The sequence below is a fragment of the Conger conger genome, chromosome 10, assembly GCF_963514075.1.
Source record: "Conger conger chromosome 10, fConCon1.1, whole genome shotgun sequence".
Classification (NCBI taxonomy): Eukaryota; Metazoa; Chordata; class Actinopteri; order Anguilliformes; family Congridae; genus Conger; species Conger conger.
The window spans coordinates 40,509,759-40,573,898 of NC_083769.1; the positions used below are offsets into that span (position 1 = coordinate 40,509,759).

The following is a 64,140-nucleotide window of genomic DNA, read 5'->3' on the forward strand; positions in this document are numbered from 1 at the left end:
TAAATATTTGTCTTATTCTAAGAGAGTCTGCATCGTTGAATAGACATTTTTAAATGTCTTGCTGCATAATTGTAATTATGGAAATTTTATCGGTTCAAGTTTCTCTCTGTTGATCTGAACCAAATTGGCTATATTTTGCATTAACAACAATTTTCAAATGTTAATCTGCAGGGAAGGAGAGCAGATGTGCTTGACATAAAATATACAAGGTTCTGGCATTACCTTCCATAACAAACAGTATTAGATAAAATCCCCTATTCATTAAAACAAGAAAATCAATATTCCTAACCAATAATCACAAAACTTAATGATGAATTGCAATACTGAAAGCAGCACAAAGACTAATTAAATATATGATTTAAAGTAAGTGATGGGAAACACTTTACACAAATCCATTAAAGTGTTGGGCTTTAATCAGCTGTAATCAGCTTTAGTTGCTTCATTAATTGTACCAGGTACCAATACACTTCCCATATACCTGCAGGCAAAGCAAGTTGGTTGGTTCATATTGCAGCAAATTTGTTGTAAAAAGAACTGGAATAAGAGTGTAAAAAGAGGCCAGAGGGATTCACTGTACTCAACACAACTTTCCCTGTCATTTTTGGAAGAAATATGCTGTCTGTCAGAGGAGAATCTTATAAAACAGAATGTTTATGAATGTCATAAATATTTTATCGTAAGTTTTGAGATATTATTCTATGCGGTAGATCATTTTTTCTCCTGTCAATGTTTTTACCACTGTGTCTCTTAGGCCTATGGGTGTGTTTTACACACATACCATTACTTTCTAATGAAAAAGCCTGGAATACAGAAATGCAACACTTATCAGATCTTGCTCCACAGCAGGACTGTCCAACCCCGTACCTGGAGATCTGCCATCCTGTAGGTTTCACTCCAACCTTAAAAAAAGCACGACTCCTTCAACCGCTAGAGCAGGGCTATCCAACCCTCTTCCTGGAGATATAGTATACGGTTCCATTCAGTAGGTCTTCAGTACAAGCCTAACGGAGTGCACCACATTCAGCAGCGAGAGCAGAGCTGTCCAACTCTGTTCCTCAAGATATACCGTCCTGTATGTTTTCATTTCAACCCTAATTTGGCACACCTGATTCTACTAATTAGCAGCTCAAAGAGTTATCTAGCTTTTGAATGAGGTGTGCTTCCTAAAGGCTGGAGTAAAAACCAACAGGACAGTAGATCTCCAGAAACAGGGTTGGGCAGCCCTGTTCTACAGATTGTGTGGTAAATAATCAAAGGCAACATATACACAGTATAATGACTCAAACTGCACTTAGTGTCTTATATGTAACGCCAATCTCCTATTGCACAGGGCTTTCACTCAGACTCATGAACATAAACTTTGTTTAGCTCCTATATATAGCTGTTGCAAAGCCTTCAACCCTGCATTGCTCCAGGGGAGATTGTCCCCTTCTTAGTCTAATCAACTATAAGTCACTTTGGATAAAAGTTTCAGCTAAATAACAAATTAAAATTTTTATATAAACAAACCTGCCATATAAACAGACAGAGAATGATTTTTTATTTTGGGGAAAGATATCTGCTGAGCAGGTATTTAATGAATGATCTCTGATTAAAGGACTTTAAAGGTTGTGCTAACAGTTTAATTATTGTAATAGTGTTGATGAGGAGTACTGATAGCCACATCAAAGTCAGAAATTAATTTTTAGAAAACATACAACGCATATTTTAGCATGTGTTAAAACTTTTTTTTTAAAGGTGAGCCAAAAACGAATGCAGTGCTAAATTAGTTTTTCATTAGGATGAGTGTGGAAATTTAAATGAATTAAATGAATGAATTAACCACAGGTAATTACCCGAAAACATCTATCAGAAAATGTTAAATGACTTGTCATATTTATGTTATTGATGGTTTTAGATGTAATATTTCATACAAAATATGTCACGCAAGATTATTGAAATGTCTTTATCCCTCAAAGGGTATCTCAAGGTCACACTCTGGCCTCATTAAAAAGATTGCAGACATCTGAATAATAACCAAGCATGGTGGGCACATACATCAATTCCTACCATGGTTTTTGCCAGATTTTGATACTGAAATCCAGCTCCAACAGCACTAGACTGGCTCTTATATCTGAACGGTCTTCCAGTCCACGCTGCCTGAGATAGCACCTGAGCGATTGCCTAGTGCTGGCCCACACTTAGCAGTTCAACTGCCCCACATACCACCATGGAGGTACGGAGGTGAACCCATCCGAATCCAGACTGCCAGAAGGGTAAATGGTAAATGGTTGCCATTTATATACAGTATCACACTTATCTAAAGTGCTGTACAATTGATGCTGTAGCACCTTTATCTAAAGCGCTGTACAATTGATGCTTCTCATTCACCCATTCAAACACACACTTACACACCAACGGCAATTGGCTGTCATGCAAGGCACCAACCAGCTCGCTCAGGGATGCTTTGACACACCTAGGGTGGAATCGAACTGGCAACCCTCCGACTGCCAGATGACTGCTCTTACCGCCTGAGCCAATGTCGAACACAGCCACAATTCAACCTTGAGGAGGCCATGCCTCAGGTCATGTGCATTTGGGCCGCGTTTGGCCCGGAATCCAAAGGCTGTGATAAAACCTTAAATGGTTGGATGGAGTTGTGGCCCTAAATGACAGCATCAAGCAGTCTTCTTCAAAAGGGGGGCTGTGAGTGCACCAGTGTGGGAGTGTCTGTTATAGCCCAGCAGTAAGATGTCTGATTCTATTTGTCCTGGTCGTGATTGAAGACCATGATTGGTTGATTAGTTAAATCCGGTGTTGTAGCTCTGGGCTAAAAGTGTCGATTCCAGAGGCCGGCTCCTGCAGCTGGTTTTCAATACTGGCAGAGGAGCAGTGTGGCATGGGAATGGGACAGCTTACCCCTCACCTGAGCTGAACACACATTCAGTGGCACTCACAAAAGAATATCTGCAATACTGCGCTATCAATTGCAAGGGTCAAAAATATTATACACGTTCCAGATCACCAGTGATCCAGCCCAAATTCAGCTCTGCTGGGCTAGAATAGGCACAGATCTGGTCTGGAGTCTGGCTGGCTATCTATCTGGAATGCTCTTCGTATCTTGAGTGGGCATTGCTTTGTAGCAGATGGAAAAAATGTTTCACGACAGCTTTGCATTATGGTCAAATTATTTACTTGTTTACATACAATGTTTGAAATAACTGTTGTGGAATTTTAGCTTCTCATGCCCCATTTCCTGCATTGCAAAGTGCAGAAATTCATCTGAACCCTCTCTGCCCTGGAAGTGTACAAATATTATTCAGTATTACTTCATGCATACTGCCAACCAGAAACCACAAGGTTTTTTTCATGACTTTTGTTGTCAGTCGTTTAACGTGTGTAATTGATTCACACTGTGTGAGTATATGAAGACAGGGATGAGGCACTTTCCAGGTTCAGAAAGTAAAAGTCCTCCCCCGTATTTTGTTCAGATCATCTGGTCTGACCCCTTGAGTTTCATCTCTGGCCCTGTGCTGCCATTTCCCGCACACCCTCAATGTAACCATGTACCATGGGTATGAAATGAACTGCACAAATACAATTCATTCATTATCCTAACCCGCTTATCCTGAACAGGGTCGCAGGAGCCTATCCCAGCATACATTGGGCGAAAGGCAGGAATATACCCTGGACAGGTTGCCAGTCCATCGCAGGGCACACACACCATTCACTCACACACTCATACACTCATACCTACGGGCAATTTAGACTCTCCAATCCGCCTAACCTGCATGTCTTTGGACTGTAGGAGGAAACCGGAGTACCCGGAGGAAACCCACACAGACACGGGGAGAACATGCAAACTCTGCACAGAGAGGCCCCGGCCAACAGGGATTCGAACCCAGGACCTCCTTGCTGTGAGTGCTACCCACTGCACCATCCATGCCGCCACAAATACAATTATTATTTGTTATTCTGGTTATACTTTACAGTATGTTTCATGAATCAGCATTAATGAATGGATGATGTCACATTACACATTAGCATTATCTGCTAACTACTAACCAATGTATTAGTTACATGAATATGTATGCAATAGCAAAGCATAAGATAAAATAATGAGTTAACCCTTAGCAAATATATGAACTGTTTTTCCATTTCAATATGGAGTGGCATTAACTAATGTAGTTAATATGAATGAATGATGTACAAATGCATTAACAAAGCTGTCCAGACTTTTCAGTAGGTAATTAACAACTACATTAGTTTATTAGTTATATTAGGCATACTGAAGATATATTTGTTTTCCTGCTGGGTTCTCCTAATGGAGTGAGGTGAAATTGGCCCGGCTGGACATGTCATCATATCATGTTTCATAGCGCAGATGCAATGATTCGCAACAGAAGCAATGAGAATTTGAGTGTGGCTCTCTATGCAGCGTTCTGACGGGCAATGCAAGCAATTTCCTGTAAACACATTTTGATTGTCTCATTTCGAGCCGAAGAGTCTGCAGACACTACGTGTCCTTCACACTGATTGCGTTATTTCTGAGTCAATCAGGAGGGGGGTTAGGGGTGCCTGCTATAAAGCTATGGAACTGAGACCCCATAGAAACCAAATAATTCCCGATGTATTTAAATCGCCCAAGCATACACTGCATATATGAGTCACGGCAAGTTCAATGGAATTAGTTGTGTGTTTTTAGTTGCCTCAGTCTTTGAATACAGGACTTTTTTTTAGAATATGTGTGCGTGTGTATGCGTATGTGCGTGTGCATCTTGATTGTCTCTGTGGTCAGTCCAATTTTCACAGTGAGATTGGATGCAGCGTTGTCATTAATGCCCGTATTTCAACCGTGAGGTGGCACGTCATCACCACACAGATTAAGAGAATGTTCCAGCTTGTGAACGAGGCCCCATGGCCCTGGCATCGAACCCAGTGGCAGTACCGTCAGGGGGAACTGTGTCTCATCGCCTATTACTGCTCGAAAGGGCTCCGGGTATCCACACGCAGCACACGGAAAATACTGCTCCGGTGCAGCGATCGTGCAAGTTCACCTGCTGTAATGATCTGCGGAAGTGGTGAGGAGCAGATGCAAGAGTTTCAGGGGGAAGCCATTGAGCGGTCAATTAGGCGGACTGATGAGTAGAGCAGGGCATTCCGAACTCGGATAAAAAAAAAACTGAGAGAAAATAATAAGGCAATAATGTTAAACATTAGTAGTAAAATACGGATGATTATGGATGGGACCTTCACTGAGAGTGTTAGGAAGGGAGAGGGCTGCTCCGTGCGGATCCCTCTGTGAGCAATGGGGCTTGTTGCCTCTATTAGTGTTGGGGCTTGCTGCCTCTGTTAGCGGTCAGGTTTGCAGACTCTGTTAGTGGTGGGGCTAGTTGCCTCTGTTAGCATTGGGGCTTGCTGCCTCTGTTAGTGGTGGGGCTTGCTGCCTCTGTTAAAAGTGGAGGTTGCTGCCTGTGTTAGCTGTGAGGCTTGCTGCCTTTGTTAGCTGTGGGGCTTGCTGTCTCTGTTAGCAGTGGAGGTTGCTGCCTGTGTTAGCGCTGGGGCTTGCTGTCTCTGTTAGCGGTGGGGCTTGCTGCCTTTGTTAGTGCTGGGGCTTGCTGCCTGTGTTAGCTGTGGGGCTTGCTGCCTTTGTTAGCGGTGGGGCTTGCTGTTTTTGTTAGCATTGGGGCTTGCTGCCCATGTTAGCAGTGGGGCTTGCTGCCCATGTTAGCAGTGGGGCTTGCTGTCTCTGTTAGCACTGGGGCTTGCTGCCCATGTTAGCAGTGGGGCTTGCTGTCTCTGTTAGTGCTGGGGCTTGCTGCCTGTGTTAGCTGCGGGGCTTGCTGCTTTTGTTAGTGGTGGGACTTGCTGTCCGTGTTAGCAGTGGGGCTTGCTGCTTTTGTTAGCTGTGGGGCTTGCTTTCTCTGTTAATGCTGGGGCTTGCTGCCTGTGTTAGCAGTGGGGCTTGCTGCTTTTGTTAGCGGTGGGACTTGCTGCCTGTGTTAGCTGTGGGGCTTGCTGTCTCTGTTAGCGCTGGGGCTTGCTGCCTGTGTTAGCAGTGGGGCTTGCTGTCTCTGTTAACGCTGGGGCTTGCTGCCTGTGTTAGCAGTGGGGCTTGCTGTCTCTGTTAGCGCTGGGGCTTGCTGCCTGTGTTAGCATTGGGGCTTGCCGTCTCTGTTAGCGCTGGGGCTTGCTGCCTGTGTTGCCTCTGTAAGCAGCAATGCAGCACTCCGCTCCTGCAGGCAATTAGACAAATGAGCTGTGATCAGCACCGGGGGAGTTTTACACTGCGCTACCTGTCCCGCAGAGAGAGGGCTTCAGGAGCGGCACCCGCCTCTCCCTCACAGCCCTCATCCGGCTGCAGCACTCATCTGCCAACCCCTGCAAAAGACCCAAACCCCCCCCCCCCCCTCCAGCACGCCCCCCACCCCTGTTCCACAGCTGCACAGCTCTGTCACTAACTGCATATGGATGGCCCGGGCTCTTGGAGCTCATCCCAGTTTCTTTGGGGTGTAGCGCAAGTCCATCACCGGGCTGCTACTCCCATCCATTTTCAACTCTTTGGTGCAATGCAGTAAAGGAAGAGGTGTGGAGTCTTCGGCATGGCTTGACCGGGGGAGGTGAGGGTGGAGGTGGGGGGTGAGGGATGTGGGGGGGGGGGGGGGGGGTAGGGGAGCAATATTTCTCAACGGCCTTAATCCAAGCATCATCGCCATTTCTCTTAAATTGCGGCGTTTGAATTTACCTGAAGCATAAATATGCAGGAAGTCTGTCTCAGATCATCCTTGTGTTTACAGGAGAGGCATGTGAGGAGGACAGGGAAAGCTCCGGAGGAGATTGAGGGTATATGAGCCCTGTACTCACAGACTGTACCCGTGGGCAGGACTTAAACCCAGAGCTTGGCAATAGAGTAAATCCAGATAACTGCTGCTTCCCCTGGGGTTCTGAATGGACAGTAGGTTTTTTAAATGTTAAAGTCAGTGGTCACTTTCAATTACCAGCAGTGATGTATGTGACATCAACATTAAAATGTTCCAATAAGAAGATTCTCATCACATATGTGAGTGATCTTACCAATTAATAGGTTAAACATGCTGGCAGTTCAGCTTAAAGTAATATGAGTATTGTCCCTACTGGCATAATGAGGATTTAAGTACAAGAACATTGTAATAATAATAATCAAAATAATCATAATAATATGTGATATTACAAGGTACATGTACCCCTCCTGGCGATTTCGTGGGGACCCGTGTAGTGTTTTCTCTGTGAGGACCCTGTGCTGACTGGTGCAGTGTATTGTTGGCGTTTTTGGGCTCAGAGGGCGTTTATTCACAGTTGTCCAGCTGGCATCGGTCAGCTAAGGGCTGGCCGTTCAGCAGCTGCTGGAGAGGAGACAGATGGTATTAATTACCTGTTTTTTTGTTTAGTGGGAGGGCGAGCAGGAGGAAGAGTGAAAGCCTGGAAGGCTTTGTCTCCTCAGCGCTTGTGGAGATAACTGTGCCCTCAGCACATTGTCTATGGCTGTGCGGGAGTGGCCGTTTCACTGGGAGACAGCTGAGTGCAGAGTAATTTAATTCAGGGGCGGCCCTCCCTGCCAGTGGTATTAAGTGAGCTAAATGACCTTCAAACACGTTCAACCTTGCGTTCCGGTGTTTGTCTTTGCACAATGAACAATTCAGCTAAAGTGGATTTGCCAGTAACGGAAAACAAGGCCACTCAAGGCCTCTCCAAATGTAGTGCGACAGGATCAAAGCATACTTTACCAGTCAAACAGAAATTAGTCATCTGTATCTACACTTTCCTTCAGTAAAGGACTGCCTACTTCACTGCGAAATATCAACTGAATCACAGGGTTTAAAATATTTCTTAGTTTAATGTGACTAGTCTTCTGAGTAAAGTCAAGCCTTATGAGTGAATAATTGAAGCAAACCTTAAAATGTTTTCAGAGCCAGTGGAATATTTTGGAAGACTTTCTTCGAAATAGAGCAGTGTTTTGAAAAACAATCTAATAATACATCTTAAAATGCTGTCAGGAATGAAGATATTCTTTAAAAGGAGTTAAACTGGGTTCAACAGCAGAATTAAGTTACAGAGAGTATTTTTATGTCCTTTGTCATCTTTTCACAGTCCCACAAGTAACCAGTAGATGGCAGTATAATATTTCTCAATTTCTGTCTGAACACAGCTTACACAAGAGTACTTCACGAGGGTAAATACTGTAACTGCTAAGTAAGGTGCTTCATCAGTCAGCAACCACAACTGATTTGATGTTCAAGAAGGCGAAATATTATTCAAAAGGTTTGAAGGGACAATTTCAAGGAACAATTTACATGAAACTCCTATTAACCCCCCCCCCCCACCCTTCAGGTGTTTAAATTATTGGAATAAGATATGAGAAAGCATGAGAAAGAAATCTTATCTTTCCTCCATCCACATAGAAAATCCAATATGCTCTATGTCATTGATATGTAAAGCCTTTTACGAACAATACATTACTTACCAAACATTCAGTAGAGGTGAACATCAGTGTTACTCTCAGGAATACGACAAAAGCTGTTTCAACAAGAAGGCCCAGAGCCCCATTTATAATCAATAAGTGCAACATCACAACAGAACAACTTGTACCAAAAGAAAGCACAACTAGACAGTCTTTGCACAGCTATGTATATCTGCAACAACAAAAGAAACTCAAAGAAAGAGATAAAGAAAGGAAGGACATGTAAAGGGGGTCAGGGGAGCTAAGGTGCAGTCTTCAGTCTGTTACACTCTCAGAAATAAAGTGACAGTGAAGGTACATTTTTGTCCTTCAGTGATCAGATTTCCCCCTTACTGCCTGAGCCATAGGGGCGACATGGCAGTTGTCTGGCAGTCGGAGGGTTGCCGGTTCGATCCCCCTGTGTCAAAGTGTCCCTGAGCAAGACACCCAACCCCCAAATGCTCCTGACGAGCTGGTCGGCACCTTGCATGGCAGCCAATCGCCGTCGGTGTGTGAGTGTGTGTATGAATGAGAAGCATCAATTGTACAGCGCTTTGGATAAAGGTGCTATATAAATGCCAACCATTTACCATGTCCCTGAAAGTACAGTAATGTTCTCTTTGGGTGCAAATGAGTACATTTTACAAACAAAAAAAGGAAAATTAATGATATATTCCTGGCTATGGATACAATTTTATGTACCTTGTAATTTTAGGTACCGCCCCAGTGAGAAATATTTATACCGTTTTATGCACTTTTCATACCTTCATTTCTGAGAGTGAAATATATGATATTACAATCTCTGAAGAAAGGTTAATTAGTGCAACTTTAACCTAATCCTAATCACACAAAAAGTCACAGCTCAAACCTTGCCTTGGAGTAGAAGGGAAAAGGAATGAGGAATTCTTGAAAGAGCCACAGGTGAGTATTTGATTTAATGTTTTTACTTTTCATACATCCCGGGTTATATTTCCTACACTCCAGTACGTGTAAATGTTTTCACATCTGTTCACAATTCCAAGAGGAACCCAGATCTGCCGCACAGCAGTTATATTTTCTCTTTTATTATGTCTACACAATGGTTGTGAAAGAACCTACAACTCGGTCCTGGCTTTGATTACATTTATTTCATCGTGGACAAGCAGTAATTGCAGACAGACACTTATACGGGATCAAAAACAATAATATGACTGGAGAATTCCATTGGCAAATATCAGTCTTTTATGAAAGTTTATGAAATAGTCAGCGACGGGATCAATCAGAAATAATAAAAATGACAGACTGTAGCCTACCATTAGCACTGTGTGAATAACTCCTGAAATAACACGAAAGGGAAATACTTCACAGTAAAGTGTTCAGTGTTAAATCAACTCCACTAGGGCCAGGGTGGACTCATATAAACTCTGCTAGAGTTGAATGAACACTGAACATTTTACTGTGTGTCTGGGTTTGATGTACACCTTCATAAAAAGTATTTATTTGGACTAACCGAAGTGCTTCACCATCAGAGCCTACCAACATTTAGATTAATTTCTTTACTTTTCTGTTTTTAACCGTTTTATTGAGGATGAGGAGTGCTGTCAAAAATGTCTTGTATATTGCCTCTGCAGAGATTTTTAAGTTCAGCTGTTTTCGTTCTGTGCAATTCTGTTGATATTAATATTTTTACATATTTTAATGTATTTGACCAAAGACAGATGCTTTATTTTCTCCTGAAAAATCTGTTTTGTTCTTGTTTATGAAGACTGTGAATCAAGACTGCTGTGTGTGTGTGTGTGTGTGTGTGTGTGTGTGTGTGTGTGTGTATGTGTGTGAGAATGCGCATACATATTATTTGGAAAGTAAAAAGGCTGATTTCCCGGTTCTTCTTCTGTGGTTTTAAGTGTTTTGAGACTCTAGGTCAGAATGAGTCACTCACATGGTGGTTGCCAGCCTGTGGCAATCCTCCCAGCACTGGTCCCAGACCAGCCCATATCAGACCCATGGAGCTGGGGACGGGGGGACCCCAATGTGCCCCAAACCAGAGAGGCAGTCAGTCCGGTCGCAGAGGGACAAAAGGACGGCGGTCATGTGACTGTGTTATGTCATGTGACCGTGGCAGTTTCAGCTGTGTTTTCTGTGCATCTGCTGAAGTGTGGCACAGATACCAGGACCTAGGGGCTGCCAAGCTTCCACGCAACGAAGGCGGCTTTCAGCGCTAGCCAAGCGCTGGTGGTGTTTTTTATTTCATTTTGTTTCTTTAAAGAAAAGGGGAACGGTGTGTTCTGGGCTTCCGAGATAACCTTCTCTTTCCTGACCCTCGCCTCAATTTGTCTTTCATTACTACTGGCTTCAAACGGCTTCCTTCGGAAACTTCTGAGTGTCGAGGAACTGGTTTGCAGCAAAGTCAGCCCTCCTGATCACATGAGACATCTTTACGGTTCATCATAAGGGTACCGAGAGCTCTGCTCTTTGATGTTGTTAGCAAGAGCCTCGAGCTTGCCTGGAGACGGATATGATTCACTATTTTATATGATTCAACTTACCATTCCTTTCCCTGGTTTCAGCATGACAGCTTTGAATTACGTGTGTTTTTATGTAACACTGGTCAAAACAGTACATTTTCCTCCATATGATCCTGATTTTAATACCGTGCTAGGCAACTGCAAATTTCCTTTCTAATTCTAACTTTTTGTATGTTATGTGCCCCTTTTTTTAAATCTTGATTGTTGCAACATGCACACCCTTCAGAAACCAAGTAATGTTTTAGGTTAGATACTAAGTGCCCAGTGCAGGGCCTGTCAGATTGTGTTATTCAACAGTCCCCACAGAATACAGCATCCTGCGTTATGGTTAGGATCAGAGCAGGCTGACTCTGCTTAGGGGCCGGCAGTGGATGACGTAGCAGGGAGTCATCAGACGTTTCAGCCGGTTCCTGCCGTATCGCCGCACCCGAAGACGTAATTGTGCTCTCATCTGCCTCTTCTGTCTGTAGCTGAAACCCCAGGTGCCCAATATCCTGTGGAGGAAATCAGAGAAGAGTGCCACATTACAAAAGGTTCAGTGAAGTTCACGGCACTCTAGTTGGAGGAAGAAACGTTAAAAATCCTGAGTTGAATGAGCATATTGATGAGAAACTTTAAAACACTTGGCATTAGACTGGTTTTAACCATATCGGACTTCATTGTAATTCCCCGTGCCTATAATCTGTGGGATTTCAAGTCGATTTCAACAGTTGACTGAGATTATTGGAATCTATTAAATACTCTCAGAAAGTCGGAAACCCCACCTTTTGGTCCTCTTGGTTGAGCATAGAAAAATATTTGAATCCAAAACAATCACATATTTCACCCAGGTCTGCTAACCACTGCACTACTGTCCCACCGACATGCAGCTCCTGATGTGGAGATGGCCTCTTCCGGGCAACCAGAGGGAGCCAGAGCAGCCGCCTTGAACAGACTGGGATGACAGTGCGGTCATCAGCAGTCCAACATGTAAACAGAGGGCCGACAACAGTGGGTCATCACGGCCGGCCTGGTCATGAGACCAGGTTCATAAGTGCAGATGCACTGCTGTGATAGGGACCCAGTGGCCTGGCCGGTTACCGCCACACAATGCACGGTGTGTTCAGGGAAGAGATATGATGGACTGCTCCAGATCTTGTCCGATCACAAAGTGGATCATTCTCTCTTAACACAGAAACGTCCTTGTCGCCCGTGGACTATACCCTCTTCGTGGTAACAAAGGAGCTCAGAAATTCTGCCCCCGATTAAATAGGCTGAGATTCAGTGGGGGCACAGGCCTCGAGAAAGGATTGCACAGTTACCACGAGCAGTTTATTTTCCTATACAACTTAGGAAGTCTGTGTTTGTCCAGTATAAAACAAGGGATTGATTAATGTTGGGCACCATACAAAACAAAAAGTATTTCTTCTTTATTATTTCTTTTACTTTTTTTCTAAATTAAAATATTGCCAATAGCGGGGTGATAATTTCACTTGTCAAGCAAACAGTAATTTAAAACAAGCTCATATTTTCTACTTGGAAAAAAAAAGAAAGATCTTCAGTCTTATTGCAACACTGTGAACAAACGCACACTGTGATTTCAAAAAGTCTAAATACAGTATAAGTCTAAATATAAGAATAAAATACTTGTTAAGAGAGACTCATTTCTTGTTTTTTTGCAGTGCAGCTGCTTTGAGCTTGGGGGGGGTGGGGGGGGGCGGGGGCGTGAAACATGTATTGTTCCCCAGACAGCTGTACAGCTCAGCACCATTAAACATTGACTACACTAAAACCTGGAGCCAGTTTCTCCCTGCTGCTGCAGTCAGCCCCGCATCCTCACACAGTAAGGCTGATTGAGAAACAGCAGCCCTGCCACGGAGTCCTCATTAATCTGTTATCTCTGGACAGGAGGGCTGAGTCAGGGGTGGGGGGGGGGGTGGCAGGGCGGGACTGAGTGAGGTCAGCAGGCGCACAGCGGGGAGGATGAGCTCACTGCGCGTCTCCAGACGGTTACAGTAGCCCAAAACGCTCAGCTGGTGTGTTGACTCACGGTAACGAGCGGCCCTGGGTGGGTTAGCTGTGGACACAGTGGAGCTGGGCTGCACACAGTGCTCCGCGGAGCGGGGCAGGTGTCATTACGACAGGCGCGCGCGAGAGGGAGGGGGGCGTCTGCGAGGAGAGCCCCCTCAAACAGAGCTGCGTGTGCGCATCACTCCGGCAGCCACCTGGATAAATGGAGAGTAATGTAAAGCGTAAGCTAACGCGAGTTAGCCCAGGATTAGGGAGCGTGCTGAACAAACACACGAGTCCACACCGTATTCTCCCCCAGGAGGTCTGGCCCAAGAGCTAATAAAGCGCAAGTGAGGGCAGACACACACAGACCCACACGCACGCACGCGGTGCACACACACACACACACACACACTCACACACACACACACACAGTTGAGCAGGATCAGCATGGTATCCCAAAACATCCGATACGATTCCAAGGAGCAGATACTGTAATGAGCTACAGTATATCCTTCCTCCTGCAGGGTCATGCTGGTATTACATTACATTACATTAATGGCATTTTGGCAGGCTCTCTTATCCAGAGCGACTTACAGTTGATTAGACTAAGCAGAACAATCCTCCCCTGGAGCATTGCAGGGTTAAGGGCCTTGCTCAAGGACACAATGGCTCTTATTGTGGCTACACCAGGGATCGAACCACCGACCTTGTGGGTCCCAGTCATGCACCTTAACCACTACACTACAGGCCACCCTTATTACACAACGCTATCTTTATCCTATGGCTATCCCACAATGTGTTATGTATTCACTGAAACAACCAAAAAACATCTCAGCAAGTATTATGGTCTAATATGTATACTTAATCTAATTTCTATTACTCACTTCTTTTTTTTTTTTACTGAATAATGCAAAAGAATATTGCCAATAAGGTGAGAAAGCTTGACTCATTTCAAGCTTGGGGTAAGCAAATTTCACTTGTCAAGCAAACAGCAACTTAAAACAAGCTAATATTTTTCTATTTGAGAGAAAACCAGAGTTTCACAACAAGACTAAAACACTTACTTATGTATTACAGTGGTATAAGACGTACCTGTGCTGAGGCTTACAGCCATAGCACAAGACCTTCCCAAGACCTGACTCCTGGGATTCACTAAATTAACAAAACCGGAAATCAATCCGATGTTTGTTCACATTAGTCTATCAATTGTTATTTGGTACTCTGCAGCACTCAGTGTAATCAAAGGATAAGTGTAATCAAGGGATGACAGTGAGGTCATCAGCAGTCCAACATGTAAACAGAGGGCCGACAACAGTGGGTCATCACGGCCGGGCCTGGTCATGAGACCAGGTTCAGAAGTGCAGATACACTGCTGTGATAGGGACCCAGTGGCCTGGCTGGTTACCGCCACACAATGCACGGTGTGTTCAGGGAAGAGATATGATGGACTGCCCCAGATCTTGTCCTATCACAAAGTGGATCATTCTCTCTTAACGCAGAAACGTCCTTGTCGCCCGTGGACTATACCCCCTTCGTGGTAACAAAGGTAACAGGCTCTCTTATCCAGAGCGACTTACAGTTGATTAGACTAAGCAGAACAATCCTCCCCTGGAGCATTGCAGGGTTAAGGGCCTTGCTCGAGGACACAAAGGACACAACCACTACACTACTAAAACTAAAACAGAGAAGAGAGATGTTGATGCAGAGCCCAGTGAGCAAGAGCTGGAATCTAGACATCTGGAGGGGTGGAAATGATGAGAGAAGTGATGACATAAATGGACTAGGTCTGGAGTACTCAATCTTACCCAGAAAGGGCCGGCGTGCTGCTAATAATGATGATGAGCAGAATCAGGTGTGGAACTGCACCCACACTGGCCCTGGGTAAGATTGAGTATCCCTGGACTAGGTTGACCCCAATACAGCTCAGGTTTTACCTGGATAATATATCCTAGCTATGTCTTAGTCAGTTAGAAAACTACTTTCACTTTTTAATCAAATGTAGCTGGGTTTTCACCTGAATGCCTAGACGGTGTCTCATCAACTTTTCACTGACTTTTCACCAGAAAAAAAAAACTGGCAGGGGATTGTTGTCCTCAAACACTGTTAAACACTCAGACCCGGTGCAGATATAAGTACTGCCACTCTTTATTACTGCCCCGATTGAACAAATAATGCTATTTCTCAGTCTTTCCCCCTCTTTCTTGTTTTGATAAATGTCTTGGAATTGTGATCATCATGTTATGTTGGGGTCACCAACTGTAGGAAACGCCCAAAATACACCAAAAGCGGAAGTATCTGAGTCAGTGGTGGAATGACTAGCCTACCACTGTCAGGACAGCAGAATCCCTCCCCATATTTTGACACAGACTAAAAACACACCTCACACCTGCTCTGTAAATTTTTATCTGTAATTTATCTTTATTCAACAACCAGTGTACTACACCACCAATGACACCACACCCACAACATTAGCTATCAAAACCTATGATCTATACAGTACTATTTCAACTTAAAACAGTTCTGGGAGCATTCCACTGAGGTGGCAGAGTTGTGCAGAGGCAACGCAATGATGGGAGCAATAGTCCTGTATTGACAAGTCTTTTAATCAAACCTTGCTGACCCTGTATCAACATGGTAAACACAGTCTGTTTCCTTCTGGGGGCCTGGAGAGAGGCACACTCATGTAAAATGCCTGACATCGTCTTCTCATAACATTTACCAGTTTTACACACCATCTCCATGCCAAACTGAGTGTACAGTTGTTTTCAAAAAGCTGTCCAGATATTTTAAAAGAACATTTTATCATTGTTCTTTTGTGCAGTTCCACACTGAGGTCATTGTGTACTCTGAAAGCCTTTGTGCAGGATGTTCGGTGACTGATAATTTTCAATATGACTAGCTATTACCTTAGTCAGTGGCTATATTTTTCTTTAAAAGCTGATCATACTGTATTAATTTGTCTTCATAAACTATTTTGTAAAGCCTGTAGCAATTAAGTGTACCTACTTCTTTATCCCTGAAGGCACACATTGTCCATCTGTATGTGATTTAAATGGAATACATTAGGCAATTCCTATTGATATTACTTATTCTTCATTTCAAAATGGGCCTTATTATGTAGACTTCAACCCAACTCATTTTTAGGGGTCAAAATAGTATAATTTTCCTCAAGTATATAAATGTAATTATAGACTTTAGGAGTTTAAAGGTGACCTAATGTTATACTATGTTAATATTTGTGTCCTCTTGATGCAGATTATGTATTCAGATACACACAGCTGCTGAAATATAGGCTATACAGACATATTAAAGAACTAGATGCAGTCACTGGAAGCCAAGTCTTGCTTTTGTTTTTATCACAGTTCTAGCCAACCAATCTTTTTTTTGTATTGTGAATACAACACAACACACTTCCTATCACCAAACGATAGAGAACCATCTGCTTGCTTTCTGTCTGCTCAGGAGAATCCACCTCAACCACAGATGTTCTAGATCCATCGGCCTACCATGATTTGTCCCACACAGTGATGACGTTCCGATTTCCACTAGCTCTCAAGAGAAAAGCATAGCTGACCACTTACATTGTTACTATCCAAACAGCACGAAAACACGTACCCATTTCAGTACAGTTTACAAGAGTATAGGCCTATATCATCCCGGGTCATTGGGGTTGTTATAATATAATGCAAGTGCGTTACATGAAATGAGGCCGGACGCGTGAGGCACGGGTTTAAATTCGATATTAGGTACATTGATAATAATGTTAAAGAGTAGGCCGTCCTTTCCAGAAATGGTATACCATCTGAATTTGATAGCGATTAACCGGGCGCTGGCCCATATGGGGTTTTCGATGCATTTTTGAACCTCATAGGCGCCGCCTACGGGCCCTTTTCTGTAACATATTAAGAATCAATTAACATGAATTTATTTGCCCATCGACACACTGAATTGGTCTTTTAGACAAATAAGAGTGGTAACTTAATAATACATTTATCATTTATTAAGATTACATTTTATGCCATCTTAATAAATAAAATAAATTCGTATTTTCACTTTATAACTAATAACGTGTTTAAGCAAAATAAAAGATTAGGTTTATATTAAACACGAGAGTAAGCGTTTGATTGTAAGCCAGAATGTTAAAGTATATTCGAAATATATATATTTTTTAATACATCATCAGCCTACTTGATTGCATCTTTAAGAGCAGCAACGCCCGGTGAAATGTGGTAATCGACCGAGTGGTTTAGTTGGGAGGTTTAGCGTAGCAGGCAGCTGAGAGCTATTTGTACCACGTGACAAGAGAGATGTTTCTCTCGCTGTAGCAGCCATCATTTTACTCAACACAAATCCACCCTAAATAAAGAAAGAAGCGCGGAGATAAAACCGAAAAGTCATGGACTAGCAGAGGAATTATCTAGGAGTGGTTATTTTATATACTTTTTGCTTTTTTGATTTTATTTACCATCTTTCAAATTGTACAGGTAATTGCATTTTTATTTATGTATATACCTTTCAGATATGGGTTTGTAACGTTAACGTTAGCTGTTCCAGACTGAGATGTTTGATTCAACAAAACGCATTACTTTTAAGGAATCCCTTTTAAGGAAAACATGCATTTAAATGTCTGATGGGGAGGGGAAAGGAAGGGATTATTGGCAGTTTTCAACTTTGTAATCCGTTGATGCAGGTTCAGTTTCCGCACTCATGTAAATAGCATATATCTAGCGCTGTATTCGCTATTTTGCGAAATGCATTTACTATCACTTTTAAGGACACTCGTCTGTTCTTATTGTTAAAGGTCTGAACACGGATATAATTGTCATGTTTACGTTTACAATGGTTTAAACCGACAGAATTGCAGTGAATATGATTTTTCAATTTCCAAGTTGCGTTCAGTGGGCTACGTTTAGGTTCGGCAAAAGTAAAATAAGACGAGGTAAGTTGGAAGAGGTAAGGTTACATGTTCCATTGAATGCACTGTGGCTAGTCCGATCGCAGCTTGGGACAGTAACGTTAAACATTGTCGACTAAAATAATCTTCTAAAATGTATTTCAAACTTCTGACGATGCGTGGAAACTTAATTTTCTTCTATATTAAATGCACGATTCAGTCAAGAGCGCATTCAGCCAACTTACTTTCGGTTTGGCAAAGCAGATGTATCATATTGCATTTTTGAAAAACGCTCGCCAATGCTTTGTACATGTTGCATTTCATGCCGAGTGTACGTTTCGTGTACTAGCTAGTCATTTTAACGCTTTACTCATTATTGCATTTAAATAATGGGTATCTTGGAAAGCTGCTTCGCTAGTTGGTTTACGTTCTGATGGCTGATTTGTGTTCTTACATTTGCAATGATCTTGTGAGCAAGTTATTCGTCGGACACATATCTCCGGTTGAATGAACAAAATCGCGTTAATTCAGCACAATTTGGTGGTTTTTGGTAAGATCATCAGTTAACATGGTGGTTTATTTGACAGACTGTTGTGGCCACCAGTCTCGATGTAACTGTAAGTATTTCACAGTGGTGAACAAACAAGGCTCTTTATGTTAAACGATAAATGCGTTTATTGACCACGCATTTTTGACAGAAGAGGTTGTGTTGCAGCTAATGAATAGCCTATTTCCGATGCTTGCTACATTTCAAAACATCGACCTCTTTACTTTTCGGTGTAGATTGGTGTATTTAGTTGGTTCGGGTGTTATATTCGGGTGACATAATAGGCTATGAAGGCTTCAGCTACATGCATGGCTTCGTGAGTACAAGCGTTCCCTACATTTTAGCTTTATACGACTTGACTTTTTAAATGTTTCTTTTTTAAATATATATCGATTATACTAGCAGTTACCATTATATTATTAGGCTTATACAATTTAGTGCGCATTCCTGAAACCAAGAGTATCCGCATTCTGCCAGACCGATATGTCAAAAGTTTTGACGTTTTGCCGTCCTTACAGATTTACGTTAAAGTAGATCACCTGTCAGCCATGGGATGATAGAAGACATAGCAACCAGCACGTCCCACCTTCCCATTTCTAAATGCCTGAACACGTTTTATGTAGCAGTTGTGATAATGGACAGCCAGTTGAATTGAAGAATTGAATTGAATCGAATCGAAGGGGGCATGTACTTCTCCTCATGAACTACTCATTAAATGTTCTATTAAAAAATGTCTTGCTGTAAATACCTGCATGTATAGAAAATGTTTCCCACCCACCAAAAGTGACTAAAGTTGCATGCCCTCTTTATTCTGTATAGAGTATTATTCAAATGCCTGACGTGATGTTAACGTGACATTTTAATCCGAAAAAGTTTAATCAAAGCTTATTCGAAGGCATGGTTTCTGGAGACTGAAGTGCCGACTGTTCTGTCACTTCGTGTTAGAGTGGTTAACCTATATTCTGCTGACCCCATGTGAAAATTCTGATGTTTCTTCTGATATTTAAACTTATACGAAGGTATCAACACTTGTGTTTTAAAGTAACACATTTATTCTGGCCAATCTATAGATGAAGGGGATTGGTTTAGGTTTGCTGTGATAAGGCATAATTGTGCTGTGATTGTTTCATCAACAATCCACTATTTTACACCTTGGGGTAAGTACCAACCTTTTGACGTAAAATTAGAAATTATACCTTCAACTAACAGTCCACTGGAAAAGGTAAACCATACAGAGGTAGACTGCATGTGCTTCTATCCATACGAGGATGTTTCAGTGTCATTGCTGCTTAAGAGCAGCTGGCTTTCTGCGCTGTACAGAGTCTTAAAAAAAAAAAAAAAAAAAAAAAAAACTTCCTCTCCAAAGAGGTATATCAGCTTTGGTGCTCAGCCCCGAATTAGATGGAAAACTGGAATGCTGGAGTCTGGTTCTTTGGAACCAGGGCAGCTGCCGTTGGCACTGGAAAGCAAAGGGGATGTTTCTGAAGCCCACCGCCCCTCTGACTTGCACAGCTGACTTGTGGTCTGGAGTAGCTGGGATATGACTCCTATAATACCTGGAAATGAGGAAGCGACGGACACAAAGTCTAGACAGCAAAACTGAATGAGCTCATGACTTACGCTGGTCCTATGGGATGATGCATGTACGCAAGTGCACATTTCCTAATATGTTTATTGAGCCAGGGCTGAATTCACAACGCACTTATGTCTGGGTGAAAAACATGCAAATTACTCGAGTGAATTGTGCGCATTGACTTCATGTGCTTAAATCACTCTGGATAGGACCGTCTCCTAAATGACGGTAATGGGTAACGTTAGCTGTGAAGATGTTCCTTTTTTTCGCAATCGGGTTGTAACTCCGCAGCGGCAAGATGACTTTACCAGGTTCTCACATCTCCTAATGTGGGAAATGCTGCTGTTCCTCTAGGCGAATTGTCTCCTCCAAATAAATAAAGAGGTGCTGAGTTAAGCGTTAGCATACCAGATAGGGTTCAGAGAGCATAGAATCACAGGACCTGAATCACTCAGTGATTTTTTGTGGACATGAAATCATAAAAGACCAGATTAATTTAGCCTGCATCCCCTAAATTATATTAATCTGCCTGCGGGGTCAAATTGGGCCATCCTCCATTTCATTTTGGCCTGGAGTTTGTGGTAGGAAATACTTACCCAAATTTGAAGGTGTGGCTGTGAAGAATAATAATAATAATAATAATAATAGTAATAATAATAATAATATTAATATATTATTAACTGAAGCAGGGGACAAGGGCCCAACACCCGCATGGATCTTATTGTAGCTACACCGGGGCTTGAACCACCGACCTTCTAGGTCCCAGTCATGTACCATGGGCAGTAGGCTGCAGGCTGCACCCTACGGATGGATCCAGAGTGTTTTTTTTTTTTTGTGCGAAAACGCTTCACTACTCCGTAGTGTTCAACATTAACACTGGCCTGCTTGCTCAGCTATCAGATAAACGAGACTACTCCGCCACACTTGGCACGTGATGACTCAGCAGATTCACTGTTTGGGTTTGCTCCGTTTGCCACGGCTGAGCTGCTTCAGAATCTTTGGGTTGTGTGTGAGGAGGGGGAGCCTGCCGCAGTAGACTCTTGACCAAATATGTCATGAATGTGCAGCGTCATCACCGTGGCAACGTACCCGGCAACAACCGACTGGCGACGGGCTGTCCTGTTACAGTGGCGCCTCGGGATAGCTGAGATGGCCTCGTAACTTTTAGAAAATCAAGCTAAACTCGTAACCTGGTGTTATCACGGTTTACTACCAGAAAGTCAAAGGCCTGGAGTTAGCATATGACACCTAGATTCTGTGAAGTTTAGGCTATTTTTTTATTTTTTATTCCGTTCACAAACTTCTCACCCCAAACAGTGTGTATAGAAGCTGTTCTCTCTGCACTGTGTAGGAGCACCCAGCAGGCTCTGACAGATTTAATGCATTGTGTTTAAAAGTTTCAAATAACCTGGTGGCTCTGAGCAGCGGGATACTCGAGTCTCGACAACTTAACAAATTTAGCTGAAGATCACATAACGGCTTTTTTCTGAGGCAAGGTTTCCATCTCGTTTCATGTGGTTCTATTTTTTGTAAACCATCTGTTTTGTGTGGTTTTGCAAATGGTAAATGGACTGCATTTATTGTGCTTTTATCCAATGAGCTTTACAATGAATGCCTCTCATTCACCCATTCACACTCCAACAGCACAAGGCTGCCATGCAAGGCACCCACTACCTGGTCGGGAGCAATTGGGGGTTAGGTGTCTTGTTTCTAGGGCGGGGATCGAACCGGCAACTCTCAACTGCCACCTTTTCCTTTTGGATTACTGTGTGGTCGTCTGAGACTACATTCATTCATTCTATTCAGTAGAGGTATAGTTCTGTCTGAATGCTTTACCCTCACTCCCTGGCATTTGACTGCCTTTAGTGCTTACTTTAAAAGAGCTTAAAAGCAGTTGTTTTGAATGTAGCGGTGACCTGTAGCGTAGTGGTTAAGGTACATGACTGGGACCCGCAAGGTCGGTGGTTCGATCCCCGGTGTAGCCACAATAAGGTCCTCACAGCCGTTGGACCCTTAACCCTGCATTGCTCCAGGGGAGAATTATCTCCTGCTTAGTCTAATCAACTGTGTTTCGCTCTGTATAAGAGCATCTGCCAAATGCCATTAATGTAATGTAATGAATGTGTCTATGTGTCTGTTGATGATGCCAAGGGAGTGAAGCTTTTTGTTTGGGATTTGGACAGGAGAGAAGAATGCAGAGTTCTGAAATTCTAGCAGAAATCACCTGCTCGTCTTGCCGAATAACACAGTGTTGTAACTTGCAGTGTTTATCATCTGGGCAAGGAAGAATGGACAGAATGTGTCGTCTGGAAGAGCCGTCTCCTGGCTCAGAGCTGCCTTTGTCTCCTTTTGTGGTGTCTGGTCCGGGCTGGCAGGCCAGCTCACCTCCTTTCCTCCGGGTGTCTTCCAGTAATTGTGCTGTGGAAGGAAGGGTGTTCTGTCTGTCTGCTGCAGTGCTGGCTACGCAGACGTGTACACTTAAACGTGATGTAGGGCAACGCCGCCATTGTCTCAAAGCCCTTCTACAGCTGGGAAAGCATTGCCTGCTTGTCACTGTTTGCTGATTGCAGAATCCATTAAGTCTTACACTGCAAAATCCATTAAGTCTTACACATTGTTCATATAGTGGGGCAAAACATTGTGGGTTTGGTGATTGACACTTTTTGATATTGGACTAGATGAATTTTAACGTTGCTCAAAGTTAAGTACAAAAGTGTTACTCTGATTAGAGTGCACTTAATTTAACGAGATTAGCGGGGGTTTACTTTTTTTCTTCTTTTTTTTTTTTTTTGTTGTTGAGTAATTTTCTAAGCTTGCTCAAACTGTACTCTCAGTGACTAACGGCATGGATTACTTCCCTCTCACGACAGCTTTGACCATCTGTTTGGTTGCCCAGACAATGCAGATCTCAATGACGTCCCTGCCGGTGGCACTCAGACAAAGGCACCGACGAAGGCCGTTTCTTCTAAGGCAGAGATGTGGGTGTTTCTGTTCAAGGCAATGGCAGGTTTATTTTTTTGCTTCGAGAAGCGTTCTCTGATTTGGCTGGGGAGTATAGATGCTTTGAGGCAGATGAAATATGCCTTGGTGGATGAGGGCTTGTCTCCATTGCCTGAGGGTGATGAGGGAATGCAGTGAAGGAAGCCCTCTGCATCAGCCCTCCCCCCGGGCACACTGCTGAGTGGAGCTGGTAGACTCCACTCGTGGCAGCCTTGGGGTTTTCAAACGTTTTCAGCCGGAAGGGTCATGTTAATGTTAATGTTAATGGTGTTCGGTGGTCAAGCAAATTTTTTTTTTTTTTTGCGGAATTGTTTTTGAGACCACAGCAATGGAAGTGATGAAATGAGGCCTACGTGGACTTCTAGGAAAGCGCTCTCTGGACTTTTTGACATGACTAATGCAGAGTGTGGTCCCCTGGCCTCTGTCAGTGAGAGGGACACTGTACCCTGCCCTGAAAGAATCCACTGTGCCAGGATGAGTTTGGAAGGGGTTTCCCTGACAACGCCGTGTTTATCTCGATGAGCAGCACTAGATCATGTTGAAGGCACTCTTCTTCCTTGTGGATCAATAAAAGGGGGGTGGGGACTCATCGTTTATTGCTTTCTCTGACAACAATTTCTGGCCGTTATTCATAAAATTTGACCTTAAAATGTGGTCAGGTTATTTCAATGAAGCTCTGAATGTACGATACAGTCTGACTTTAATAAGTTATTTAATGATATTATTAATCATGTTTTGTGTGTATACACATTCCCTAGGTTTCTCTTTTTACAGACTAACCCAAGGTACTGTGTTATGGCAAACAGAGATTAACGGCACAAAATGGCACTGTTAAAAAAAAAAAAAAAAAAAAATATTAAAAAACACTAAAAAATGTAATTCAGTTGGACTCCATGTCCCTGAAGGCTTCAGTATGGCTTCCCTCCCCTTTTCTGCAAAAACCTGCTGAGCTCCGATCTTCTAAGACCAGGGTTGAGTGGCATTGAGCTTAACCTGATCACAAACTTGTCTTGTTGCACTTGGGGCAGGGTAGGGAGAGTTTTTTTTTTTAAAGATATTTTTTAGGCCTTTTTCAGCTTTATTGGACAGTATATAGTAAAGAGAGACAGGAAGAATGGGAGCGAGAGAGAGGGGAAGACATGCGACAAATGTCAGACGGCCGGATTCGAACCGCCGACGTTGCGGCTTGCAATGAGCATGCGGTCAGTGCTCTACAGGCTGCGCCACCGAGACACCCCTAGGGTAGGGAGAGTTTTTAATAACTACAGGGTGGTTGAGAGCTGGTTTGGCTGTGACCTCTGTCCGATGTGTTTTATTTTCGCTGCATGTCGGGAGACCAACCTCAGATGAGTCGGTGGTTTAACCACAGGGCTTTTTCTGAAGAAGGTGTGAGGACCTGAGCTGTAAGGCAAGTATGCCTCTTCAGCCCTTTCGCAACCCAACCCACTAAAACCAGAAGCTAACCTGTAAAGGTTGTCATGCATTTAAACTGCTGTTTGATGTTGAGCATCTCTAACTGCCGTTTGCGGTTTAACTGGGTATTAGGGTGTTTCTATGCACTTCCTGGATGCAACTGGTTGAAGAGCTGCAGTGGGGTTGTTGCATCTTCAGGGCCAGAAAATGAGTTGTATTGCAGCATTTTAATTAAGCAAATTTATGGATAAATCTGTTGGCTGTAGCTCTGTAATTTGACTAAGGACCAGAGGCATATGTCTGTGATGGTTTATTTTTGCGGGGTAGTGAGTTCCTGGCAGGATGATGATATGCTGATCACCTTGAAGCTGAAAAATCAAAAAATTGTACTACTTCCTGATTTAAATTCAGCAAAAAAGTAGGTTAATAGAGAGATTGCTGGCATGTTTTCGGCATTTATTAAAGAGCTTCTGAGATGTTCCCCACCCATCTCTATTCGTGCTCCTTATCCACATAAACTGGATATCACCGCTGTTTGCATCATGTGTTTTCCCGACTGCTGATTTTGACTTGTTTTCGTCAAGTAGGTTATAAACCAGCCCTGAGTTCTTAGTGCTTTCTGTGTCCCAGGACTTGAGTAACCTTAGTCAGTATTCTCCACTGTGAGGAGTATATATTGGTTTGTTTGGCTTGTCATTTGTCGTGTTTTTTTTTCATTTGTTCAAAAATCTGGTGAGTCAGTGTTTCTAATTCAGAAACATTTGAAATCCAGTTCTGTAAACCTCGCCTGGCTCTCGCTTGGTAGGTTTTCTTTCAGTTGTTTTACTTGGGAACAGCGTTTAGCTGGGTCCGCTCACACGGTGTTGGTAAATAAAGCCATGATTCATACAGTCCATTTGGAAACTGCGGAGCATAGTATCATCCCCTCATGTTTTTGAATCGGTTGCCTGGGTATTTCCCGGATGCATGCATGGCCCTTGCTATCTGTTAGGGGGGGGCACAGGCATGGTTTCCACCAGCAGTTGAGATGAATTGTGGGTGTTTTTCATGCGTCTCGGTCCCCTTTCCTTCTTTCTGTAGTCCTGTAAACCGTGCACTGGAACAGGGTCGGAATGGCATCGGTGTTGGCATAAAGTTGCTCAAAATGGCGACTTCATCTGGCTAACCGAAAACATGGTTGGAAGTAAGCGAGTGCCTTAAGCGCTTGTGAAAATGAGTCCTTTTCCTTGGTCAAGTTGAAACTAAATCTTGTGGACAACAGCTGATATTACAACAATGGAGACGAATGAATGCCTCGTGGTTCGCTCTGAATTCTGAGCCAATGCAAAGATGGGCGGGGGAGAGGCTGCACCTGCAGTAGCACAGAGCATGGGAACACGCTTTTGCCAGGAGAGCTGTTACTCTGTTCATTCCTTCAGCAGTTAGGCCCAGTTTTAAAGCCGAATAATGCTTTTGACAGAGATTTCTTCTCGTTTTTGGTGCATCATTTTCTGCTTCCACAAATGAAGTTTGTTTGTTTAAATGTGTTGAGCATGTGTTCTATGCTCGGTTGATCTCGTCTGGTGCAACTGAGTCAAAGACGAGGACCAGGAAGAGGGGTTTTGAGAGTATTTCATGGGTTCAAATACACCAGACAAGCTTAGAAAAGCATGGAAAGTATTTGAATCCAAAACCTATTCTCTTCATTTGCATGTCAACAGAGTATGTGTGTCCTCCTTGGAATGTGCTTTCAAGTGCATGACATACAAGTGCCACTCCTTGTTAACTTGTATTGTATTTTTGGGTTGTCACTGTAGACTTTAACCTTGTCTTGCCCTTGATTCCTGTGCTGTATTTATGCGCCTGGGCAGGTTAACTGAACTGGTTGTGAAGTTGTCTGGGCAGCATTAACCCTTTTGGAATGTTTTTTTTTTCTGTGTTCTGTGTTGTAGAACTCCATTGCTTGATTGTGACATCGGCGTTAGAATGTTCAGTTTGGTATATTCAAATTAAATCTCTGTGATCGTAAAGGGTTAAGAGTTTGGGTCTGTGAAGTTGTGAAACAGATGGTATTGTATGGATTAAAGCATGACCCTTTTCATGGCTTTGTCTATACGTGTTTAATTACCCTTCAGTGTGGAGTTCTCCCTCTCGGCACCGAAGACCGGATGAGTTGTTAAAATTGGCCCCCATTTCATACCTCCTTCATAGCCTGCATGTTCATTATCTAATACCTTCTGGAGGTGTCAAAAGAATTTCGCACCAGGATTCTTTTATCTTGGGTAATGTGTGTGAGAGAGAGAGAGAGAAAGAGAGTGTGTGTGTGTGTGTGTGTGTGTGTGTGTGGCCACCCCTTAACTGCATCTTTTCCCTTGTTGCAGCGGCACATGCCGTTTTTAAATCTATTTGTCATTTCTGTCGCAGATCACTTTTGAGCGTGGCCTGTGCTCCTCCGGCAGTGATATCTAGTAACCGGTGCCCACACACACACACACACACACACACACACACACATCTCTGCAGCGCAGTGTTTGCACTTTGCCATGAGCAGATGGCTGTGTTTTCATTCAAAATCTGGCCCCAGGTTATGAGGGGCAACCTGCGCCGTCGTCTTGAATGCAAACATGAGCCGAGCACATCTAATATCTCACTGAGAAGCTTTCCCACCCACCACCCCCCTCTCCTCCCTGCCCACACTCTTTCAAATGCACCTGGCTGGTTTAAAGTTACATCCAGTACATTTATATGTTCTGTTGCCAAGAAATATCCTGCCTGACCTAGCCAAGAATATTGTACAGGACCAACTTCTTCAGAGAAATTGAGGAACATTCCTTTTGCGTGACCCAGCAAACACCCTCCCTCCCGTTTTATTTCTTCAAAACCTCCATTGAAAGTCTTGGAGATTGCCCATAATGTAGTGTAACCTTCTGGTTAGGGGCTACACAGCTGTTCTCCTGCTACATGGACCGGACTGGCACAAAGGGCTGGATAAACGCATGGATGCGTGCTTCAGGAGCAATTCTCCTGTTGACATTTAAAACAAAGCTTTGCCCTTCCTGCAGGCTAAGTACCTGTTTTTCAAGTTCAGAGGTACGCTTCTACTCTGGGTTGTGCAGTGGTGTTTCACTAGTTTTGTGTGCAATAAGTAAAGTTATATTGGCAACAATGTATGTACAGTATTGCAGTCGTTTTTTGGGGCTGGGTAAATCATACCATGGCACCAGTGCCACAGACAATAGCAGACGTTCCTGTCCTGAAGTCATGGGGGAAGACAAAGATGACTGTTTCTGTGATCTGAAAACCTAAGTTTGTGTGTGCTGTGCTCTAAACCTTCCTTTTGTTTGCAGTGGTCCTCCATGTTCACTGGTGGGTCATTCCGTGGGGAATCGATCCCTTTCTGACCTGGCCCTTTTAGATCTCTGTGAGGTCAGAAATGCATTGATTTCTCCCAGAATGCCCCTGGTGCCAGCTGGCTTTGACTCTGGTTCTCTGCTGAACCTATGGGCTGGAACTAATGGGCCTCGAGATTTCTGAATGTTATGTGGTTTTAGTTTTTTTAATAGCCTACATTACACAAAATAACAATCTATTTCAGTCATATTTTCATAGTTGACAACTGGTTGGCAGAATTACTAGTTATGAGTCCAAATGTCATACTATTAAAATATAATCAGTTTTGGAGCTTTTGAAGGAAAGATGGAAGTAATGAATAACTGAATGAATTAATCGTTTAAGTTGTTGGCTGCATTTGTTTTGTGAATCTACAGTATATTGTTATTTCATGCATTTAGAACAGAAACATTACATGTTATCTAGCTGACGCTTTTATCCAAAGCGACTTACTGTTGACTACACTAAGCAGGGGACATGTCATCTCCCCCCCCTCCCCCGGAGCAACGTGGGGTTAAGGGCCTTGCTCAAGCACCCAACAGCTGTGCAGATCTTAGTGTGGCCAAACTGGGGTTTGAAACTCGCAGTCATGTACCTTAACCACGATGCTACATGCTGCTCACCGAGGTCTGGCCCAGCCCCCAGTGTACTCTCTCTGTGTGGCACTCTGCCTGCACACAATAGGCTGGTTTACGCTTCAGCGGGCCTGCAGGTCATTGTTAATAGCAGACCGACACCGTGGAGCGACGGTGTGGGTGTCATTTACTGTACGACATGGGCCCTGTCCCTGCAACCCAGGTTTAGCCCCGCCCCCAACCTGCCGGCCTTGAAACGCACGCTGCCCACTCTGCGGGGGGAAGTGTTACTTACTGCGCCACTTTCCCGTAAAGCTCATAATGAGCGCGTTTCTGTGTGGGGAATTCAAACCCCCGATCACAAAGCGTTCGCTGGAACTCGTACACGGGACCACTTCTTTGTCGGGCCCGCGCAGAAGTCTGTTAAATTGCGGGGAGAGAGCGATTTTGGGAAAGGGCTGTGTTCCGTTCCCTTCATTTGTGCGGCAGACTGCTCTGGACTGCGGAGACTGAGGGCCGTGTCTTTCTGACAGTTTTGTGATTTAAACGGTGATTTGTGGTCATTTACCCGCTTAACACCACTCCGGGCCTGCAGCTGCTCCCCAGATGTTCCCGGCTCGTGAGGTGAGGCCGCTCTAGACCACGCTGTCAGACGCTTGATTTGCTGTCTGTGGGTTTTATTGGGTCTCGTCTGCATACCGGGGAGAGGTGAAAAAGAATCTGCCATCTTAATATTGAGCTTCTGGCCTGTGATGGGGCCCTGCCTGTCGCTCTGGGGTTTGGACGTGCGTGTCGAAGCCTGGTGGTGAACGGGCTCTTGAGACGGCCTGGTCCTGCCTTTCTCCACCTCTTCCTCACGCACGCGAGGGGAAGGTTGCCCCACAAGCGGGGTGCATCACACATTTTCTGAGCTCCAGACCCACCTTAATGGGCCGGTTATTAGTTCAAATATGGAACGAATAAATTATTAGTAATGTTGATTTTGACTTGTTTCAATTACAGTGGAAATTGTATGATGTACCATGAGGGTCTCTCCCTCTCCCTCTCCCTCTCTCCCTCTCTCTCTCTCCCTCTCTCTCTCTCTCTCTCCCCCTCCCCCTCCCCCTCCCCCTCTCCCTCTCCCTCTCCCTCTCCCTCTCTCTCTCTCACCCTTCTCATAACCCAACAGTAGTGTGTGTTAGATGGCCGCACTCTGCTGGGAGAGTGTGGGGAGTGGGAAAGTCTGCGGTCTAACTCTGCTGAGTCTGTGAGGGCTCCCATTTGCAGGAGGGCTAAATGTGGACTTGCTGCTCCACACAAAAGGAGCCAGTGTTCCCCCCTGGTTCTGCACATCCACAGAACCCATCCTGCATCTCAATCAGCCCCCCAAACATTGGCCAGCTGCGATGTCGCAGCCGACGGGCACCTAAATGCAATCCTGTTAGAGACACAAAGCGTCCCAGGACAAGCCGCTCATGCTGTTTTTAAATCTAGAAACAGGGGATGGGGGTGACCAGAATCTGATAAAAAAATAAAATAATAATAACACTAGTAATTGGATGTGGGTTTATGGCCTAGTTCGCAAATTGATGGGTGAACAGTATTGCATTGACATAGCCACTGACATTCCCAACTGGCTCGGATGAATAAAAACAATACGCATATGAACAAATCCCATTCACGAAAGCCAAAATAAATGTTATTAAAATGCATGTCGCTTAAGTAAAAGCAGAAGGAACAAAATTTAAACCTGCTCTTGCCGCTTGTCAGTAGGCCACGTTGCTTTCGTGTCTGGTGTGCCGTGAGATTCTGGCGTAGATGGACTGGTGGCGGCACCGTGTGCGTTGTACACAGACCGGGCCCTGGCAGTGTAGTGCCAGCCTGGGTTTCCTCCCAGCCCTCCAGGACCCATCAGTCCTGCAGTTATTAATCAGCAAGTGTTCAGCAGCCAGACGGCCAAGCATTCCTCCGGGCTGAACTCACCGCTGCTGTCAATCTGTCCTGAGAGAGCCAGCAGTGGCCCCTGTCCAATGACCTTGCCCTTAAAGTATTTATGTACAGCTTATTTCAGTTTGCTTTAACGTACATGCGTGGAGTTCCTTTTGAAAATTAGCGGTCTCGTGTCTACATGACAGATGAAAAATTAATCTTTTCACTGGTGAGCAGTGCTTCGGTGCTGGGGAATTGGTAATCCCTGTGCAGAGAGTGTGCAAATGAACATGCGCTGTAGGTGACGGAATGGTTAACCAAGGCACAGAGAGTGTGAAAATTAACATGCGCCGTAAGAGAGTGGGGGAATGGTTAATCTAAGCACAGAGTGTGTGCAAATTAACATGTCTTGTTTTCCCTCAAGGCCGGACAGCCATTGAGAGAAAAAAAAAAAAAAAAAGGATATTGTTTACATTCACAACCTTGCCACCCACTGCTTGCTTTTCCATCCCCTGTGTTTGGCCGTCCGTGGAAAGACATGACCCAGTTAAATGGCTGTTTACCCGCTTTAGAGAGGCGGCCAAAATGCCCCTCGATTAACTCCGCTCTACAATTCAATTAGAGCGGCCCTGAAAGAAGCCCACTATGCCTGCGCTGTTTGTGCGGCTGAGTTCTCTGTGCGGCCGGGGCGCATGTGTGGAGCGGGAGACGCCGTACAGATTGTACCTTCATATATTTACCCCAACAACGGTCTCCTTTCTGCACGTCGTCTCAATCACTTTTTAGACAATGCAGGCTTTTTTTTTTTTTTTTTTTTTTTTTTTTGGTGCTTAAGGATTTTGGAAGCGAGGATATCCAAGATTTTTGTCACGGATATTGTCAGGGTGAAGGCAGCTTACCTCTGCTGCATATAGAATTACGGTCGTTCGGGGGGAGGCTGGGGTGGGTGGCCCAAAACTGACGTCTTCAGTTCCTGCCAAGAGTTTACCCCTCGAAACATACTTCTCACAGTGAGAAGGAGCGCAGTATATAATTGCTTGAATTATGTATCTTGAATTACATATGTTGCCGTTGCAGTGGTTGGAAAAACAGCGGAACCTCAGCTTGTCTGAGTGTCATTGTCGCTGTTCCCCCCCTTGCGTATATGCCAGTGGTAATAACAACGTGGTTCTTCTGATATAGGTTGCTCTTGGTGAGGTGTGCATCGGCCCACGGTGATGCCCCGGTTCAGCCCCTGCACCCTGTCGGGAGTTTTGGGCTAAGGAGACGCAGGTTGCGGTCTCGATCCCGGGACAACAATGTGGGGTTGTTGTCCGCCTCCATCGCTGTGCGCCGAGCGTTTTGTCCCAGAGGGATTCCTCCTGCCAATGCGTCTGCTGGCCGAGGTTTGCCAGTTGTGGTTTCCGTAAGAAGGACGCGGACGCATAGTTTTATATTTTTAAAGCCAGACGTTTTAATATTGGCTTTCCTGTTATCTTCTGGCTAGACAAGCTCATAAAAGGAAATGGCTGAACATTCTATTTTTTTCTTCTTATTTCCTACTGTTGCTGGGAGGTTGTTTGTGTTTTAAATGCAGCTTGTTATTAACCGAAATGGAATGGCGAAGCAGGAGGAATTTAGTCATTGCATGCATGACATTAAGAAAGCTGAGCGAGAGAGAATTTTCCTCCGCAACCGAAGTGCTGATCTTGCCGAACGACATTGCTTTTTAATATGCAGATCTTTATCTTGCAGTTTAGTGGAAAAATCTATTGCAGCGTCCCACCGCAGTGTCTTGCCGTGATGTCGGTGAACAGCGGATAGACGAGACGCCGATTCAAAATCCTTATGACCGCTTGCTTTCCTCAGGCTCTACTGTATGGGAGACTTAAATGCGTATAACACAGAGGGCTGTCCTGGTCCCGGTTTAAGCCTTAGTCTGTGGAATTCCCGGTCGGAAGAGTCCCGTGCATTCCTATTCCAAGGCCAGTGCTGTGATAAACCGCTGTTGGTGAACATTCCACACCGTAATGCGCAAAGCAACTTGATATATGGAGGCTAGACTTAATGTACAGTTCTGCTCAGGGTTTAGAGTCTTTGTTTATGCCTTTACTGTGTCTTTGACAGAATGAGGGGCAGGGTGATTCATTCTAAATGCGGGGTGCATGGGGCCACTTTTACGTTTGAATAGTGGAGAGTAACTTTCAGTTTTCATTAAATGTCAGCTTCTTGTCAAAATTCTGCAGGATTTTGTTATTGCAAAGGTTAAGTGGTATTTAAAAAAATAAAAGAAAAAGGATTTATGAAGTATTTTATGATGTGTTGTCAAGAACTAGCTAATTTGCAGTTTCCAGCTGTAACGGCAGACTCTTGACAAAGCTGTTCTGGTGTAAATTGTAGTTTCTTGCATAGTGTACATTTTTACCCTCTCTTCCGTTGCATTCCATGTTTTTTTAGCTGATGCTTTTATTCAAAGCGACATACCGTCGATTAGACTAAGCGGGGGCCAATCCCCTCAGTGCGATGCAGGGTTAAGGGCCTTGCTCAAGGGCCCGACAGTTGTGCGGATTGCGACCGTGTGGCTACAGCGGGGATTGAATCACCAACCTAGCAGGGCCCAGTCATGTGCCTCAACACGCAGGCTCTGCCCAGGCGCTTCAGTGGGCCCGCTCCATTGCTGCCGCGTTCTCAGCCGTTGGAGAGTCCGGACCGGATTGTGTGAGCTCCAGCATGCGTACGGCCCGTCAGCCTCCGGTTCTGCGGGTTTGAGTGCTGAGGTCCGCGGCGCTGGCGCCGGTAGGTCACAGGTACCGGGAGGACCAGTCTTGGCCGTCGAGCAGGGAGAACACCCCGCTGAATGATGAAATCCTCACATGCCTCCGACGGCCCACGCCGTTCAGGAGTCTCCTGATCTCAGCGCTGTGGGTTACAGAGCTCACTCCCGCGTGCACCAGTGTCACAGCCCCGTTTGGCTCTTTGACGTCTTCTCAAAAGATTTCTCTCTTGACACTCTTGGCTTTGTACAACAGGTTGAATGAAATGGTTTCTCGAGGGTTAGAACTAATCCATCCATCCATCCATTATCTGAACCCGCTTATCCTGAACAGGGTCGCAGGGGGGCTGGAGCCTATCCCAACATACATTGGGCGAAAGGCAGGAATACACCCTGGACAGGTCGCCAGTCCATCGCAGGGCACACACACCATTCACTCACCCACTCATACCTACGGGCAATTTAGACTCTCCAATCAGCCTAATCTGCATGTCTTTGGACTGTGGGAGGAAACCGGAGTACCCGGAGGAAACCCACGCAGACACGGGGAGAACATGCAAACTCCGCACAGAGAGGCCCCGGCCGACGGGGATTCGAACCCAGGACCTCCTTGCTGTGAGGCGGCAGTGCTACCCACTGCACCATCCGTGCCGCCCGGTTAGAACTAATGTTAAAGCAATTCCTGTATTTGTTGTATTAATGGTAACACAATTCCTCTAATTAGTATATATAATATACTGACTGGAATGTTCTTAAGTTTGACATCTTAGAACTATAGAATCTGGAGACGGGTAGAGACTTAGGAAAGCAAATTACTTTTACTTAAATAAGTTGATGAGCATGATATTTAGGAATGCCGATATTATAAATACAGCAACTGCAGTGCATGTCGGGGCCTCCATCTGTCTTATGTCAGTGACACAACGCCCATGGTGTCTGGTGTATGAGAGCAGTAGGTGACGCACAGAGGCATCTGCACTATAAGCAGTATGGGTTAATATGTGTGACTGAGCGCTCCCCGTCTGATTCCGCATTGCTTGCCCTCAGCGTTTCACTAGTGTTAGACTGCTCCTATCAATCACTGGGTTTACTCTGCGCTCTCTAAACACATTATCCCTGTTCAACCACATATGTATATCCTCACCGGAGTTGATTTTGAATTCCCCGCCTGTTGGTTACACTCCTGCATGCAGTTGACTGTAAAGGGTCAGTTGATTAGCGCAGGAGGGACTCCGTCATGGAAATTAATCGGTGGCAGGTTTATGAGCTTTACGGTTTCGCCGTTCACGCACGCTGAACTTTGCTCCAGTGACGGAGCATTCGACAACTGTTGTTTAAAAAAACGTATCCATGGCGTAGTCTGATTGTGAAATGTGTTTCTGTTTACATTTAACATGCCTAAGCCTTCAGGTTTTTTTTTTTCTTTCTTAGCTCAGTGCCTTCTTGGAAAAAGCTACTTGACTTGCTGAATTATTCATTTGATTTTTTTTTCATATTGAAATAATTGTTTGATTATTACTATTTCAATCAAATGCACCGCTATGCAAATGTCTATGTGACAGTTTATGTTCATGGCATTTTCCCTCAGAACATACTTTGGGATACAGGCTATGCTGTATGTGTCCTATAAGAAACTGACCATAGTTCATTATAATTTATACATATAGGCAGACTTAGCCAGCTAGCTGACATTTCTGGACTATGGATGTAGATTGAGGGCATTTTCCAGGGACAGTGATGCCTAGATAAGTAATAATGGTTTACATCCGTTCATTTTGTTTTGTACGTAGGTTTGGGTAGGTGTACGTACTTTATCTTATGTGTATACGTATGTCACTTCATAAAATCCCACCGCTGAAGTGTTTGCCCTTCCTTCATCTTTGACCCAGGAGTGTATACCCGTGCAGAGCCTGTCCCATTTCATGTGTAAAACTATTTGCGATTACCACAAAAATACAAGATCATAAACTTCTAGATCTTGTACTTTGTTTTTACATTGCAGGATATTATCACTCTAAGAATGCGAGAGAATTTCAGTGGACAGTGTACACCATGGTGTAGTCATGGTGGGCAGGGCACAGAATGCTTTTGTTTTAAAATGAGACCACTAATTTATTTCCTCTGGCCTATAAAACTTTCTTGGATGCTGCTCTTGATGGCGTTCCTTCTGCATGCTACTAACCATCCTCCAGATTTGCACTTATATTCCTCCAGCCATGCAGTTTAAACCAACAAATGGAGCCATTATGACACACCCCAGATGTTCTATCAACAGATTTATGAAACATTTAGTGTCTCCTCTGTCAAGGTGAACATCACGTGACTTGCCTCTAAATGAAATGACAGTGGCCAGGATCTGGGCTCTGGCCGTGTGGGAATTGCATGTTTTTATTCATGCAGAAAACCGTCGTGCTGGCTGCAGCCTGACTTGGTAAAAGGTCAGTGAAACACTCTTCCTCGTTGTTAATCATTAACTCCAGCCTCCCTGTCCATTTCTCTCCCCTCTGTCTCCACAGGTGGGCTTGACCAACACGTGTTGACCTAGTCTCCTAGCAACAACTGGCACCGCGAGGACGGGGGCAGCCACCTGATTGGTTGAGAAGGCTGCTGTGGGGGAGGGTCCACAGCGTTGGGAACTTTTTTTTTTCCCCCATTTTTTTTTTTTTTTTTTTTTTTTTTTATTGCGGTGGGGGAAAGGTTGCTCGGAGACCCACCCGGAGCATGGGGCAGAAGGTTCCCGGAGGAATCAAGACTGTGGACATGCGGGACCCGGCGTTTCGCCCCCTGAAACTGGAGCTGCAGGCCCTGGACTGCACCAAGCCCGCCCGGCTGGACATGCTGCTGGACATGCCCCCTGCCACGGCTGAGGCCCAGGTGCAGCACTCCTGGAACAACGACGACCGCTCGCTCAACATCTTCGTGAAGGAGGACAACAAGCTGGTCTTCCACCGGCACCCGGTGGCCCAGAGCACGGACGGGATCCGGGGCCGCGTGGGCTACACCCGGGGCCTCCACGTGTGGGAGATCAGCTGGGCCATGCGCCAACGCGGGACGCACGCCGTCGTGGGCGTTGCCACGGGCGACGCGCCCCTCCATTCTGTAGGCTACACCGCGCTCGTGGGCAACACCCACGAGTCCTGGGGCTGGGACCTGGGCCGGAACAAACTCTACCACGACGGGAAGAACCAGCCCTGTAAAACCTACCCCGCGTTCCTGGAGCCCGACGAGACCTTTATTGTACCCGACTCTTTCCTAGTAGTTCTGGACATGGACGAGGGCACCCTCAGTTTCATTGTGGACGGACAGTATTTGGGAGTTGCTTTCAGAGGACTTAAGGGCAGGAAACTCTATCCCGTAGTCAGTGCGGTGTGGGGACACTGTGAAATCCGAATCCGCTACGTCAACGGACTCGACCGTAAGTATCTCTCTCGTTCCGTGTCAGTCGTTGCCGTGGCGCGTTGATCTGTCTGACGGTCCTAAAATGGAGATTTACAGCCCTACCTGCCCCACACACGCTGGAAGCCCTCTCGGGGTTTCGTGTGTGGCGTGGACTGTGTGTGCGGTCGTGATGTCAGACGTGTGAGCGGATGTGCATCCAGAGGGCAGGCCCTGTGCACAGTCAATAAATAAATAATCACTGTATTTATATAATGCTCTTTGTGCAACTTCTTGCAACCCAAAGTGCATCACGTAAAACGGATGACAAAATTATGATCAAATTAAAGTTGAAAGTAAGAACTAAAACTTAATGAAAAGGCAATGTCGAATGAGAAAAATTTAAATTTACATAAAATAAAAGAAACCTATGTAAAATTCATGACCGAACAAATCTACTAATTAAAAGCCCCGTTTAATGTTTTTCAGTTGGTGCGGGATTCATACTCTAATGCTTGGTCTTGCGTAGCGTTTCCCGCTCCCTCATGCCAGTTCTATTAAAGTGAAAGCTTCTCTCAGCACCTCAGAGGTAGCATAGGGCATGTATGCTGTAAATCTTTACCTGGGTCGTATGGTCTGCAGCTAGCTGCAGGATTTTAAATTAGTGACTGTAACTGGCTATGACGCGTTTTATGCTGCGCTGTGCCCTGTGCTGGCCTTCAGACTGGCAGTACAGAGGTGCGGAGTGTGGTGTGCAGAGTGTGTGTGTGCAGAGTGTGTGTGTGCAGAGTGCGTGTGTGCGGAGTGTGTGTGTGCGGAGTGTGTGTGTGCGGAGTGTGTGTGTGCGGAGTGTGGTGTGCGGAGTGTGTGTGCATTAGTGCTCATAAGGGCTGTGACGTCATCATGTACCTTTGCTCTTGGTCTGGGAGGCCTCCTGCATGCTGCGTTTGACTCTTACTGCAGGGCATATTTGGCTGAAGGAAAAGCGATTGACGGACCACATTTCTCCCTGCTTACGCCTCCGCAAAGTAAAGTCTTAAAATATTGTGGTTATGTAATATGTTTTAAGTATTATCGTAACTAAAAAAACATTCCTGTAATGGAAAGCGCTCATGTCATAATGGCTATTTCACTCTCGCTCTCGCTCTCGCTCTCGCTCTCGCTCACACACACACACACACACACACACACACACACACACACACATTTGACTATTTACTTATAATGAACTGCTTCCATTTTCGGGATTAGATCTGCAAAATAACAATTTGCAGATATGGATGGAAGTCTAAAAGCAAATGTACATTTCTGATGCCTCATTTTCAAACATCTCAGCCCCACCTTCACCATCCGGCCCCTGCGCTATCAATCACGTGCGCTGTCCCTGCGGCCGCTGGGCGTGTGCCCGGGGGACTTATGGGTACCTGGGATACCCTGCTGCTGTGGAAATGAGTGTTCCATCCTCATAACTCACTGGGCACCTTCCCCAATTCATCGGCATCACATGTTATTGTAAGATGGAAGACCAGGGTCTTGATTTACTTGCCGTTGTCTTAAACTGTTAACGTGACTGATACGTTTTTGTACGGATGAGACTCATTTCTAAACCTTTTTATTATTTCAGTGGTGGTTATGTGTTGTCTGTTGGTCATACCACTGAAGGAGAGGGGAGCTTTTTTTCTTTTTCTTTTTATTTTAAAGCAAATAAAAATGATCTTCTGTGTATGTACAGGTTATCACTTGGTTTCATTGGCCTTCTGTACATATAGGTTAAAACTGTGCTGGACACACCCAATCTCCATTTTACTGCTGTGTACAGTGACTGCCTTGTGCAGATATGAAGGCACTATAAACATTGTTTGACTTATTTTCATGTAAGGGTTAACCAGATTGCTTACATCAGACTCTTGATATAACTGTTGGTCTACTCCTGTACAGGGAGGATGCAGATTCACATGACAAGCTTGTATAAGTGATGTTCTACTCGTTCTTCCCGGCTGGACCAATGAAATGTGCATTCTGTACTTCTGCAAACGTATCTCAGTGAGGAACAGGTGTGGGAGGGTGGAGGTTCTGTTGAGGTTGCAGGTTGAGACCTTGTCTTTATATACGCGTGTGCTTTTCTGGGAAATGTCGGTCTTGTGTGCATAGTCGTGATTGTTTATAGCAGGGATCAGCAACTTGCGTTCCTTGAATTGCTGGTTTTCCACCCTCCCTTTACCTGGCAGTCAAGAGTGAAAACAGTCTGGCCAACCAGTAGCACTAATTAGCTACCTGGGAGAAAAGAGAACCAGGCCTGGATTTTGGTTTGAGGGCCTCAGTTTATGATCCCTGGTGTATAGGGCTGTCCAGGGTGCTACTGTATGAGCATGCTTTGGCTAAAACAGGGCACCTGATCCATTTTGTATTATTGGAACTGGATGTGCAGGAAACAATGCCCTCTGTCCATGATATGATATTCAAGAACAAAGCCACCAGTTACACCACCAGGGGCGGCCTGTTGCGTAGTGGTTAGGGTAAAGGACTGGGACATGCAAGGCCGGTGGTTCTAATCCCGGTGTAGTCACAATAAGATCCGCACAGCCATTGGGCCCTTGAGCAAGGCCCTTAACCCTGCATTGCTCCAGGGGAGGATTGTCTCCTGCTTAGTCTAATCAACTGTACGTCGCTCTGGATAAGAGCGTCTGCCAAAAAAACAAAAAAACAAACAAAACATTAACCAATGATTAATTCCTTTTTGCTGCATTCAATTTGGCCTCTCTTCACATTTTACTTCTGACAATTTGCTTTACAAGATGTCTATTTTTGAATAAAATGGTGTTCTGCCAACAAAAAAAGACATTCATAATGGAAAAGTTGTTTTCTGAACCTGACTTTGAAAGATATTATGGGATTACTTTTTCTCCCTCCGCGTCGACTCGCATCTTCATCCTGAGGTTTCCCAGAGTGCGTCTGCGAAAGGGAGTGCTTCTAGATTCTTACCAGACATTTATCGAAGTGACGTTTAAAGAAATAAATAAAATAAGTGCTTGGGAGGTTTGTGTGCTGGCTCGCAGGTTTTCATGAGGACATGGCTGAGTGGACCCGTCTTTGTGCTGGTCTCTCTGTCTCGGTCCTGGGAACCCATTGTGTTTGCCCGTTTTTTTGCTACAGCCGAGTTCCTGATTAATGAGACTTGCAGAAAGCAGCAGTAGTGGTTGCAGTAATAATATTTATTTTTGCCGTGCTTTTCCCCTCAGGGAGCCGCAGATGCAATTAAGAATCCAGTCGAGTGAAACGTAGACTTGCTATGAAAGTTACCAAGGTAAATTAAAATGCACGCGAGATGACCTACTAATTAGGCTAAGAAAAATGAAAAATAAATTCTTAAAATATTTTTTTCCAAGATTGAAAACATCTTTGTTGATATTATATTATACACTCAGTGAGCACTTTTAGGTATTTATTAGTCTTATTTTTTGACTTATTGGTCTTCTGCCACTGTAGCCTATCCACTTAGAGGTGTGACGCGTTGTGTGTTCAGAGATGCTCTTCTGCATACCACTGTTGTAATGTGTGGTCATTTACATTACTGTGACCTTCTCCTCGGACCTCCCTCATTAACAACATGTTTTTGCCTGCAGAACTGCTGCTCACTGGTCACTGATGGTTTTTGCAGCATTCTCTGCAAACTCTAACTGCAAACTGGTCTACCTAATACAGTGGTCACTGAGCGTATATAATATAGTACCTATACTGACGTAAAGCAAGTGATTATGTTACAAACTACAGTTAGAAGTGAGGAATACAACATAATCTGCCCAGCACTGCTCATAGGTATATTATCTCTCTTCATATTGAGCTGAAGGTCAAGCTGTTGAAATTTTCACAACTTAGAGTCAATAAAATGTGATGATTTCCGAGTGAACACAGAACATTGCAGTAGTCTACAGGAGATGAACGCATGGATGATTTTCTCTGTCACTGTAAGACGAAACTTGGCAGTGTTTCTGAGTTGAAATGAACCTCTCGGATTACTCAATTCAAACATCTGTTCACTTTCTGCCATATGTTTTTAAAACGTATTTTGACACCGTGCAAATATTTGGCTTATTAATTATCGTCTGCTTTGTTTGAACTTCATTTTCCACCGATTGTCTATGTTTGTCAGCACTTAGGATAGTACTTGTTTCTCCCCAGTCTATAATTCTGTCAAGATAAAAATGTAAACTCTGTACTGTGGAATCCTTTGCTAACTGTACAACATTACACAATATGAAAGAATAAGTTGTGATAAGATGCAAGTGCACCATGGATGCAAATATGCGACGTGTAGTCCGTTATTAACATGCATCGCCATTTCTGACCGTGTACGGCAACTCAAGCCTTTTGGCTTGTCTCGTCTCCATCCACAATTGTAAAAAAAATTGGGGTTGAGAATGAACACAATGCTATTGGGTCAGTTTGAATACACAATACTTGCCCATCAATCCAGGAGACGTACAGTAGACCTGCTTACATAGAAGCAGGTGTTTACCTACTTCTACATCACTGATGTGGGCTGGTCTTATACCTTTGGGTGGCACTGCCTGGCCACTGTATTAGCCTAATGTGATGTATCAAATGGAGATGGGAAAACTCTGCTTTAGAACTAAAACTAAAGAAAGCACAATTTACTGTTCATTACCCCATTAAGATGGTGAATCACGGTTCTGCATTTAGGTCCTAATTAACTAATTACAACCGAGAGGTTGCTATTATGTTTGGAGAGGGTCACAGGGCCAAGTTGCCCTGGAGGTAAGCGCTTACTCAGCTAACCTTGTGCTCCAGGTTGATATCTCTGTTGTGTTTCTAAGTGCTGTCCCTCTCATCCCCCGACAACTCAACCCCTGCCTCTGATGGACCTCCATGTTGATATCTCTTGTGTTTCTAAGTGCTCTCTGTCATCCCCCCCACAGCGGAGCCCCTGCCTCTGATGGACCTCTGCCGCCGCTCGGTCCGAATGGCGCTGGGGAGGGAACGCTTGAGCGAGATTCACGGACTTCCCCTGCCCGCCTCCCTCAAGAACTACCTGCTCTACCAATGACGACGGGAGCAGGTCTTCGCAGTGGCAGTCTGGGACATACCCCCCCCCCCCCCCCCACCCCCCTGTGTCTGCCATCCTGGCCCTGGCGTCAGCAGATACGGTCCCCCTCACACACACACACACACACACACACACACACACTTTTTATTCCTCACCAGCCCAACCCGTCACTCCAATGAATCTTCTGTTTTAAATGCGGGAACATGTAAATTCTTAGCATTGTCAATTTATTTCAGAAAAGAATTGCAACTTCCTGTCCCAGACCCCTTGCCCTGCCTTGCTTTTAGCTGTACTGGAAATGTTTCTTGGGGCACGAGGACTGTTTTTGCGTTGACGCACACCCTGCGGGTTTAAACAAGCCATCCAGGGTATGATGTATGGATGTTGTTAAGGAGTTATGAGTTGAATGCAGCCATGGATGTTTATTGAACAGCCTCCTCTAAACGAATACTTGATTGTCTCACCTCTTGGCCCTGCACACACCTTTTGATCGAACGGTTAATGACTTTTACAGATCTAGTTCATATGCTCCCCCCCTTCCTCATCCCAAAGTCTGACCATTTTGCTGGTATTGATGACTTTGACTTTTCTGTCAGTCAATGAAGATTGATAATGTATGACCAGTTGGACCATTAAAATATTCCTTTTTATGAATGCTGTTAGTGTCCTGGCCTGAAACCTACACTGTCATGTCATGATCATTCAGAATGAATTTTATAATAAAAATATAAAAATAAAAAACTATGTTATGCATCTTGGAAAGAAAGAAAAACAAGGCATCAGTAAATGGGCTGCAAATAAAAACACTTGACCCTCTGTTCCTCACAGTCACTCCTGCAGAGACTTGCAATATTTTAAAGTCTTTTTAAAGCACTGCTCCAAGGTCGATGGCATGGGTGCAGCCAGGAGACGGACACAGACACTCACGCACGCGCGCACACACACACCTACGCATGTACACGTATAAGCATGCACACGCGTGCGCATACGCGCACGTCCTGATTGTCGTGGCTTTAATCCGGTCCCGGAGTACCTGCGTTGACATTTTTGTTTTTACGTACCAACGTGGGGTGTTCCCCCACACACCGCGCCCATACATCAGGTTCTTATCGCAATATCTGAAGTGCCTGTTTCGTGCAGTACCGGTTTAATGCGTTTTTAATGTAAAAACCGATCATTTCTTTAAATGATCACGACACTGTGATGGGCTCCGTAGCATAAACCCATCAGGATGTCTTACAGCTCATTTTCTCTAAACTCTTTATTCTGTAGAAAAAAGACTACATTGATCTGATCAGATGTCCAAAAATGTGCGGGGGGTGGTTTGTGTTTGTACGTGGTCTATGAAGATTATTTTAATGGAGGCTGAGGGAGTTGAGCTGGGTTCATGGCGCTAAGATTTTAAACTGTATATGTGGTGATGCTGCTGTATGGTGCCTTGTTAATGAATCATCCGTTGTAATTTCTCGTTGGGAGGCAATGTTGGGTAATAATGACAATACAAGGAAAATGTTGTGCAGCCCTTTTGACTTTTTGACACAGAGAGGCTGAAAATTGCCAAGATGTCGTGTTTTTCTTCGTAGACTTTCTCTTAACAAATTTGTTTTTTGATGTGCGATTGTAGTTGTCTGGCATTCATTTCTGTTATGCATGGATGCAGAGCGCTGCTCCTTCTATCTTTCTGGCCTGCACAGTATCATTTCCTTTGTATTCAGTGCTGTAGATAATGTTGGTAACTACCTAATAAAGTTTATTATAAATTATTATTTTCTATGATTTGCATTTTTATTAAATTTATACAGTCTTTCAAATGGAAAGGACAGATTTTTATTTCGATCAAGGATCTCAAACTCCAGTCCTGGAGGGTCACAGTGTCTGCAGGTTTAACTCCAGTCCTGGAGGGCCACAGTGTCTGCAGGTTTAACTCCAGTCCTGGAGGGCCACAGTGTCTGCAGGTTTAACTCCAGTCCTGGAGGGCCACAGTGTCTGCAGTTTTTTTTTTTTGTGATTTCTTTTCACTTGGCAGTGGAGGTAGGTGAGCAGATTCTCGGCCAACCTGTGACCTATACTGAGTTCTTACAGTAAGTGTGGGAACACGCACTACAGCCCACCAGGTTTTGAGTTTGAGAGTCCTGATACCAGTCATGCTGTTGTATCTTTGAATAGATGCAACACACAAGTCTGCTAACACCATTCGTTGGAAAGTTGACTCGTACTGGACTAGGTTGTTGCTAGTATGAATAAGCATGAAAAGTATTGGGTGTCATCTTATTTGAAACATTTGCTCATCCTATGCAGCTGAACCGGGTGTGACTCAATCACAAGTGCAGTGCTAGATGGAAACGTCTTGTCCACAAGCAGGAAGTCGTGCGTTTTCCTGTGTCATGCAGCTGCCTGCGACTGTGACGGAACTGAAGTTTTATTCCTTTTCCCCTTCGCAAGTCTGAGACTCTTGTGTTTCCAGCAGTCGAAAAGTGTGCTATCTCAACCTGGATCTGGACCAGTACCTTCTGCTGTAGCTCAGCCGGGGGAAAATAGGGTGCCTTTATATAATTTCATGTAACTGCGTATATCATTTTGTCTATCAAACACAATGCATGTACATTAAGTGAACCAGTAGGCCAGTTTGCTATGCATCAGTGTCTTTATCATTCAGTCTGCATGATGGCTATTAGGTAATATTGCCGTTTAATTGGTGATCCGAGGGTGCACTCAACCTCTTGTCGCCTTCATAATATCAGGAGCACTCCACGCCCCCTGAATTGGTTCTTAAATGGAAATAAAGTATGAAAGTGCTTGTATGTTCTTTAATTCTACAAATTGAATGTTTTTTTTATTTATTCTAATACACTATTTAGTGGTACATTTCCATTTCTGATTATCTAGATAATGAAGGTGATTTAAAAAAATGATAGTCAATACCAAGAGTCATAAACTCTTGGTATTAAGTTTTATTGCTATTACTTGTGAAGGCACTCTTGTTCAGGGATAAGCAAGTGTGCCTTCTTTCCCTGGCCATAGTATTGTGATGAGAGAATAAATAATGGCCATTTCATAGCTCTTACCTAAAATATCTTTCAGGAAATCACCCTTTTCCAGGTACAGTAATGATTCAGAATTACTTCCGATGGGAGTGTGCATTAGATGATATCTTTAGCTGAAAGGATAGTTAGTCCGCTTCAATCTTTGGGAATGCATGCTTTTGGCCTGAGATTTCTCAATCGAAGGCGGGGAAATGAAGATCTGTGCCTCTGTTCAAGTGATCTTCCTGCATCCCACCCAAGGTGCTGTTCCTGGTCACCATCATCTCTGCCTTGGTTTAGGACCAGGTATGCCATGATGTGTATTTTGACAAATATATATATATTTTTTTAATGTACCAAGTAGATTAAGAACTATAGTTTTGGATTTCAAAAACAAATGGTTCATACTGAATGTAGACGAGTGAATAATTTGTGGTCCATATGCTCCAGTTCATCTCAAATCCCTCAATTTTGCTATTCAGAAATGGAGAAAAATGTCTCTGGGAAGCGCAGTACACCAGGACAGTCTTAGCAAACCTGTCATCCAAGGTAACCTTCTTTTGTGCAGTGGTTAATAATTGATACACCACTCCTCTTTATATGCCTCAAACAAAGGTAAACACATAAAAGTAGGTTGTAATGAGCAGAATATGTAAGTATGTGTATGTATCCCATTTCTTTGACCTTAAATTCACCTTTCAACCATTTGAAATATGCTTTAAAACTAGGTTACAGGGCCATATTTTAACATTCACAGAGCGCTGTCATGGCTTCTGTCTCTGCCATGTTCCTGAGTGTACCTTCGATGTATGGTAACTTATCATTCCATACTCTTCTGCTTCAGCCATTGGTCTGTACTACCAGTGATGGATGACTAGAACAAACTAGCCGCAACATGCAGTCCGGAAAGTTACTGTATTAACTAGCTATATATTTTAATTTTAGTGAACTTTACTGTTTTTCCTGGGGTTTTTGTTTTTCATGCAGCCAATCTCTTAATCTGTTCACGTTGCTGCAAACGTATGTTTACGTTCATCTATAATTTTCTCCTTAAATGTACTTTAACACAGCGAGCTTTGCTTGTCTTTGATGTCTTCATTTACCACAGATGGCCTGGTGTAAGCGAACAGCTGTCCCCCGCTTCTATAATTAGAACCCCATGGATTCACCTGTCAGTATAATCTAATTAAGAAAAGTAGTCTCTTTCAAAAACACTTGTGCCATATTGCACATTAGCTCTTTGCACTCTCTGCACATCTAGATTTGAGCACATTTGCTCACGGTCTCAGGTTTTTATAGGAAAGTCTGTCTCATATCTCAAATATTTGATGGTGAGGTGAGTGCAGGATTGTCCCTCAAACAAGTCAGTTGTTCTATTCTAGTGAGATTAAACTGCACGAGATGGTCAATTTAACTTTAGAGTTATAGCGCAAGTTTCTGTGGCAATCGGACCGCCCTGGCCCTGATGGAACGGAACAGTTCCTGGCTCTGCCTCGTTGCCATGGCGCTGTATTTGCATACACAGTGATGAGGTCATCCACTGCAGTAAAGTTGGAACAGAACCGTGTTTGGGTGTCTGAAACGGCGCTGTCTCCTCCCCCACCACGGCTCCCTGGTGTGGGGAAAGTTATAGGATTTGTGCTTTCCCTCGTTAGTCCAGTCAGAAGTCACATGGTGCAATGCCATCACGTCACCTGAGTTTAGGTAGGGAACACATTAATTCCGATTGTCCTAGTGTTGTGCCTGCTCTTTCAGTGTGCTTGTGTAATGTAATGCATATTTTTCTACATTTTTGACAATTGTTCCTTGTATTTTACATTTTTGTGTTTATTCTGATTCATATTTTAGTAACGTTTGCCTGTTTTAAATAAAGAAATTAAGTCTGAGCTGGAACTCGTACATTTTAAACATATTAAAAATGTCTGGCCATAATCCAGATTCATCCTGCCTGGAAATGTGACCAAAATGAATTGAGACGATGAATAATTCAATGCTTTTAGCATAATTTAGCATAAGTTGACATAAAATGATTTTCATCATCATTTATGCCTCTTTCCCATGCAAAATTTGCACATCAATGATCAGTCCAAAATTGGCTCGACCATTTCAAATGATGGAACCTGGATAGGATGTCGTGAATTTTTTGATTGCATATACTTGTGGTTAAAATGTTAAAATGTGGTTTTCATTTAGATCATTCACAGTGTTGTTTTTGAGATGTAGCTGCACAAATCTCGCCCAAAATCAGCAGTGATTCTGTGAGCATTTCTGGCTGAGATAGTGTTTTAGGTCTGCTCTCTGAGGAACAGATACCAATCTGTGGAAGGTTCTTGCACCATATTTCACCACAGCACATTGTGAGACCACATGGTGTAGTACAGTGCTGAGGAAACTGGTTTCTTTTTTGAGGTTCTGCCCCCCTGGGGTACGAAATATCCAGCTGTAGGCATGGTAAAAAAAAAAGAAAAAAAAAAAATTTTAATATAACATATAACATACGTAACATATTCAGCTCGGGATATTCAGAAAATGGTATGAAAAATGTATATTCTTCGTTTGCACCCTTTGTCTGTCGTGTTTGACTGTTCATGACATAATTAGTCTTGTGAGTCACATGAAGCTCTTTGAGGGTATTTCTTTGTGTCCTGGGAAGGATGATTCTCTCATCTATACTTGATCATTAGGGGCAGTTGCTTTGGATAAAAGCGTGAGCTAAGTAACAAATTATTATCTAATTCTTATGAGAAATGTGTAACCAGGGATATGAACACAGTGCAAGAACAGTATTTGTTGCAATGTTATGAACTTGGCTGACCAATTAATCAGAAAAAAACAGATCGTTTTGTATTACATATATTGCTCCAAATTACACACTAGTGGTTGCATTTAAATAAACTGACAGTGTTTTAACAAGCTCTTTAAATAAGCTCCGATCAAATATAATATATTTAACCCATCCTTGAATCATATAAACTGTTGAAGTTAAATTAACTCTGAACATTTTTCTATTTGTTTCCGTTTGGCTGAAATCCAGGGTGCTCTACACTTTGGTCATAGCTTGTAGGCCTTCCATTTTTAGAAATTCAGAATCCTGTACCTTGATAAGGCTCCAGTAGTTGTGTCTTGCCAATGGATGCTGTTGAGCTGAAGCAGAACTTTAAATATAACTGGGAATTCCAAATTGGGGAAAAGAATATAAAAATAGGCGTCTGTGCTGACATCTGGAAGTGAGACTCGTGTGTATACCAATTACTCAGAATTGTTCCGCTGACAGAAGAGCGGACATTTTCCCTCCTTTATATTACAAATAATATATCTAGCCTTTGAATGTGTTGGCCTTGGTTGTAATAACCATGTTTTGAACAATAGAAGAAATGAACGGTTTTCTTTTTTCTGCTACTTCTTGGCGAGGCTGCGCTGTGATCTGCGTGGTGACGTCAGGGGAAACAGAGACGCTGCAAATCCACTCTATTCACATTCACCAATATCACTTCAGCGCACTCATGAAATTAATATGTAGATTCATCAGAGACCCAGAGGGTTTAGCGCTGTCTGCGACTTCAATATCAATCTGTAATCTCTTTCCAGATGGGAGGGAGCCATCACAGACCAATTCACAGTCTTCATACCATAAGAGAGAAAAGTAGATCGAGAAACACAATATGGTGAAAAAAAATCATGTGGATGGGCTATTAATCTGGATGAGTTTATCCCATAACTGAAGTAATTCGCTCTGCAATTGCCCTGTTGTTTGTTGCAGTCCCAGACTATAGACCAAATCTGTGGCATTCCCCTCTTTCCAAAAGCATTAACTCTGCAAGTGGAATAGGGCATGTTTCACTCCAAAGAGGATTAGAACAGTTTCTCCGTATTTCATTCCTAGAAGACAACAAATCACTGTAATCACGTAAAGTATTGCTCCAACAACCATAACAAAGGCTTAATTATCTTAAACGATCTTCTTGCTTTGCTGACCGTGAACTGGAAGACGTTAGCGGTTATTTTCATTGCAATACCATGTGACGCAAATACATCAGACAGCCGTGTGCAAAAATGTGGCTGGCCCTGGTCAAAAAGCCCTTTACTGATGAATATCTAAGTGAACAGAACCTGACCTCTAAATGGTATAACGTTAAACATGACTCATTTCTCCTCATTTTAAAGCAAGATTACTTTTTATTTAAAATTTTTTACAGTTTCAAAATAATAATAATAATAATAAAGGAAAAAGGCCCTGTCCAAAGGTTTGGGAGCCCTGTCAGTTAGTACTTTTTTACTCCTCCTCGGGCAACTATAACAGCTTGTGAATGCTTCCTGTAGCCAGCTAAGAGTCTTTCAATTCTCTCTATTCTTCCTGGCAGAACACCTCTCGCTCAGAAATATTCATGTCCTGCAGCCACCCGATGATAACTGTGCCCTGCACATTGTCAAATTGTTTGTTTTTTTAAACCATATATTTCTGTTTGTTAGATAATTGTTTAAAGATAATTGTTTAAATTAATGCTCTTCCCAAAAAACATATTTCTGTATATATATATATATATGCGAAATGTGGGGAAAAAAGGCCTTCATGCACTAAAAACGATAAAAGCTTTATGCTCTGCAAATGTGTGTACCATTTTCAGATCCGTCCTCGTGCAGAAAGCGTATAGACCTAGCACCGTCAGTAGGTACTGTGTTCGCGATGTCCAGTCAATGTGAACACAAAGGCTCGAATGCACACAGGAGTACGAAGGCCCTGCACTCTTCACTCTTCTCTGCTTGGGTGTCTGCCAATGGAACACTGACAGTAGGGGTGATTTTATTTTTCCCCTCTTGTCTTCGTGCAGAGCACAAATGGCCAAGTCTGTGGTTATGGGCTGTAAGGGAACCTGGGGGGGGGGGGGGGGGTTGCTGCTATGGCAACACCTGCCATGACACAGCCCTCAGGGTATGGGGTCTCCTGTAGTTACATAACCTCTCTCTCTCCAGAGGTGGCTCAAAGTTTCCCTCTGAGACAGCTGCACTATGCAACTATGTGTATGTGGGCCCAGGCCCCTGTTTCACAAAGCAGGATTACTGAGTTACCTGGATAAGAACCCAGAACCCTCCCAAATCTGGAACGTGGTCTGATGTAAAAAGAGCTGTTCTGGGTTTTACTCGGTGCAGTTATCCAGCTAACTCAGTCATCATGCTTTGTGAAATACCTCCCTGGTCTCCCGGAGAATCACAGGCTGTTGATCAACACAGGCGGGAGTGCTGTAAGTGGGGAAGGTGGGGTGTTAGGATTATTCTGGACTAACAGGGGCCCGAAAGAATATTAGAATCCAGGATTCTGTGGGGTGGGGGGCCCAAATACAGATGGTTTTGTGGGTCCCAGAATCCCTGGCGGTGCCCCTGCACACATGCCCTAGGCAGAGACAGCTGGAACACAAGGTGGTGATGCTTTTCTGTGAATGGTGAAACAGACCTACCTCCTACGCTCGTCCGCGTGCAACCAACCAATGCGTGCCTTTCTATTTCTCCAAGGTGTCCTTAACAGAGGAGAGAGGAAGCTGTAAATCAAAAAAAAAAAACGAAGCAAATTACATATAACTATTTTCTATCTCTGTCCCAAGTTTCTGTCTGTGGGTGAAATTATGAGTTAAAGTAGTTCATGACAGAATAAAAGAGTGTAAATCTGTTTCAGCTTGTCCAACCCTCTCTCTCTCTCTGTTCAAGCCCCAGCTCCTGCTGATGAGGGCCTTTCCTAATCTTGATCCTGCGAGAGACTCTGGAGAGGGTCCTCCTCAGTTTTTCTGCCATTTTTACATCATGTCAGTTCCCGCTGAGTTAAGTTGTGGTTTCCTCTGTTATTTTTGTCCTTGTTGGCCTAACAGCTGAGAACCACTACATTAAACTTCCTCAAAGATTTATCTGCTTATTTAGAATATTTCCCTCAGTTGGAGGCAGTGGAAAATAATAATAAAAAGAACACGCAGCTGCCTGCCCATAAAATAGCACCTTACATGCACTCCTCACCCAAGGATCATTTTCTGGTTTAAATAAAGCTGTGTTCTGTACAACTCCATACTTCTGATACTTCTGATCTCAGCTTGTTTGGGATATGGGTTGGAATGGGGTTCAGAGTAACACCGGACAAACAGACTACCCTCAGACCACCCCAAGGGTCCACTTTGAAACTGCTGGCACTTTTCTCTGTGATTCTAGCGTCGAAGTGCAGACAGGATTCACCGATTTTTTAGCTGCTAGTCCCACCGGGTGATGCGCACTTGGTCAAGTAACATAACACCTGGGCTTTGCTGCGCTGTTTGGCTCCCATGCAGCTATTCTGGGCTTGTTTCTCTTTGGTAAAAATTTTAAGATTATACAGCAATGCAGTGTCCTAAATACATAATGCAGACACAGGACATAACTGAATTCCTACCTTTCACTGAGGGGGACAGGCTACGGTGCAAAGCTGCGAGCACTCTGCTTGTTTTCAGAGAATGCGTAAGATCAGATCGTGTGGTTTCGGAGGGAGAGATTTGGTCTGGTGATGGCGGTGAGTCATAAGGACTCGCCGTGCACTGACGTGCTCCGTTGCATTTGAACAGATCGGCCAGATAACTTCTGTAAGCAGTGGAAAGTGTGTTTTAGCGGATGGGGGAGTAATTACATGACTGTACCCATGCCTCAGAGCCTCCACTTTGCCCTCCAGGAGCAAGTACTCTTACACATGAACCACATGGTGGAATCCCTCATCTATATAAATCTGAATAGGGGCGACACTGGCTTAGGCGGTAGGAGTAGTCGTCTGGCAGTCGGAGGGTTTGCCAGTTTGATTCCGCCCTGGGTGTGTCGAAGTGTCCCTGAGCAAATGCTCCTGAGCTTGTTGGTGCCTTGCATGGCAGCCAATCGCCTTTGGTGTGTGAGTGTGTGTATGAATGGGCGATAAAGGCGCTCTATAAATGCCAACCATTTACCATTTGACCAAAATGAATTGTCCAAAAATGTATGATGTCAAGGCACAAAGTCTAGAGCTATCACCTGTTTCTCTTCAAAAGCTGGCGCTCAAATTCTCCCCATCATTTATGTATAAGTCCCCTGCTGGGCTCTCCTGTCTACCCTACACCCTACCCGACCTTTAAATGGTAATGAGATTATATACCTAATTATCACATGAATGTAGTGGATTGTCCTACTTTGACGGATTCAATTTTTCACACTTCATTGCTTTCTGTGAAATGATAATATGGAGCTCTTCAATGCTGTGCACTGTTTTGCTTAAAGCACATCAAACCACACATACAACGTGTGCCACACCTTGGCTTCCTGTGATCTTGTTGCTAGGTTACTGCACACATCCATGTAATGCATGGCTTCCCAGTCCTGTTCTGGAGATCTACCGTCCTGTAGATTTCTTTGATCTGTTAATTAGTAGAATCAACATGCATGCCACATTAGGGGTGAAATTAAAACCTACAGGACAGCTGATCTCCAGGAACAGAATTGGGCAGCCCTGGTCTAATGGAAACCTGAGACAGCATGAACTTAGCAGATGGACGGTGTTAGTGGCCAAAGTCTGGTGTCATGTGACATTGCCTCCTGTAATCTTGCCCGTTGCTTCCTAGCATGGGCAGGTTGAATCCGCAGAGGAAATCTGATTAAGCCAGCGGAAATTTAGGCTAAATCCATAGAATACCTCATACATATTGTACCTCAATAAAAAATTGTTCTACTAATCTTTTTATGCCATTGGTCTTCCCCCAGTTGCACAGGGAATAAAGTCATCCAAAATCATGAATCTACAGGTGAGAACATATCATTTACCCCTTAAATCTTATGTTTTATTGTGAAGGCCAGCTGGTCTGAGTTCAGTATCTGAGGTAGTGGTTGCCGTCTCTGCTCAACCAGCTTTGACGGGAGCTTCAGCTTTTAAAGAATATTTCTTGCTGCATGCTGTCAAGGATACGGCGAGCCAGTCAATTAAAGATCACTTGAATAAGTGTGTCAATGGGTTTAGTTGCGCTGCTCCATTTGAGCTCATTAAATTGCTTCAAATTTCCATCTCTCGGAAGACTTGCTCGTCACTACACCAGGTATTTGCCGTTTTTGAAGAAGACTTAAACGTTAGTGTCACATAAACCCTTCAGTCAGCGTTAAAAGTAAAATAAATATGTATGGGCCCGAAATGAGCCTTATTGTCTGCTCTGTCATCCCGCGCTCCGCTGCATTCCGTTTTGTTTTCATCTGGTTTTACATTCTGCAGCATAACTAAATACATTTCCAAGCGGAGCGTGAGTGGATATTTGTGCGGAGGCAGAGAGCAGCGTAGCCAGACATCGTAAATAATTAGCGCACGTTGCTAGTGCGCTCATGCATAGCGAAGGGGTGCATCCAACAGCCCAAATCAATTCCAGACCTCGGGCCAGCGTAGATCTTTCAGCTGTGAACCCCTTGGGCTGCTGTGCAATCGGTCTATTAACATAACACCTGGGCCAAAAAGTATGCATTATTCAGACCCTGTATTGATTCAAGTTGTGTCACCCCATGACACCCCACACACCTGTCTGTTCTGCGATGATATCCATACAGCACTATGATAGAGAAGCCTGTCTTAATTGAAAGCAGTACAGAGGAGTCCTCTCTGGTTTAAAAGCCCGCTTCCCCTGGCAGGATGTGGCTAATGTTTTATTTTTTCTCGAAGATAAGTGTGTTGCTTACACTCCTTTGAGCACAAAGGTACCCTGGCCTGGCACTCCACGTGCATAATATGTAATGTGTACCACACATTTATACAATAACAACATATAACCATATGACTTTTACCACTAGATTTTTCTGTGAATTTAATTTTAGAAAAATGTATGGCACAACTTCCAAAGAAATTCCAGAAAGTTCTTTGAATATGAAAGGTGAGGCTGTGGCTGAGGACATATTTCTCACCTCATAAAAGGACCTGGAAAGAGGAACAAGAAACTCTGTTGCAGTATCTTGAGGCTCAGTATGTATAAACTCACAACAAGATCTATGGGAGAAGTGGGAATAGACACTTTATTAGGTATTCATTAGACTTATTGGTCTTCTGCTGCTGCAGCCTATCCACTTTGAGGCATGTGTTCAGAGATGCTTTTCTGCATGACAATGTGTTTTTGCCCACAGAACTGCTCCTCTATGGATTTTTTTTGTTTTTCGCACCATTCTCTACAAACTCTAGAATCCCAGGAGAATTCACTTCGATCACATTTCTTCCCCATTTGGTCTGAAATCAGCCGAACCTCTTGACTTCGTCTATATGCTTTTATGCATTTCATTGCTGCCACAGGATTGGCTGATAAAATATTTGCATTAACAAGCTGGTGTATAGGTCTACCTAATAAAATGGTCACAAAATGGTCATCTCCTTGTCATGTTTATATATGCATATTGCCCCTCAGGATAATGAAATACATTGTCCTCAAATTGCCTGCATATGGACAACATAAAACACGAAACTATAAAGGCAACTGGTCTTATGGCCTTAATTACTTAATAAGCTGTAACATTTATACAATCTGACTTTTTAGCCAGAATGAATGACAGCTGAATATTTTTTTGTGTCCTTATATGAAACATTTTAGTGTGTGAACCAGAGTTGTTGTACATTATACCACCAGTTAGCTAATTTATGCCGGTTTAATTGATGGAAACAAAAACCTGCAAACACCAGGACTGGAATTGTCCCATTACATTATATTAATGGCATTTGGTAGATGCCCTCACCCAGAGTGATGTACAGTTGATTAGACTAAGCAGGAGACAATGCAGGGTTAAGGGCCTTGCTCAAGGGCCCAATGGATCATATTGTGGCTACACTGGGGATTGAACCACTGACCTTGCGGGTCCCAGTCATGCACCTACAGGCCGCCCCCCAACCCCAATCTAGTTCATTTGTGAGAAACGGGGGCCAGAACTAGACAAGTACTTTGCCCGTGAGCGCTACTTAACATTTTTGGGAAGTATCATAAAGTCTGTGCTCACAAACATTGTTCTCGGTGTTGGGACTAATAATGGCAAACCGTGCTGCTTTCCTGGCTTAATCACTGGCATAAAGGTATGGTTTAGACTAGACCACTTCCAGTCAGAACCGAAGGTCACCAGATCAAACCAGACGCATTAAAAAAAATCATTACCATCTGTTAGCTTTAAGTGGTGAAACAGGAGGCCAGTGCAGGAAATCAGTCACAGGCAAACAAACAGAAAAAAGGGAGGAAATGTCTTCACGGTGGCTGGCAGTCGCCCTTTCTTCTTTTCCCCCATTGCAGGTTAATGACCATATGCACTGATTAGAAAAGCCTGGAAGAAATGCAGAAAAAACCCCCAAAGAAAAACAAATACATTTAAAGAGAACCAATTTTGACTGTTGTGTTTGAGTGCAGTATGAGCAAATTTGCCCCAGCTGCAGACACAATGGTCCTGCTGACCTGAAACGACTGGGGGAGGGGGGGGGGGGGTTGGTTTGCCGAAAACGGCAGAACACGACCCATTTCCCCCGCTGAATGGAGGAGGGATTTGGTGGCCCGGCTCTGTAATCTCCCAGGCCCTTCACGAACAGCCCGCAGACAAACAGAGCGGGAGAAATGATCAGCAGCACGCCTGCTGAACTCAAATAACTTCTGTGGGTTTCACGGTTGAGCTTCGTCATCTTTGTCTCATGTTATTTTGGTCTTAGCATTCCGCTATCTCCAAACCCCAAATGCCCATTACTGCTAAACTGCATTGTCAAAGAAAACTATTTATTAGGGGAAATGATGCATCAAACCATTTTTGTGACTCAGTCTTGTGAATCAGTCTAGGGAAATGTGTTTGCATTTTTCAACCCACAATGCATTTGACAGAGATTCTCTGGCCTTGACCCTTTTGAGTGACTCAGATTTTGGCAGCACTATCAGAAGAACCAGATTCATACTGTAAATCATCACTCAGTCTTCTATAGGGCTATGTGGGAATGTGCAGCAGAATGATCTAATTACTTAAAGGTCTGAAGAAATATACATGTACCCCAACATGTCTGACTCCACATACAGTTCAGAAATGTTTCCAAGTTTCCTATAAAAGCACATTTACAAAACATTAAAAATGTCTACTTTTGGTTGAGGTTGTTCTCAAAGGAGCATAAAGGCCATCACGTCTGTCGAATATAATGAAAAATATGCATACATTTTTGTGGTGAGGCCAGTGAAACGCTGTCTAGGTGCCCAGGTGAAAACCTGGCTACATTTCTAGATTTTCACCCTTCTAGGGCTTTTAATGACTGGGATTTTACCGTGCCATCCCATCACTGATGTTCTGCATTTCCAGGTTATTTTACTGTGTAGGTGTCCTACTCTGTTCATGTATTTTATTCATAGCTTGTGTGCCCCCGTGACCATTCAGAGGCCTAGCACTTGGCTAAAGCAGAGCAGAGTCTCTCGTGTTATTTATGACAGTGTACCTTTGTCTGCCTCTGTCTAGACTCTTGCTATTACCATGCAAAGACATTCAAAATAATTTAATGTGCAGCTTGTTGAGATAATACAGCATTGAAGCAGGCAGCAGGCCGAAATCAGGGTTTTCTTGGTCCTTGCTTTTGGGACAGTTCTTTTTTTTTTTCATAGTTACTTCTCACGCTTGACAGAAATACGTGACTGAATGCCCCACTCTTGCATCTGTCAAAGTCCGTCCCTTGATTCCTGTGCAATCATTTACAATTCTGGAAATAAATATGAATTATATATGTATATAGCATTTATGTAAATATTATATTATGAGAACAATTTCACATACACCCTTATTTCTCCTTTGGACTATCACAGATTGGAATGTCCAATCTTATCTGTAGACCTGTTTAATACAGTCAGTGCAGTGCTCTCTGTTAATTCCGGAGCATGCCTCTCATTCAGCACACATCCCCAGGTGTTGCTTTGATTCATGTGAGTTGTACAGAGCGTTAATGAAAGAGCACATTTCACACTGGCAGGTGTCTGATAAGAGAACCCGTGGCAGGATGGGACAGGCACAGCCCTGCTAAATGAGCCCGCCCCTGACTGGGCGATGGTGCAGCCAGTTACGCACCTGCTGAGCTGCCAGCCTGTGGGGGCTGGCACTGTCTGTGTTTATGACAGTGCGGCAGCCTAATGGCTAAGGGTCCAGGCACTAAAGCTGTGGGTTTGATTCACAGGTGGGACACTGACATTTCCCCTTGAGAAACATACCTAACCTGAATTTCTCAAGTCAATCTCAAGCTGTATACATGTGTATACATTGTATAAATGTACTATGTGTTAAAGCAGTTGTAGATAAGAGCTTCTGCTAAATGCCCATGTGTCAATTTAAATATAAACAGCAGTAGCATAATGGCTAAGGAGTCTGGCTCTAAAGCTGTAGGTTTGACTTGCAGGTTGGATGCTGACATTTTCCCCTTGAGAAACACACCTAACCTGAATTTCTTGAGTCAATATCAAGCTGTATACATGTATTATACAAGGTTTAAATTTAAATGAGGGCAGCCTGTAGCGTAGTGGTTAAGGTTACGATACATGACTGGGACACGCAAGGTCGGTGATTCAATCCCCAGTGTAGCCACAATAAGATCCACTCAGCCGTTGGGCCCTTGAGCAAGGCCCTTAACCCTGCATTGCTCCAGGGGAGGATTGTCTCCTGCTTAATCTAATCAACTGTACATCGCTCTGGATAAGAGCGTCCGCCAAATGCTATTAATGTAATGTAATGTAATGTAAATATAAACATATACAAAGAAAAGTAGCCTGGAGCACAAATGTGTCTCTGTCAGTGAGACACTGGTTGCAGCAACGTGGGAAACCAAGAAAGAATAAAGAAAAATGAAAACTTCAATATTCAAATTGTACATATTCAAAACACAATGACTGACCTTTTAATTCAAAAATATCTATGGTTTTATTCAATTTTGTCAAAATAGCTAATATAATAAAACCATAAAGATTATTGGTGTATATAATATTTTTGGTGCTATTGGTGCTACAGAACAGAGACCATGTTAATAAACTGTCAGAATAATCCACTGAACTTCAACAATTTTAATATATAATATGAATACTGAAGGAATGAAACTGAATAGCATATGATATGATGAGACCTGAAAAGATTATTTTCACATATTAAACTAATAAAAATAGTCATATCTAATTTTCTTAGATGAGAAAATCTGTAAGCTATTTCATGCTCTGATGTCTGGTATAAATATGCAATTTTTTTAAAGATCATTTTGACATCTCAGCACATTGTAGCAACCTGTTCAAGTGTCTACAGAGAGTTCAGGCAGACATTTCTCATAACCCTCCTATTGCAGGAATAATTCTATTTCCATGATACGAATGCAATATGAACAAACTGTCTGGAGCACAAAGTCCAATATCAGATACAATTATGTTAGTCCAAGCACTTTGAGCTTACATTGGAATATGAAATCTGCTAACTCTTTGGCAGGGAATCAGGTCTTATGAATGTTCCATAAACAGTTCTAAAGATGAATTTCCAGTGTAAAGAAATCTTTTTTTTTTTTTGCTGAGGTAAAACCTTTTCATTTTAAAAGATATTTCTGGACTTTGGAAGCGTACTGCACCAGAAATCCAGATGTTTACATAATTCTTTTTACTTGGATTTGATTCTGAAATGTAATTTTTGCATGTCAACTGCCCTCTTTCTCCTTTAATCACTAGAATTGCACTCAATCTAGGATTGCTCTCAGGATATGTTTGTTTGACCACAGAGATTTAGGAATTCTTCATTTAAATTCAATAACATCCATGCAAACATATCACATTCACTGAAACAAACCGAGACGTTATTGATTGAGGCATATTAACTCGCTCATCCAAAGAAGAAATGCACATCTGTTTTTCGGTGTTGTGTGTTTCTATGCATGCTTATTTATGGGCCTACCTGGAGCTTGCACTGCAAGAAATTACTATGTTCATGAAATTTTATGAGGCTTTTAGTCAGTGCCCACATGGTATCTCAGTTCAGCAGAGCTCACCTGCACAGGAGCGACAGAGATGCTATTTCTTCATCTTATCTTGTGGAGGCCAGGTGACCTTCCTCCGGGGAGGCCTTTGGCTGCATAACAAATTTACGTAATCGCTGTACACTTGGGGGATGAAGACAATTGCCAAACAGAACATGTTGAGGATACCCCAAAGGCACAGATATTCAGCAGGTTTTAAATCACATTCTGTGAACCGTTGGTAACTCATTTCTTAAGCAGTACATTTAAATTCAACAGCAATTATTTCCATTTTAATAACCAATTTAAATTAGCACGGCCCCCAGATTCCTCCAAAGAAATCCACTGGGTTGTTTGTGCTTTCCCAAAGGCCATCATATAATCTTTTATATTTATATTTATATTTTTATATTCCAGATAACATCTGATAACATCGAGCATGCCTCTTTTATACAGAAATCCAGATAAAGACCTCCATGAGTGTACAGTCTTGTCATGTACAATACCACAACCACATCTTTGTGCTCCTCTAATCTAGTCACACTCTGGCCTGAAAGAGCACTTTAATTCACCCTCGTGGGATAGCTGTTGCTATAAGGAAATGTTAGATATAGGGTGATCCTGACGAATATGAAATGAATGTCATCATTCTTGTGTCATTATTCCAACACTGCTGCGTCTCATATCCATCCATCCATCCATTATCTGAACCCGCTTATCCTGATCAGGGTCGCAGGGGGGCTGGAGCCTATCCCAGCATACATTGGGCGAAAGGCAGGAATACACCCTGGACAGGTCGCCAGTCCATCGCAGGGCACACACACCATTCACTCACACACTCAGACCTATGGGCAATTTAGACTCTCCAATCAGCCTAACATGCATGTCTTGTGTGGGAGGAAACTGGAGTACCCGGAGGAAACCCACGCAGACACGGGGAGAACATGCAAACTCCGCACAGAGAGGCCCCGGCCGACGGGGATTCGAACCCAGGACCTCCTTGCTGTGAGGCTGCGTCTCATATGTCATAATTTATTATTTATATTATTATTATTATCATAACTTTAATTTATTTGGGGGGTCGTTCAAATGATATCCATTGATCCATTATATGTAAAACATTTGATAGGGTACCTGGGGTCATTCATGGACAATCGCACTTATCAACTAGTAAAAATCATTTTTTGTTATTTAATAACTTATTTCTTTTTCTCTGTATTTCTATCACTTTTTCATTCTTTCTTTCTTTATTCATTTATTCCTTTCCTGTATCCCTGGAAATAATCACATGGAAAATGCCTCCTTTGTTGTTTTGAAATGAATGTGGAAGGAACATTTTATGAATAACTTCAGAATTTTTTTTTTAAACCGAACAGACAGATACCATGGAAACACATCAGCCATCATACAGACGGGTCTGCCAGGAGAACGATCCCCCAATGACCTGAGCGCAAAAAAACCCCTCTTCTATCAAAAAGAACTCAGACAGCAAGAATGCATCTCATCAGAAATAGGAGACGGTAAAATAGCACATCATTCATGTAATTCATGTTTCATTCACATTATCTTTTAGCTCTACTGTAATGAAACATACACAATATAGGCTTGATACATCATATAGAGTTTCAGTAGAAATGCATACTGTGTATTGTGAGATTCTAACATTTGAAATCTTTTAATAATGGGTGAGATGAAAGGAAGCACAGTGTTCATTGGCAGCGTAGGAGTCTCTATAGGAACACATATTCCAGTGATAGTGATCTATGAAAATATGAGGCAAAAAAAAGAAGAAATAAACTGCAAATTCCTTCAGTACTTTTCTGCTTATAATCAAGCCCTCCTTCCCGTACTGTACATCTGTCTCACATTCTCACATTTTTGTCTTCCTATTCATTCCATAGCTGCCTTGTTTATTGTCACGTCACAGAACATTAGGCATGAATTCATCTGTGCAAGCGCCCTGAAAAACAAATCTCAGTCTACTAAATCACTGCATTCCTCCCCCCCCCCCCCCCCCCCCCCCCTCCGGGTAACACATAACATCAGACTGAGGTGATATTCATCATCTTCACCTGTTAAGTGCACCCAAATGCATATTCCAAAGCTGGACAGTAAATTTTAACAACAGTCTAAACAATGGTTCTATGCTATCAGAAGTTAGCCTGATTAATGCCCTTAATTTAAACACTGACCCCCCTCCTAGCCCCGCAGGCCCACTGCTTGCCCTCAATAGAGAAAGGAGTCCTCTATGTCCCCGTACTATGCAAGCTAAGTGGCTCACGCTAAGAGAAAACTGCTTAGCGGTTTGGTAATAATACTTATGTAAATGATGACGATCTTATGTTTCACATATCCTTTCCATAATGAATGGGTAATTCCACTTTCCCATAGTAAATTTTCCAGCTGTTTGCGATCATAGTCCCAGCATTTGGCCAAAAGGTTAAATGCCAAATTGCTGTTCATTCTTTAACTTGAAACTGCACCTGTTGCATTAAGCTGATTTTGAATAATTATCAAAGTCTGTTTAGTATGAAAAGCAGGGCTATAATTAGTATCATATTAGTCTGAACAATGAATTAACATTCATTAAGGCATTATCCAAACCACCCATTTAAAAATATGTCATGCGACATGTAGACAAAATGTTTTGTAAAATAATCAAATCATAACATCTGCTGCTGTAATACAATTGTTGGCAGCGTGTTTAAGTCCATCATCCAGGCTCATGCTTAATGCTTTTGGGTTGGCAAGTTAATAAGCTCAGCAACCTTTCTTTTGTCACATATTCAATTTCCTTAAAAATGTGTTGTTTTTAGCGACAAAAACCTGTGCGATTTCAAGAGAGAGTTACAGCCCTACTGGAAACTTCTTGTTTTGCCATTCATAACATTCCTTGGCATCGCTTTTATTTTGCATCTATGCACAGACTTAGTTTTAAGCGTATTTCACTGGTATTAATAAAGCCTTAAAAAATATGGAAGAAATTCTGAAAAACTCTTGTCTGTGCAATGTAAAGGCCAAAATAAATTTGTGACAGAGTCATTGGATTGTGATAAGTGAAGGAAGAAACCTGTCCACACCTGCAAATGGCTCAGCAGGTATGAGATAAAATATGTTTATCTTCTTCCTGGTCAGCTTCCAGGACTCTGGGTCCATCTCCCCATTTCAGTTCCTTAGGTCTCCTGCATCAATAATTCCTCTCATGTCAACACATACTAGTCAACCGATAATGCCACACTCAGAGTATTGGACTGTACTACAAGAAAGATAAAGAGGCACTGGAAAAGGCTCAAAGAAGGGCAACCACATTGATTCCCAGTATAAAGGATATAAGTTACGAGGAAAGACTTAGGATGCTTAATCTCTTCAAGCTTGTTAAAAGGAGATTTGATTGAGTTCTTTTAGCATAATGAGGGGGTATTCATGGAAATTAGTAAAGGATAAATTCTGCACACATTAGGAAGTATTTTTTCACACGGAGAGTGGTCACTGTGTGGAATAGCCTGCCAGGTCATGTAGTGAAGGCAGAATTGCCAGCAATTGCCAGCAATCCCTGCTCTAGAACCTGCTCTGGAATGCTGAAAAAACATTCCATAAAAACCGAGGGCCAGTGAATGTGTTGAAGGATCGGAAAGCCGCGGACATTTTACGGTTCACTCCCCGTCCCTACCTCCTGTGAGGGGGCAGCGGGCGCTGGCCCCAAGGCTTTCATTAGGGCTGTCTGGCCTTTCCACGTGTCCGACTATGCGGTGAATAGGCAAGGCACCAACACACCGCTCCTGTTATCTGCTTGAGAATGCGTATCTATCTCAGATCTGTCAGGTACAGCACTCCCACCATGGTCCCGGGCCCAGGCACACTGCTCTGGCTGCCAGTATTTCCTGCTCCGAGTGAAAGCCAGTAGTCATGGTAGCTGGAAAGGGATTTGGACACAAGCTGGTATCTTGGCAGGCTAGATTCAGTAGGTTTGCCAATAAGCTCCTTAGAAGGGTTTTGCCTCCAAAAACAGGCTTAACTCTCTGGAAAGCCTTAAACAGAGCACAGCAGTGAATGTCTACCTGTGGCCCCCGAAACTGCCCCGACAAAGAATCGTTATTGTCAGATTTAGAGGGCTATGTTAAGCCCACCCCGTCACCTCTTTATTATTGCTGCATATCACGCAGCAGAAGCCAGATCACTGGAGATGTGGCTGAGTTTACATCGCCCTTGAACTTGCACAAACAGTAGTTTACATAATTTACCAAATAAAAAGTGAAATACGTGCAATGTATTTCTGATTCATTTCGGCAGGCAACAAAACTATGCACAAATGATTCATATAATTTACAATGTTACGATAAAGTGTAAATAAAGGTTAAATTAAATTAAATAGTGCCCTGATGATCAGATGTTTTTAATGGTTTCCTTTTCTCTCACAAATTTGATTGTGATAGAAATTGTGCCTCCTGGGTCACACAGTACTACAGGAAAGCTAGCTCCAGTTGGAAGTGAGGCATACATACTGCAGGGATGGGGATTTAGATTTTGCTGATACCAATGCTAAAGCAATACTTCCAGTTCCGATGCCGAAACAACGCCTGAATCCGATACCTTCTTTAAAATAAAGGGCAAATGATGACATTAAACAACATTTTTATTATGTTTTTTATTGCAAAGGCAAATAATTATTTAATTGTTTTAAGGGTCTAACTTACACTTTATGCTTACAGTGTAATATTTGCTATTAGCATTTTGGCCAAGTTTAATGTTAGTTAGCTGGCTTGGTACATGTTGTCATTGACTGAGTCGACAGAGAGAGTGTAATGTTAGCTAGCGAAGGCATGTTGTACCATAATGAGGCAGTGAAATCTGCAACGCGGTTCAGTCCAGTAGGTACCGCACATATGAGAACCGGTGCAATAGTGGAACCAGGTTTTGGGGCCCAACCCTATGCACACATTTCACTGACAACACTGGGGGCACTTCACTGGGGGTAACATTGGCTAAGGAGGTAAGAGCAGTCGACTGGCAGTCGGTGGGTTGCCAGTTTGATCCCACCCTGGGTGTGTTGAAGTGTTCCTGAGCAGTCCCTGACACCTAACCTCCAATTGCTCCTGATAAGCTGGTTGGTGCCTTGCCAGCCTCATTAGTGTGTGTGAATGGGTGTGAATGGGCGAATGAGAAGCCTCAATTGAACAGTGGTTTGGTTAAAGGCGCTATATAAATGCAGACCAGACCACAACTGATAGCCTGCAGTTCCTGGCATGCCATTAGAAGAAACTAGTACTGTGATAAAACCAAGCAGCCTTGCCCCCCCATTGAATGAAGTGAACTGGAGCTCCAGCACTGTGGCCTCCTGGTCATGGATGGTTAATGACGTAGCCCATGCCTGAACCTGCACTGTTTAGGCTGAAGTGCCTGTGTTGCATAAACCACTCAGTCACCCTATAAAAGAATATTTGAATTACATGAAAATAGAAGGCGTATACATGTGCAGTGTAGACAGCGACAATGATGCGGAGTAGATTCATGCAGTCTGTGTTTGTGTCTGCAGGTCTCCTACGAGCCGCAGAGATACTGTTCTCCGTCAGCGGGCCCTGGTGTTTACGTAACCAGATTACAACCTCACACGGCGTGAAGGAAAGAGCGGAGAGGAATGTGTTCACCTTTATGATTTATCACCAGCAGGGTTTGGCCCGGGGAAGACCGTCTGAAACTCGGTCTGACTGTATTTGGTAAGATTATTATGAGAG

The 64,140-nt window shown here is 43.5% G+C and overlaps 1 protein-coding gene across 2 annotated transcripts; it reads left to right on the top strand.

Moving 5' to 3' along the window:
• Nucleotides 1–17,249: 17,249 nt before the first annotated feature.
• LOC133138147 (SPRY domain-containing SOCS box protein 1-like) lies at nt 17,250–43,185 on the top strand. 2 transcript variants are annotated; one of them, XM_061256646.1, is made up of 4 exons: nt 17,250–17,435; nt 17,841–17,890; nt 35,499–36,397; nt 41,295–43,185. In XM_061256646.1, exons 3-4 carry the CDS (start codon nt 35,704–35,706, stop codon nt 41,420–41,422), a joined length of 822 nt encoding a protein of 273 aa, XP_061112630.1. In that variant the 5' UTR covers nt 17,250–17,435; nt 17,841–17,890; nt 35,499–35,703; the 3' UTR covers nt 41,423–43,185. The 2 variants fall into 2 exon arrangements, with proteins under 2 accessions (XP_061112630.1, XP_061112629.1); XM_061256645.1 differs by lacking the exon at nt 17,841–17,890.
• The last annotated feature ends 20,955 nt before the right edge of the window (nt 43,186–64,140 follow it).

What these genes read in the sequence shown, in the direction of transcription:
- LOC133138147 (XM_061256646.1), top strand. Translation starts at nt 35,704, where the DNA reads ATGGGGCAGAAGGTTCCCGGAGGAATCAAGACTGTGGACATGCGGGAC. An exon ending in CTACGTCAACGGACTCGACC is followed by an intron (nt 36,398 to 41,294) that starts GTAAGTATCTCT and finishes TCCCCCCCACAG; the next exon opens with CGGAGCCCCTGCCTCTGATG.